The sequence below is a fragment of the Phaseolus vulgaris genome, chromosome 1 (assembly GCF_000499845.2).
Source record: "Phaseolus vulgaris cultivar G19833 chromosome 1, P. vulgaris v2.0, whole genome shotgun sequence".
Lineage (NCBI taxonomy): Eukaryota > Viridiplantae > Streptophyta > Magnoliopsida > Fabales > Fabaceae > Phaseolus > Phaseolus vulgaris.
Genome location: NC_023759.2, coordinates 43,840,787 through 43,894,670, shown reverse-complemented (window position 1 = coordinate 43,894,670; position 53,884 = coordinate 43,840,787). Strand labels below are relative to the sequence as shown.

At 33.0% G+C, this 53,884-nt stretch overlaps 6 protein-coding genes across 6 annotated transcripts; 3 read left to right on the top strand and 3 right to left on the bottom strand.

Moving 5' to 3' along the window:
• The first annotated feature begins 10,222 nt into the window (after positions 1 to 10,222).
• On the top strand, positions 10,223 to 11,689 carry LOC137815392 (probable aquaporin TIP-type). Its single transcript, XM_068618534.1, has 2 exons — positions 10,223 to 10,966; positions 11,057 to 11,689. The coding sequence occupies exons 1-2, from the start codon at positions 10,586 to 10,588 to the stop codon at positions 11,426 to 11,428; spliced, it is 753 nt and encodes a 250-aa protein (XP_068474635.1). The 5' UTR covers positions 10,223 to 10,585; the 3' UTR covers positions 11,429 to 11,689.
• Positions 11,690 to 19,264: 7,575 nt separating this feature from the next.
• On the bottom strand, positions 19,265 to 23,392 carry LOC137814486 (triosephosphate isomerase, chloroplastic). Its single transcript, XM_068617260.1, has 9 exons — positions 22,990 to 23,392; positions 22,647 to 22,673; positions 21,779 to 21,848; positions 21,006 to 21,129; positions 20,685 to 20,769; positions 20,440 to 20,572; positions 20,159 to 20,332; positions 19,638 to 19,720; positions 19,265 to 19,541 (listed from the first exon to the last, which is right to left on the bottom strand). The coding sequence occupies exons 1-9, from the start codon at positions 23,164 to 23,166 to the stop codon at positions 19,485 to 19,487; spliced, it is 930 nt and encodes a 309-aa protein (XP_068473361.1). The 5' UTR covers positions 23,167 to 23,392; the 3' UTR covers positions 19,265 to 19,484.
• A 7,157-nt stretch (positions 23,393 to 30,549) lies between these two features.
• Positions 30,550 to 32,759, top strand: LOC137815391 (alpha carbonic anhydrase 7-like). The gene is made up of 7 exons (XM_068618533.1): positions 30,550 to 30,703; positions 30,898 to 31,106; positions 31,335 to 31,441; positions 31,767 to 31,881; positions 31,965 to 32,129; positions 32,356 to 32,412; positions 32,532 to 32,759. Exons 1-7 carry the CDS (start codon positions 30,625 to 30,627, stop codon positions 32,604 to 32,606), a joined length of 807 nt encoding a protein of 268 aa, XP_068474634.1. The 5' UTR covers positions 30,550 to 30,624; the 3' UTR covers positions 32,607 to 32,759.
• A 7,003-nt stretch (positions 32,760 to 39,762) lies between these two features.
• Positions 39,763 to 42,304, top strand: LOC137814484 (probable pectate lyase 12). The gene is made up of 4 exons (XM_068617258.1): positions 39,763 to 40,127; positions 40,321 to 40,781; positions 41,284 to 41,932; positions 42,035 to 42,304. The coding sequence occupies exons 1-4, from the start codon at positions 39,997 to 39,999 to the stop codon at positions 42,192 to 42,194; spliced, it is 1,401 nt and encodes a 466-aa protein (XP_068473359.1). The 5' UTR covers positions 39,763 to 39,996; the 3' UTR covers positions 42,195 to 42,304.
• A 110-nt stretch (positions 42,305 to 42,414) lies between these two features.
• On the bottom strand, positions 42,415 to 45,629 carry LOC137814485 (uncharacterized). Its single transcript, XM_068617259.1, has 4 exons — positions 45,322 to 45,629; positions 45,114 to 45,224; positions 43,537 to 43,605; positions 42,415 to 42,668 (listed from the first exon to the last, which is right to left on the bottom strand). The coding sequence occupies exons 1-4, from the start codon at positions 45,475 to 45,477 to the stop codon at positions 42,618 to 42,620; spliced, it is 387 nt and encodes a 128-aa protein (XP_068473360.1). The 5' UTR covers positions 45,478 to 45,629; the 3' UTR covers positions 42,415 to 42,617.
• A 1,315-nt stretch (positions 45,630 to 46,944) lies between these two features.
• LOC137814483 (serine/threonine protein phosphatase 2A 57 kDa regulatory subunit B' beta isoform-like) lies at positions 46,945 to 53,663 on the bottom strand. The gene is made up of 2 exons (XM_068617257.1): positions 52,066 to 53,663; positions 46,945 to 47,580 (listed from the first exon to the last, which is right to left on the bottom strand). Exons 1-2 carry the CDS (start codon positions 53,149 to 53,151, stop codon positions 47,260 to 47,262), a joined length of 1,407 nt encoding a protein of 468 aa, XP_068473358.1. The 5' UTR covers positions 53,152 to 53,663; the 3' UTR covers positions 46,945 to 47,259.
• Between the last annotated feature and the right edge of the window lie 221 nt (positions 53,664 to 53,884).

The window sequence follows — 53,884 nt, the reverse complement described above, 5'->3', positions numbered from 1 at the left end:
CTCCCCCGCAGCAGCTGCTTCTTTGGCGGACTCGAGTTCCCCCAATAGCTGAGTGTTCTGTTGGCACAGGGAGGAAGTCTCGGCCTTAAGCTCCACCACCGTGCAGTCCAAGGAGCTAACAACTTCCCCCATCAAGATCTCTGTCTTGATGGTCTCTTGGACCTGCGCTAGGTACTCACTCCTAGCTTTCTCCACCATGCCCCGCATCAACTCCACAGATCCTTGGGCAGCTTCAAAGTCACTTCGCAGTGACTCCTTGTCATGCTCAAGATCCTTCACCCTCTTCTCCAGGGCTAGTTGCTTGCGATGCTGGGTGGAAAACTCCAGAGAGAGCACCACCTGCTTGGCCAGGTGCATATCCACCTCATCACCACTCCACTCAACAAGCTCTCGGTTGCTTATGAGTTGTCGGACCAGGGTGATGACCCTGCTGAAGTTTTCGTGGTTGGCCCCAGAAGTGCTTGGGCGCAAGCTGGACCCCCCACCTTCAGCAGTGACAGTGGGGATTGGCAGTGGTGGTGGTGGACCCCCAGCAAGATGAGCAGGTGGACCAGGTGATTGGCCTGCTGGGGGGGAAGATGGCAGTTGGGAAGTTGGAGGCAACTGCTGGCCTGGAGAAGGAAGGTTGGTAGGCTCTGAGGCAGTTTGAGCGCAGGGAGGAGGGGAAGACCCTTCCTCTACTTCCACCACCTCAATCTCTCCAGGCTGGAGAGATGAGGCCCCCTCAACTGCTGACCTTTTCCTTTGGCGGTGCACCAGAGGAGAGCCTGAGCTCCCCTCTTCAGTTGAAGTAGCAGTAGCAGCAGCGGTTGAAGCGGAAGCCTTCACCAGCCTCTTCCTTTTCTTCCCTGGCTCGGGGCCTTCAGCTGGCGCGACCGAGAGTGGAGGGGCTGCGATGGGCTCTGTTGTGGAAGAAGAGGAGCCAGTGCCCTTGGCTCCCCTACGTTTGGCAAGCTCCAGCAGAGCCAGCTTCCTGTCTTTTCCCGTCATCGAGTCTGCATACATGGAAAAAGGAAAGGTTAGATGGCCAAGTTATGCAGGTAAACCAAAAAGCACATAGAAACATGCATGAGAAGAGACAAGTATCCTAAGAGGTGCAAGAAGAGCTACCTATGTATTTTTTCAGAGCCACCACATCAAATTCATCTTTGATGAGGCGGGCGGAGTTGTACTTGGCCCCCAGGAGCAGCGCACACAGCTCGCGCTCATAGGGGGCCATAGCTTCGAGGTCCCTGGATTTTTTGAACTCGACTCCAGGAACCCAGTAGAGGGGGTACCCCTCGAGCAGGCTTGGACTTTGAGGGGTAGCAGATATCATGTAGAATCTGCCCTTCCAGTCTTTGAAGGATTGCTGGTACAGGCCCAGGAGCACCCGTCCAGCAACCCCGTTCAGGCTCACCCAGGACCTGTCCCCAGGGTTCTTCGCTTCGAAGAAGTAAAGGAACACGTCCACGGAGGCGTTGTGCCCGAAATGACTACAGAGGATTTGAAACGCCCGGATGAAGGCCCAGGCATTTGGATGGAGTTGGCAGGGCGCGACGTTTAACTCCATCATCAGCTCCTTTTCGAAGAAAGTGAAAGGGAGGCGCAGCTTTAGTCTTTTGAAAATGGCGGAGTAGATGAAGACAAAGGGCACCCCATTGGTGGCCCTGTCATCTACGCAGATAGGCATCCCTCGAGAAGGGATGCGAATTTGAATGTTGAAGTCATTCTCCCTGTCGATGGAGCAGGAAGGCTCATCGGGGTTGCGACTTAGCAGGGACTTGAGATGGCCCTCGGGCAGTAGAGTGGAGGTTTCGGCGAGCAATGCCAGGGGAGCCCATTGGTAGACCCTGGCATTGTCATGGTAGGAGGTAGCCACAGGCGGTGGTGGAGCTGGCGCACTCGCGGAAGGCTGTGCACCAGAAGAAGAAGCAATGACGCGCGCAGTTTGTTTCAAGCGAGCCATCGTGAGATAGCTGAAAATGGAGGAAAAACGAAAAGTTAGAATAAATGGGAGAAGGAGGAATGATGAATGTTTCGGTGAAAGCAGAAAAGGGAAAGGAAAAGGAGATGCCCAGATGAAAAGAAGAAGAAGCAGAAGCCAGAGTAAGAGCCTGAAAAAACCCTAGCGCGGGTTCGAGAGAGGGAAATGGGGAAGATGAATGCATGATAACTAGAATGATAAATGCAATCGGTAAAGATGACCAAAAATGGGCCAGAAGAAAGAAAAACCATACCTTTGAATGATCGCAGGAGATTGGGAAGCAGAGAATTTGAAGAAAGATGGGTGCGCAGAAGAAAGTTCGCAGAGAGTCTGGGAGTTGAATGAAGAAGATGAAGGAACAGTGGAAGGGCGCGCCAATTTGAATAAGAGAAGCGCTAGCGACGCACAACGCTGGCCGTTGATGGCGCCACGTGTCGCGAGATTAAGAGAGGGAGTCCAAACGTTAAAGAAGCAGCACGTGAGGTGGCACGTGAGGCGGCCCCACTTGCCACGTGGACTGAAGGCACGACCACTTAGTCTCTTCGCTGAGAACGAGTTCTCGACTCGAGACTGGGGGGCTTGTGATCCGATCGGTCATCGGTAGTCGATGACGTCAGCATCAGAGAACCACGTGGACCACTCGCCGGGTGACACGTGGACCAGGTGGCAGAGAGGTCAGAGGGACGATCGCCAAGATAGGTGATCGGTGGTCAGTAATCAAGTGACCACCAACAGATCAGGCGGTAGAGAGGTCGGGGGACAGATCATCCGGGAAGGTGATCGGTGGTCAGTAGCCAAGTGGCCACCAACAGATCAGTTCTCAGACTAACGCCTGAAGGCAGAACGCGAGAAACAGATAAACACTGATCAGTCATCGGGGTATTGTCATCGGGGTCTCGTGTTACACGCAGTTAAACTGGGAATGAGGTTCTCAGCGAGAGCGTTACGCATAGATCTCGCATGTGCACACCTCAGGGAATCATGCACGAGAGTGGCCTGAGGGGACTAGTAAACCAGCCAGTGGTTGGTGATTCCCTCAACCCATTACGTGCATGGCATCGTGAAGGGTAAGCTGTATACGCAGAGAGCAACGCTTGGTGAGTGTGCCTAGACCAGCCACACCCGACGTTCTCCCAAGAGTATGCGATCTGCCCAGATAAGAGAAACATCCTACGTTACTCCGCGAGGGCGTAACTTAGGCCCACAAAGAGAAGCGCTAGAGCCCTTCCAGTAAGTGACGCGCGTGTGGTTAGATGTGAGTTGCAGGCCTCCACGTGTCATCATCTGAGAGGGGTGCGGTCCAGACAAAAGAGCACTCCGTACCACTAAAGGTACAGACAGGCGCAGCCAAGCGCAGAGACGCGCAGACATGCGCAGACCCTCACGCTCCCCACTGCTGATTCTGAAGGTACGCTTTCTCTGAAAAGCATAACAGGGTTCTGACACATGCCAGAAAAGCATAACAGAATTCTGTTATGCCCAGAAGCAGGGAAAGAGAGATAAAAGAGAGAATCAGGGGAGAGTGGGAAAAAGGAGAAAAAAGGGAGACGAAAAACAGAGTGCAAGAGTTTTACACACACATTACTAGTTTCCAGTTTCTGGTGGTTCTGTTGGACTAACTTGATCGTCGGAGTGCAAACGGCCGCTAGAGGCGCCGTCTGTGTGTTTTGCAGGTCACGCTTGGAACACCAAGAGAAGGTCCTGAGGGTGATTCTGCGGAAGACACAGTCGCGTAGACAGGGCAGAGAGTGCTACGAAGCGATTCCTCCCCGTTCGAGTTGCCGGTAGGATCAATAAATAACAAGGTAAAAGAAACTTGAGAAGACTTTTGTAAAGATCACATATATAAAAATAAATAGCAAAACAAGTAAATATGAAAAATAAAATTAGTAACTCATATTTAGATTTTTAGTTATATTATCAATAATTTCACCTTTATTATATCAATATAAAGGTATATATAACCATACATAATTCACACATTTATCATACATATAAATATATATATATATATATATATTTATAATTAATTACATAATTAATTAACACATCAACATTCTATTCAAAAGGTAATTGAGCGACCTCATCTCCTAGAATTTTGTTGGAAGAAGATTATTAAGCAATCTCATGACTCGATGACTCGAGTGAGATATCTACCCAAAGCATAATTAAATATTTATCTCTTTCTTAATTAAATCTCTCACTTTGAATGTTTATTGCTCAAGTGTCTTAAATTTCTCCTAACAAATTCTAAAGCTTCAATGACTATTTTCACTATCTTTTAAGAGGTTATGTCATTACTCGAGCGTTGTAACATATTTGAGTGGTTATAAGATTTCAAAACTCTTATACACTACCATGAACTTCACTTAATCATCATATTACTTATGTGATACTGAATGAACTCATTACACAATGTTTAGATGTTCCTTGAGCAGGGAGCTAACACTTAAGTCCAAATCAACCATTTTCAGCAAACAAAAAAAAATCAATCAAAACTTAAAAAAAAAAAAAAACTCTAAAACTCATCTAAATAATTTATATTGAAAAATTAGTTATAAAATTGACTAAAAACACCATACATACTCTATTTCATTCCAAAAATCATACTTAAAATTAATTATTGATTTATTTATTTAAAATTTATCTTTAAATAAAAGTCATCTTAAAAATATGGATGGTTAAATTGTTTAATATTAAACGTGTACAAATACTAATGTTAGCAATACATTCTAGTGAGATGGAAAAATTATGACAGTTAATAATATCTGGGTATTTAATAATGAAAATCAAAGAAAAACAGTCCAAGTTTTATCCCTTTATTTAATGCACCATGTCAAACGTATATAATTAGATTTAGGTCATATCGCGCCACACAAAATTAAAAACATGAAATTCAAAGGAAACAGTGCAGTTTTAATCCCTATTTTATTGCACCATTTGAAAGTTGCACTTGTAGAGCTATTTGAAAAAATTATTATATTAAAATACTACAGTATAACAATAATATATTAGGAAAGGAAATAAATCCTATCAAATGCAGTAATACAAAAAAAAAATTATCTTTTTTTACTTCAATTTTGAAAAGAAGAATTGTTTTTGGGATAAAGTTAACACTTCTACTTTAATATATATAAAACAAGGATAACGTTAGTATAATGATATGACATTCGGTGTTCTTTTGTCATTTCATTAGGGTTTTTAATGTTTTATGAATTTTAAGAAAAATTAAAAAAAATAGATATGTTTAAAATAGATTACTAATGTGAGTAATTAGTGTCTTGGTATAAGATTCAACATTCTAATTTCTCTAGAAATAAACAACATCTATTTTAAAATAAGTCTTTTAGATTTTTTATAAAACAGGAAGTTGTATTTTAAAATACATTTTTCTACTTTTAAAGTAAAAAATAACTATATTTTAAAATAATATTTCATCATCAATGTTTTTGTTTTAAAAATAATTTATTCATCAGTGATTTATTTTTAAATATTTAGTATAACTTTATCCAGTTTGTGTTATTTTCATTGAACTCTAAAATTATAATTTTTAAGATTTCATTGATGTTTTAAACAGGTGGAGAAATAAATACGAAACAATATAAACGTTAAAACAATTATTGCGAGAAACATATAACAAATGTCTACAACAAAACCTACAATAAAGGTGTACCCTAAAACTCTATTATTAAGTAAAGATTAATATTTATTTAATAATCGTGTTTCGTCCTTTAAATTGATAAATATTAATATTTTAATTATTTAAAAAAAATTATGTTTTATGTATATTTTTATTAAAAAGCTTTTTATTTTTTTTGTTATAAATATTAATATTTAGTGTGATTATATTTTTACGGGTTGTCAAAATATAATCAAAATATAAAAACTCTTAAGGATAACACCACCCACCAACTCAAAAAAATATAATACCTAATGAAAATGTTTTAGAAGGTCTAATAATATTTTACATATTACCTATTAGAATATAAGAAATACACCAAATTTGTAAAATTCAAAACTTTAATGATAAAATAAGATAAAAATTAATTTAAATAATAATTTTTTTAAATGATAATACAATTAAATTTAAAATAAAGAAATCAAGGTTAAACTTTTCTTAATACACACATTCATCATAAGGGTTTCTTGATCGAACAAATTTAATTTAAAAATAAAAAACTCTAGTCAATAAAACACCAAACTTCATTCTTATTCTCCTAATTACATACTTCAATTAGGTTGGCGGTTAACAAATAAAAAAAAATTAATTAATGGAGTATAAAACTATTTAACTTTTTAATATGTTTATTTTATTATAATTTTTTTATTGTAATATGTAATGTTTTACTTTTAATTTATTCATAGTTAGTATTTTAAAGTTGAATAATTGTTATACAACAAAAATATTTTAAAACGATAAAATCCAAACTAATGTATATTTCAAAAGGCTAAATTGAATAATTAATTTCAACCGAACTTGAATTTTTTTTTTTTGATTGAAATGATTTTTTAGTTTAAAATAGAATAATTTTGTGTTTAAGGTTTAAGATGTAAGATAAGAAATGTGAATTATTTAAATTTGTAGAAGGAATTTTGAAATTGAGTTGTAGCGGCAAAGATAAAAAAAATGACTGTTTTTCACGTGATGGCCCACTGAGTACACAGCTGTATTTGCTAACATGCACTCACTTTTCCGTTTGACCAATCACAATGCCAGTCTGTAAACTAACATGCTGTCCCCACCTCCACGCCACTGCCACCTTCTATTTCTCTTTCCTACATAACATATCAATCATACCACCTCTTCCAAACAAATTCATGACAAAAAAAAGTATAACTTACTCAAAATTGTAAATATTTCTTTTTACCAATTCTCATAATAAACAAGACAAAAATTGTATTATTTTAGTGTAAAAATCTCCTTCTTACAAACACGTTAGAATTTAAAAGAAAGTATTAAAGTTTTTAAAATATATTCTTAATGTTTATTCATCATAACCATAACTTGCATTCTCAATCATAATTTATTAATTCTCAAGGCTGTTTTATAGTTTGTACGTTATGAAATCGGAAACCAGTAGGTGATCAAATAATTAAGTCTATTTAATAGACTAATTTTGTTGGTAATATTGTTAATACATTAAAACATGTAAAGTAAAGAAAGATAAAAATAATGAATCATGAGATTAAAAACACAGACACTGAATGTTGTGTCTTAAGGTCTCCATTATCTTCTAGTACAGCAATTTCTAAACAAGTTGTTATAGTTAAAACTATTAATATAACAAAATTACATAGTTTATTATTCTATTAAGAACCTAAAATACAATGTAAATTATGTGTGGTGGGTGACATGAGTAATGACAGTAAGAAAGTAACAATTAATGAGATGACATTATGATGGTGTGAAATGAACTAAACAAGAAAGGCAGCAATAGTAGCCTGTTTGGTACTTATTTAGGTTGAAGATGAGAGAAAAAGGTAAGTGGTGAGTGATGCAAAGGAAAATTGATTTGTGGTGCTTTTTGGACGGTTACACTGTAAGTGACCACAGAAAAAGACAACGTTAGCCTACCTCTCCGTCTCACGTTGTGGTGTGGTCCAAACTTCTTTCTCTCCACATTTCTACTCTCTTTAATTTCACGAGACTATGATTTTTAAATATAATTGTTTGCATTAGCAGGTTGACGTACTTACTAAATTATGCAGGAATTGGTGTTCTTGCGAGCGCAAAATCAATCTCAGCCTCACAACTTCTCCTCCAACACCTAATCATTTCATAAACATCTACCCTTTCTGCGTCTGACAATATCATAGAATATAATGTTGGTTTTGTATCGATATCAAAAATCATATGAATTATGTGAGCCTTGGACTTTGGAGCCCGTGGGTGGGCCATTCTCCCTCTATGTTTGCTTTCACCACACATACATATACTCACAAAATAATACTAATGACCAGAGAATTAAAGCTGGCATATGCTACTGGATATACTTAAAGTTTATTTACTTTTTTCATAAAAGATTAAATTTCAAATCTTAATTGTTTCTATTGAAAATTAATTAATTTGAGAAGTGCAATTCTGTGCAGAAAATATCTCAATAATTAAAATCATGGAAACCAAAAAGTCTTAGAAAGAAAATGGTGCATTATCTTACCAAAATGTAGTAATTAGTATTATTGGAGTTATCCATAGGTAAGGTAAGCATAAGTTTGTAGTTTTTACTAAGTATGAAATTAAAGAAGTCCTCTCGTGACCTAATTATAAATGAAGTATGAAGAACTTGAACAGGTCTAACAGATTCCTTAATTACCAAATCATATTATATAATAATAACTTGATTAGCAATAGTTTGTTTGAAATTGACATGAGCCATATCTGCTATCTGGGTTAACATAACCCACTCATTGTTTACAATATCGAGTTTCAACCACTAAAATGATCTCATGATTTGGTAGAGATGTAATTAAAAATTGAAAAGCGGTGCCGGCCCTTAGTAAACTTATGAATAAAGTCAAAATAAAAACATTAGTGATGTACACTTTTTTCCTTTTTTTCTAATTAATACAGACCTAATCTTTGGTATAAACTCCACCTCCCAAAATCATAATTCCTTTCAACTCTACAAACATTTTGTTTTTATGTTAATAAAAAACAAATACCAATGTTTTGCTACCTAGTACCAACTGCCTATAGGATTCAAATTACATAAAATTATAATGTATATGTTTTTAATAGAATAAAGTATGGTTTTTGATTTGTTCCAAAATATATATATATATATATATATATATATATATAATTTTATTTTATTTTAAAAACATTATTTTCCAGTGACATGAATATAATTCTGATTTTATATTTTTTACTCTTCAAATAATTCTGAAATTTTTTTATTGAAATTTTTACATGGAAGATAACAAATAAAAATATTTTATAATATATAAATAAATAAATATAAATTTAATTTATTAATTGATGTTGTAAATTTAATTTAATTTAAAATTTATTTTTAATATAATATCAGAATTATTAAAAAATATTTTTTAATTTTATTAAGATATTAAATTATTTATAAATATATAATTTCACCTAAAATAAGACATTCACTTTTTAATATTTAATACTTTTGTTGGATTATAAAATATTTCGACGATAAGGTATTTAAATGGATGATAATGTCATCATTAAAAAACGAATGATTGTTAGCTAAGTTGGCAAATCATATGCTTAATATATAATCCAAATTCATTTGTGTATTTGCTTTCATTAAGGAAATTCGTAACACACACAACATCATGTACCTGATGCAGATTTTACAAGTTATTCATTTTCATTACCATTTCAGTTCCAATCCAACTCTTAACAACTACTATGCACGACATTGTCTAATTTAAAATTTGTGGCAGTTTAATTTTTACGGATCACATATTCCAACAATTATATTAGAATAATAAGTTAATAAGATGAAATTTGATACCTAGTTATATTATAAATTGATTAATAAAAGCCTTTTTTGTTAACACTGTAATTAAATTAAACAAACAAAGGGTGGCAAAAATAAAATGAGCAGAACAGACCAAATTAATTAAAATGAACTTTTAACTTTTGTTGAAGGAAATAACAGTGATTCCATATGCACGATCCACCCATTTGAAAAAAACAATAATTGAGGGACCAGAGGATGGATAAAAGAGGGAGATTAATTTAATTCTCTAAATTTCTGATTAATATTTTCTTGCTATAAAAGTAAACTTTATACAAAATCTCAAAATTACTTTATTCAGTTTTGCAACATTTATGTTATTTTTTTATAAACAAAAAAGCATTTTACCCACGTGTTAGTAGCGGTGTTCTAATAATGCCTGTTTTTTTTTTTTTTCCTGTGGGTCACTGACAGACTCAATAGACTCACAGTGCTTATCCTCTTATCTCGTTCATTATATTATGATGAATTATGCCCTTATAATTACAGATTAAGTATTACTTTGGTGTTATAATTAACACTTTCATTATCTTTATCACACGCGATATAATATAATATTACAGTAGCACATATACATGTCATTCACAAATTAAATAATGAGTGCAAATTGGGCAATTCCGAACTATCCAGATAGAAAACAGATCAAACCATATTCACTTATCAACGACTGACGTGGCTCTTATCCATCTGGGACACGTGTCTATCGTAGAACAGCTATAGCCGAAAGGCTTCGCTGGATTAAGAGCATGGAGTAGTGGTGGGGATATATCATTATACCAAATATAAAAAATAAAAATAAGAATAAAATTGAAAAGGAAAAACAATTGATAATTTGAAATGAAGAACGTGTCACAGGCTGTCAAATAGGATTATTTCTTTTCTGGGTTGGTATTTTTTAAAACTTGATTCCTGTCATTTTTGGAAGTATTTCTTAAATTGAAAAAATATGAAAATAAAATAACCGGAAACCGGATAGAACCGGTGGACTCAGAGGCAGCTATGTCTCGGGAGTGGGTATATAAGAAGCAACGGAGCGAAAACCAGTGGCAGCGAAACAGAGAGTGATTTAAGTGAGTGATCGGTATTCACCTGATCTTTCACCAGTCGTAATCATCACCGCCGTTGATTGAAGATGCCGATCAGAAACATCGCCATCGGAAGGCCCGAGGAGGCCACTAACCCCGACACATTGAAGGCGGGTCTGGCTGAGTTCATCTCCACCCTCATCTTCGTGTTCGCCGGCTCGGGTTCCGGCATCGCCTTCAACAAGCTTACCGACAACGGCGCCGCCACACCTGCCGGTCTCATCTCCGCCTCCATCGCCCACGCATTCGGCCTTTTTGTCGCCGTCTCCGTCGGCGCCAACATCTCCGGAGGTCACGTGAACCCCGCCGTCACCTTCGGCGCCTTCATCGGAGGCAACATCACCTTTCTCCGCGGTGTCGTCTACATCATCGCCCAGCTCCTTGGCTCCGTGGTGGCCTCCCTCCTCCTGGCCTTCGTGACCTCCTCCGTAAGACCGTTATTACCGTTACTTCACGTAACTAACTTTTAATTTGTGGTGTTTGTGAACTAATAAGAGTTTTGTTCCTGTGCTTGACAGACTGTTCCCGCATTTGGACTCTCAGCTGGAGTTGGAGTGGGTAACGCTTTGGTGTTGGAGATCGTGATGACCTTCGGTTTGGTTTACACTGTCTACGCTACCGCCATTGACCCCAAGAGAGGTAGTTTGGGAACCATCGCACCCATCGCCATTGGTTTCATCGTTGGCGCTAACATTTTGTTGGGTGGGGCCTTCTCCGGAGCAGCCATGAACCCTGCAGTCACATTCGGGCCCGCCGTTGTTAGCTGGACCTGGACCAACAACTGGATCTACTGGGTTGGCCCTCTCATCGGTGGTGGTCTTGCTGGGCTTATCTACGAGGTCGTCTTCATCAGCCACACCCACGAGCAGCTCCCAACCACTGACTACTAGACCCAGAAATCACAAAAATAAACAAAAAAAAAATCTGTATCATTGAATTTCTCTTCGATCTTCTTCTGTGTATGTTCTTTTCATTCTGTTTTTCTTCATTCTACTTTCCCGGGTTGTTCCTTTCGTGTTGAATCGGTGGGCGTTGATCTTTGGTTGGATGGTTGATGATCATGATGTTCTCTTTAAGTTAAATTATTACCATTTGTGCATCCTCACCATTGAATGTATCATTATTCGGGTCTGGTTGGTTGTACCATTTCACTGCGGCTTCTTCTCTCTATTGAAAAGCTTTCCTCTCTTTTCCTAATTTCATGCACAGTTCTATTTTGTTAACCCTTAATCTGTTAATCATTGCTAATTTGTTAACCCTTAATCTGTTAATCATTGCGACAATGAACAAAAACGAAAAATAGTTAATCATGGTACGCGACAAAAGGTCTTAATGAGAGAGAGAATAGTTGAGGCACATGCAACAAGTGGTCCATCAGCGTGGATGGGGTAATTCACTTCCCTAACGAAGACGTACAAGTACCGACCACAGTATCACACTATTAAAAACGAGGAAGAATGATTGTAGAGTGATGATTAGAGAAAGGAACTAAACCATATAGCTATGCATCTCTCGTTAGTCTTCTTTATGTGCTCATTAATTACAAACTTATTGTTTGGGAAGAATGCACCCTTCAGAGCCATTCAATATGTGAAGTTATTGTATTTATTTTATCTAATATTGTCAAGAATTGGATAAAAAAAGCAAGATTCTATATGATAAGATTAGACAATGTACAACGTTATGTTTTATATTTATTTTGATTCAAATTATCACTATACTGTTTCCTTTTCCACTGTACTTTTTACCATGGAACACATAGAGTGATGACTTTACATCCTTTTCATAAAAAAAATATATCAGCTACTATGTGATGTGATAAGGATGTATAAGTAAAAATGGTAGAGTACTAGAAGATTGTAAAGATATTATTTTTTTATTTGAAGTGACATGGTCCAATTGGGATAAGATGAAATAAAAATGGGCGCAAGTTGTGTTAGACATGGTTTTGGTAGTTTTGTCTTAAATATGGGTATACAATGGAGAAATGTTGTTGGTGAAGATAAATTGATGGATTATGCATATTGCCCACCAATGATGAGATGGCCAAGCAGCACAGCACGTGAAAGAAAGCGTTGGAAAGACTAGTATCCAAACCAAACAGATCTTTCACTTTATGCATTCCACATTGTCAATTGTCCCTCCAAGACACTTTTTCATTATGGAAATGGGGCTATGGTCCACTCCATCCAGACAATTAAACACCTAAATCTCTTATTTATTAGACCATACTATAATCCTTTACTTCCATTTCTGCTAAACATTTTATAGCTTTTCACATATACAATTGATCCTAGTAATATGTGAACACAATGAGGACACTTGCAATCTTTCAAAAAGACCTTTTTTTTAATAAGATCTGCAAACCTCAAATTCATCTACTCCAATTTTTTCACTAAAATTAATCTTTTGCTTTCATTTAATCTTTTGCTTTCATACCTCTTGATAGACATGAGGGAAGAAAAAAAAAAAAACCAATTACATTATAACCTCATCTTCATCTAAGATCTTAAGAAAACATAAACCTGAAAATCTTTTTCACTTAGATATATTGAATTTTTCTGTTTATATACTGATATAAACACTTGCTCCTTCTACCTAATACAGAACTCGGACAAAGTGTAAATAAATTATTGGATGTTACATGCATTGTAGGCACAGCTCTCACAGTCCAGAAAAGAGAGCAAGTAGTTGATGTCTATCCTTTCCCGTGACTTAGGATAATCTGCAGCTTTATTTCATTTGACTTTGGAGGCCTCATTCATCGATTTGGTAAAGGAAGCAATTTCACTTAACATTAATTTCTATGGATAAAGTTATTCATTGGGATTAGAATTAAATCAATGAATTAGAACCGATTTTCATATTATAGCTTTTGGGTCTTTCAAGGGGATTCTCTGGGAGGTACAACACTGATGAATCATGAGCCAACCATATCAGAAATTATCATTTAAAATCCAAATTTTAAGAGAACGGGTTAGTCTTTCTTATGTTAGTGAACTTTGTCATTTCTAAGACTAGATTCACACTTAAAATTCTAGCACAAGGCACTCTTTTTGATTCAGTCATAAATAATCTGATAGCACCTGTGAATATGATGCGTGAAGGGAAAACTTTGCATGTGTCTAACCATGTTAATTAATGTTAATCATTCGGCATTTCTCGTAATTGTGTGACTGGCTCTGTTACAATGAATAAGACAGGAGCCGTAGATCACTATACACTGTAGGGGTCCTTATTCTCGGGTTTCACATGCAACCTTAATAGACAGATCTAGAAAGCAAAAACAATACCAATCTCAATAATTCTTCGGTGCTGTTCGTGATTTCCGGTTGCTTTATTTTTTTACCCTCCAACCATCTTCTGTTCCATCGCCTTTTGTTTCTGCGTGCCCCAAAAGACAGCTATTCAATTTGTTTCTAATATCAAGCAGTGAATTTTGAAGCAATAAAACTAAATTTTGTACTATTCGAATCACAAACTGTTCAACTATGAACACTTATCCAACTAATCAAAATCACAAATTGTTGCATCCACAACTACTATCTGAATGTACAACCAACTTTATCTGTCAAAGATTCGTCGGAAGTAGGTAACATTGGTCTTTTGCACACAAAAAATTAAAAAAAAAATGGTGTAGTTTATAATAATAGTTTAAAAATGAAGGCATGGTTCCCCTTTCTTCAATTCAATAAGAGCATTAACATGACAGCACATGACAATTTTTGTAATTGCAAGTACAAAACAAAACAGCATATTTGGATGCATATCAAACAGTGGAATAACTCTGAAGACTTTTGCATTCTGCACAACTCAGACTCATAATGCACTATTTTACTATATACTCTGTGAATAGTTTGGACAACATATACTTTCTCAACTGGGGCCACTAAAACATTTCCCAAGCTAATGCCAAATAGTGTTATATTGATTTTTTAAGTATCTAACTAAAACTGCTAAATTTCTTAGCAAATGGCATTCACAAGCACATAAAAGCGTAATTTTTATGAATCTCTACTTTTCAGCAAGCACATTATCGATTAAAAACACTTTTTTTCTCTAAAAGTTTTCTAGTAATCAAATATTCAAATAATGTTCACTTCCCACTAAAGTTAAACGTACCTGTGTTTGAATACAAAAAGTAAACCAGGGCAGAGATCTACCACTATTTACGAACAGACATAAAATCTAGACGAAAAGTTTGAGGTAAATGAATTCAACTGAAGAAAAACTTCAAGATTGAATTGTGAGCGTATTGGGCCCTATGAATTGTACTTATATATTTTGTGAAACAATATGAGTAATATTATCTCTAACACTTCTTTTATTATTAATTATAATTTTTAATAATACAAAAAAAAAATTATGATTGTCATTTCTTAGTTCATATATAATTTTGATTTATAATTTTTAGTCAAGCTATCAATAATAAAAGGTGTATTACATTTCTTTTCCAATTTTACAACCGATATCAATCGGTAGTGTTCTATTTATAAGTATTAATACTTTTTCATATCTTTATCTACATTTTTTTCTTCAATGCAGATGGTCATGGAACTTGTGTAAATATAGTTAAATAAAATTCATCATTAATCTTTGCTTGATTTGTAACTAACGGAACATAATGGTTCAATTTTCTCTTATATGGTTCATTATTTTTTTTGACTTCGGTCACTTATTTGATTATTGTTTTTCCTCGGCTTTTAGTGGGATGAGAGTGTTGGCATTATAATTTCAATTTGGCTAATATGTTGTTTATCTCTAAATAAACATGTTTTGTCGTACGAATCTTAAACTCTTCTCTATTGTTTGGTATTGCCTTGATTAGGAATAAATAAAGTGAAATGTCTTTCGTGATGGACTCGAATAAGTGTAAAATTAGGAAGTAAAGTTGCTTCATTATAGAAGCTTCCTAGAATTGTCTTCAAGATTTGTTCTTGTAATTTTAGCAATGGTGTGCAAGTTCTTAGGAGTTTCATGCTTAGTGATAAACTGTCTCACAAAGGCAACCAAGATATCATATTAATTGTTGATTGAATCTGAATAGAGAACAAGAAAAGGACGAAGATGGGTCTTATCTCTAAAGGGAATGTATGATATAGTATATTGTATATGAAACTCTCGTGAGTAACATTTCATTCACCAGGACCTTTTTCTCCTACTTAGATCTAATTTAACGGTATCTTTTAATGAGACCTAATTTGTAATGTGTTGATTATTTTAAAACTGAAAATTCTTTATTAAAATCAATGAAAATTGCACTCATAATATTTAACATATGAATAACAATGACAATTATATATATATATATATATATATATATATTAAGATATATTTACTATTATTAATTAAATTAGTTATTTTTACTTTTATGACTTAGATGGAAATGTATGGGAGGATAGAATGAAAAGAAAACAAAGAAGAAAGAAAGGAATACTTCTCCTTCTATTATTTCTTAGAAAAAACACTTAAAATTAATTACAACATTACTCTAATTATAGAGTAATTAATAGTACGAACTAAGTATTCAAAGATATTACACCTAAAACTCTCACTCTTTTAAACTTGTCTCTCTTCGTAGGTATAGCTAATAAATCAGCTACCTGTTATTCAATGGAATTATATACTAGTTTCATAGTTTCAGCCTTTCATTGTTAACTTGTTCCTTATAAAATTGTCATGTGATACATGATTATTAGCTAGATTTATAGCTAACTTGTTATAAACTAATAGTATAAGTCTTTCAAGCCTACGCAAAGATATATCAATGAACCAACCACTTCTTTTTCATCCAATTCTTAAACATTTATACTCATATTTGTTGGAGTTGTTGCAACATTACAATCTTTCATATTGATTTTTCTCAATATCTCAATAATATGTTTTTACTGATGAAGCACGATTCCTTTGCAGTTTTTCACAAACTTCATTTTCAAGAAATATTTCATCTTTCCCAAATCTATCATATCAAATTCGGACATCAATAAAGTTTTAAAATGTTATTTTTCAGTGAGATCACTTAAATGTACATCAATAGCAAATTCACATAATTTCATAGCTTTGCATGGTACACTATGCATTTTTGAAAATTATATTTCGTCATAAAAGAACCTATCATCTTATTCCAAGTTTTAGGGGCCTATTTCAAGTTATAGAAGACTTTTTTCAACTTATGCACCTTATTTTCACTGCATTCAATATCCAATCTAGGTGGTTGTGTAACATATACATTTCCCTCAAGTGGACATTTAAGAAGGCTGACTTCAACATATAACTAAAACAAGGGTCACCCTTTTTCACTTCCAATGTTATAACTAGCCTTATTGTATCAATTACAGCAACTGGAACAAATACTTCTAAATAATCAAGACCTTATTTCTATAAGAACTCATTAGCCACCAATATTGTCTTATGTTCCACAATTGATCCATCATGATTAAACCTCAACTTAAATATCCATTTATCATCTATTGATCTTTTGTTAAATGGTAGTTCAGTTATAAACTATGTCTAGTTTTTCTCTATGGCTTGTAGTTCTTTTATCATTGTAGCTCTCCATAATTCTTGATTCATTGATTCCACACAACCGTTTAGCCTAAAAAAAAATGCACCAAATCCCTTCATTTGTTAATGCATTGTCAATAAATATTTCAAAATCTACAACTGTTATTGATAAATTTTTCTACCTAAATTATTCATATGACTGAATGAGAGCTGCTATATTGTCAAATTCACTACCATGCTTCTCTTCTAAATCTTCAATTAATATTGGAACAATGTTAATTGTGAGAATGTTTTTATGAGTTCTCTAATCCCATAATTTTTCATTCACAACCACATATCTACTAATACATATTTTTTTAGTTGTTGGATCATAAAGTTTATAGGCTCATCTAGAATGATATTCTGCTAGGATTGTAACCTCTCTTATTTTGCAACTTCTCCCTTTTAGTATCTAGAACATGTCTCAAACATAGTGAACCAATTTTTTTTAGATGGTTCCCCGTTTGTTTTCCGCCAAACCAAACATCTTTTGAAACTTTCTCCTTCAACTTCTTTGTAGACAACTTGTTCAATACATAAATTACAGTACAAATTGCTTCCTCACAGAATGAGTGTGGAAGCTTCTTTTGCTTTAGCATACTTCTTATCATGTCAAGAATAATTTTATTTCTTCTTTTTGCCATACCATTATACTGTGGGGTATATGATGTTGAATGCCATATTCTACACAACAGGATTTAAATTCTTGGGATGCATATTCTCCACTTCCATTTATTTAAATTCACAAATGCCTTCCTTCACCATTTCTAGTAGTATTTATTGAAAACCAAGAATAATTTTCATTCATACAACCCAATAGTCATAATTTTTACCATCAAAAATTGGTAAGGTAGATAGAAAATCTCGACCTCCATTTGATGAAACCATGACTGTAACTTTTGTAAAGTCACCAATCTTTTACTCTAGATATCACTTGTTGGAGGAAGGAATAAACAAAAACAGAGAAGAGAAAAAACAATACTTCTACTTCTATTATTCCTCAGAAAAAAAAACACTAAATATTATTTACAATATTACTCTTTTTATAAAGTAATTAAATATACAAACAAACTAACAAATGAATCAACTAAAATAGTATGTATGATAGTAAGTAAATAAGAATAAACGCATATGGTGATGTTTTGTGCAATCCTGAGCCTCACTGGAACATGTTAGATAGTCCCGTCCCTCCCATTGGTTTAATTCTCTTCGATGATGCCTCCAGGTTCCTGTGCAATTCTTTTCCTTTTCTTTGCAGTTCATAAAATATTATAAACTAAATGACTTATTAAATATACTTTATTTGAATTATCTGAATTGTTCGATTGAAAGATAAAATTAGTTTAATGTAAAACAATCATGGTATGCTAATTAATTATGAATAATGCTAAAAAGGTTAAAACATTTTAGGGTGTTAATAGATTGACTCGGCTATGAACTATCCAGTTCTAGCGTTCGCATTAGCGATCCATGAAAGTAATCCAAAATTTAAGCTTAAGATTTGACTCTCTCCTCAATGTGATTTTTTTTTAATTTAGCCTTGTGCTTGGACAGAGGAGTGAAATTGAGAAAGTAAAAAAAAATTAAAGAAAAGAGTGAAAAGTGTAGTTGTTTAAATTAAAAAAAAAAGAATGAAAAATAAAGAGTAAATAACTATAATCTTTGTAAATAATTTAATTAATATTATAAATCAAAAAATTATAAAGTGATATATTTATGAAATAACCAAATTGTTTTTGCTGGTATAAATTAATTTTCATTAAATATTGAATTTTAATTTATTTAAATAATTAATATTAATATTTATTACTTTAATTTTAATTATAATCTATTATTACGTAATATAAAAATTATTATGAAACAAATTAGAAAAAAATAATTGATTAGGTATATTATATGCTACTGTCTTCTTCTATGCACATATTCCTCCCCTTTATTTTAATCTGAGTTGATCGGTAAAAACAAAGACAAAGCATCACATTTGAGTTGGCATAAATAACGCATCAGCAAAAACAGTGAAAGCTAAAAAAAGTATGTAAGACTGCATCACAATACGCAGAAAGTGAACAAACTTATGAAGGTGTATTTCTAGTCACAAAATGTAGACCACGTCACTGAGGGTGACAATCAAAAGAAAATAAAATTCAGGATTTAACAGTGACGTTATGAAAAAACAACAATAATTCAGAAACATTTAAAATTTATTGCCTCTCTGTATCTCTAATTGAAAGAAAATACTGGCTCTTTGGAAAACTCAGGATGCCACTCCTAATGATTGAAAAGAAATTATGCAGTGAGTAATTTTGAAAGCATACTGTTATGATTATAATACATAGCCATATATATTATTTATTGCCACATTTCAGACTTGCCCTCTCATATTGCCCAATCTACAATAAGTAATCAAGCCGCAACTTTCTTGGATGTGACTGAATTGACAATGGTAGCAAACTCAGGACCCTGCACCTCAACGACATCAACTTGTAAGTATAAATAATTACCTCACTTCCTTAACTCATCCTATGATTACTTTGGTCAAACAAACTATGTATGTACCTTCAATGAAGCACCTCCAACCAGAAATCCATCGATATCTTCTTGCTTTGCGAGCTCACCACTGTTCCCTCCATTTACAGACCCTGAAAACAGATAGATTTAATGTAAGGGGGTCTCCAGAGATGGTCAAGTTTTACATTCAAATTAGTACTATATCCTCAAGTGGTCAAATATACTGAACCTAAACTAACATTTTGCAATAGACAAGGTCAGGAACAATCTAATGTTAACAAGACATTTTGTGCACAACTTTAAACCTATCAAGTATATCAGCTATCACTAAATGGCAAGCAGTTCATTGATTGTGAGAGTACATGATTTTGCTATGCTCTTCTTATAGAGTGCATCATAAGAAAGGTCAGATGGAAAATAATGAGGATGGTTGCAAAGTTTATTTTCTCGGCCGAAGTATACATGACATTGAATAAAACATGCAACCTTATTAAATCATGGCATATCTTAAATTTCCATAACACTGTCATAAGTTCACAATGCAATTACAGGTACAACAAACTATTTACCTCCATAGATAATTCGAGTTTTAGATGCAACTTCCTCGGACACATTCTTTTTCAGCCAATCCCGAATAGCTACGTGTACTTCCTGAGCTTGCTGGGGAGTGGCCACTTTGCCAGTTCCAATGGCCCATACAGGTTCATACGCAATAACAATATTGTCCCAACTAGGAACAGCATCTGCATATAAGCGACAATGGATTTTATGTAGGCGATCAGAAACCCCCCTACCCCTTTTGTCCCCCCCAAAAAAAATGGATTATACAGGAAACATAGCTTGCACCTACCAGCATAAGCCTTCAATTGCTGAAAGCAAACATCAAAAGTTCTCCCTGCTTCCCTTTCTTCTAACAATTCTCCTATGCATGCAATCACTCCAAGACCCTGGCTCAAACCATAGGCAGCTTTCTTTCCTATAAACTGGAGTTGACAATGTTCAGTTAATATCTAAAATATTTATCATCTCTTGCAAATATACTGATCATATTCTCTAGCAAAAATGTTGTAGAAATGATTTCTAAATTTGCTTGACCTCATCTTTTTCTCCAATAATATGTCTTCGCTCAGAATGTCCAAGAACAACCCACTTGCATCCAAGATCTTTCAGTTGCTCCACACTACAAAGGTCAGATTTTAATAACAAAGTAACTGAATTAACTTGTTAAATTGTAGCATACCAGAAGACAATTACATATTTGGTTTAAACATTGGAATCACATCGAAAGCAGCAAGAAGGACAGTGTGAACATAAAAGAAATAGTATCGGCAATCATCCAACTTGCTAAAAATGATATTCGAAAAACAAAATGAAACCCTAGATTAATTAACACTCGACAGGAAAGAGCAAGCTAACCTGATTTCTCCAGTGAAAGCACCACCTTTACCAACCCAAGAATTCTGGGCAGATATTTCTATCCGGTCTGTAAGTGAGCTTTTCACTTGATCGATGTATAGAAACGGAGGTGCAACAACAACATCTGTACATCTCAAAATGGAAATGGTTGTGACGACCAAACATAAAGGATAACCTTTCAAGGTTATTAATTAAGAGTTTTTGAACTTCAAACAAGTACTCAATATAATTTTTTGGGGGACCAGAAAAGAAGGAACCTCTCCAAATGTGGATCATATGTTGCAAATTTACTTATTCTTTGAAACACACCAACACACACAGCACATGTCAAACAAATAATGCATATCAACCTTATTGTTCATGCGCCCAAAACACCCTGTGAGGAGTCATTGTATAGTTTGATAAGTTCGATGAATCATGTTGGTGAGTTTCAAACTACAAGGGAGTTCTCTGCAAATGACCCATAGTTGGAAGGGGGTTCCATGCATTTTGCCACTTTTTGGTACTGGGAATGGCCAATAGAGAACTATGTCCATTTCCTTTTGACACAAATAATTTGAGCATTTACAACCAGAAAATATAATATAATTTTTTCAGCACTTCGTAACCAGACCCCAAATGTGTCACGACATTGGCATGCAGAGAAAATATCACGTTCAATCTCAACAAATTATTTTAGGTTTACTGAGTAGGGAAGAAGCATAACATAATTTTTAGTAGTCTTCTACAGCTATTAGCGAGAAACACATTAATAAAGATTGAACACATCTCACCAACATCGGGCTCCAATTTTGCACTGTTCAAGTCAGCAACAAGCTTACTGATGGAATCTTTTGTTCCGTTCTAGAGCAAACAACAAAAGTAATTAAAATCAGAAATAGATATGTGCAGAGTACACTGAATTAGTAATTGATTGAACCGTGATATTATCAGTGGTTGAGCACATCAAACAAAAGAACAAAAACTACTGAACAATACAAAAAGGGCTTATTTCAAGTAACAGGTAGGACTACAAGAGAACAATTTCATTATTTTATACAAATAGGATAATTGATGAAGTATGAAGAAATTCTTCTTACAGTCAGAAATGAAGTCACAAGAAAACTTTATTTTTAATTTAAGACAGTAATCATCCAAGTTTGTGCTGCTCCCACGGTGATCAAGGGGAACGAAAATGTTGTTGTAGTCCTTTAATGTAGAGTTCATTCCTTAGATATAAGCAAGGTATGACAGATGGAAAGAAATGGCCCAAGGACACTAGTGCTAAAAATAAAAAATGAAAAGAAAGCTTGAACAAAGGGTTGAAAACGAGCTCTAGGATGCTCTTGCTAGGGGAAGCTAAAGAAAAAGGTAAGTCACAGGACATAAGTAGCAAAGTGTGGTGAGTTTAACCAGATGCATAATCCAGAAACAATGAGTTTAATACTTACAAGGAAAAGTGATTGCATTGGTTATTTACTCAAAACCAAAACATAGGCCGAGAGCCATGGCGCATAATTTACTTTCCAATAGTGTGCTGTTATAACATTCTAATGCTAAAATAGAATATAAAATCAATCAACTACTCAAGTACTGAATCACCAGAAATAAACATTGCATTTTAACAAAAATACAAAAACAGTTTGAGGGAAAGATACTTACACACTTCCAGTTGCCGCCAACAAAGAACTGCAACATCGAAGAAAGGAAGAAAAGATCAATACACCAAACGGCAAATGGACAACCAACCACTAAAAGATAAAGCAATATATAACCAAAAATCAAAAATTGAAAAAAAAAAAACCTCGGCTACTTAGTGGCTAATAATGCAGGGATGCTAACAGGATTTGATGGAATTGCGTAAACCCAACCCAACCCAACCCATTGAAGAGAAATACATTCCCCACCGAAATCACAGAGACAAGTTTTATTTAACGATCAAGGGTAATGATAAGAATAATAAAGTTGGATTTTTTAAAAAGAATAAAAGAAGAAGCAAAAGCACCTTGCCAGAGCCGGCCATGGCGACAACGGAGCGTGAGGGTTTCGGAGGAGAGAGGGATAGGCGAATATTGGGGCCGAAGGCAGAAAAAGATGGAGAATTAAAAGAATCGAGCTTGGGGCAGGGCCGGCGCAGGCCAATGTAGAGTTGAGAAGCCAGTGAGGTTGAGGTGGCTGCCATGGAAGAAGAAGATGGAGAAGAAGTGTTGGAGTTGGTGTGAAGTGCGAAGGTAGTAAAATTTAAGGTTTGGATTAGATTTTGGTTTTGTAGTTTGGTGTTGGTTGGTGAGAGAGAGTGTTACTTTTTACTATTTTACTATGCCCACCCACCAAGGTAAATTAAGAATGTCATGGTTTATGTGTGTGTTGAATTGCTGAGTTAAACCATATGGTCCCTACAAATGAACAGGGTAACCAGGTCCAGGAATAAGACTATATTCACGCGAGATCAATCAGCACCACAAAGAGATCAAAAAATATAATCAAATATTTTTTTCAGGGAACTTTATTATGTGACCACAAGAAATTAAATATCTTTTTAACAAAATATAAATATGTACTATTATATTAAAACTTTCATTCTTACAAAACTAGGAAAATAATTAATGCCTATTAAAAAAACTATCTAGAAAAATAATTCTTTAATACGTGATTAATGTACTTAATATGGAGTACTATAAAATGAATACTGGACAGAGAGAAATAAAATGAGTTGACAAAGTTTTTGTAACTTATGAGGTTAAATATCAACTTTCAAAAATTAATAAAAACAATATTTTTTACAAAAACATGTCACAGTAAATTATATTTTAAACTATAATAATTTCCCTTTCTTAAATCTCTTATAGTATTTTTTTTCTTTTTGTATTTGATTCTTAGCCCATGGATAGAGACTCTGGATAAAGAAAATTATTTGAATATTTAAGTAATATTGTTTTCCATAAATACTTTTCATTTCTAATTCTTTAACAGGTAACTTGTTATCATTTTCTTATTTGTAATTTTTTGTAGTTAAAATATATTAAATGTGTACTTGTAATTAAATTACTATGCAATTATTTTGGTATATAGTAAATACTATGTAGTCATTAAGGCGCGTGTATCTACAACTTCATATTTTGAATTAAAATTGTGGATTTTATAATTGATTAATAAATATATTTTATTCAATATAATGAAGAAAGTTTATTAAGATATTAAATATCATGTTTTCATAATTTTGTATTAATTATATTTTCTGAACTAATCTTATTAGGATACTAATTAGAATTATGAAAAATTTATATAAATACAATCTCATTTGAAAGTATCAAAATAAGACATTGTCTTAAATCTAAACCATTGCAAGTTTAAAGAGATACAAGTTTAAATATTATCACTCTCTCTCATATATATGATTTTAGGATATAATTTTTTTAAACTATCAACATGAGGATTTGACAATGACATAATTCCGATTAAAATCTTTATTAATTCATTTTTTTTATAATTTTAGAGTACTATATGACTATCATCACTCCTATAAATTTTTGTGAAAAAAAATTATACAACCTTATCCTAATTTGGTAAAGTGAAATTGTTTTGAACTTTCACTTGATATTGGATGTGTGGTTTTAATGGTGACACGTACTACAAAAACTCAAGATTCTAAACGAATGACTCAAGTTGACACAAACTAAGAGCCAGGTTTTGGCTTTTGTTTTCCTTGTAACTTTTTTTTGGTATATTTTATTAGTGGAAAATGGAGGAGAGAAGAAACATTTTTTTTTACTTTTACTTACTTTGATTCATATGCTTAAAAATAATTTTAAAAATTTCTTTTTTTTCTTATATGCATTTTCTTAATTTTGTTCCTTTTCTACATTTCTTCCCTCTTTAAACTTAGTGACTTATTTGTGGTCCGTTGGGTGGCTGTCACCTTCTATTAGCAATTATCCTTTTTATTTGTTCTTTTGATAGTTACAAGACCAGTCACATTTTGCAAATATCTCTTTTTGTTTTTTTTTTTCTCTCTTTCCCCCCACATCTCTATTAAAGTTTACTAATTTTTATTTTTATTATTAGTATTATAATAATGAAAGATACTTTTATCTTTATTTTTTTAAAATAAATAATAATAATATTATGGTTAAAACAAACAATGATTGATTATAGAAGTGTTGTGTTGATATGTGAATAATTTAAAGAATATAATGAAATTGTGGAAAATGAATAATATGACAGATTTAAAATTAGATTTATAGAATACTTAGAAAAAAAAATCTTATTTCTTTATATGTAGTTATAGATAATTATTGTCCATCTCTTTTATGCCACCAGCTTAAGTTGATTAAGAGTGTATTGAGTCATTTCCAAAACTTGTGGTGACAAGTATGATTGGTAGAATGTTTTAGTTCTGATGTAGCTATAAACACAAAATACATACTATAAATAATATTTTAGTATAGTCTTTTATAATATATAAATTTTAAATTAATGCACTTATGAGACCTACAATAAGTAAATATAGTGTCAACTATACATCAATATTATAGAACGATTGCATAGAAGTAGTGTAAAATGAATAAAATGTTATCTTTATCATATTAAAGTATAGATACGGATTTTAATTAATAGAAACTATATATAAGACAATATATATAGTCATACATATATTTAAAGTGATTGTTTAATATAAATAGTATAAACTACACAATTATATTAAAGAAATTGGTGCAAAATTTAATCAACTTACATTTAATAAACTATTTATATTAAAATGTTAAACCAGAAAATTTAACTTTTATATCCCATACCTATAAAGAAAAATTATAACTATAACTCATTTCTTATAAATGTAAAAATAAAATAAGTCTTATAGTGGTTTTGAGAGTGAGAGAGGGAATGTGGAGAGGATAAGATCAGATTTTGATTCTTCATATAAATGAAGAGATTTGTAGTGATTTCACCTAGGATGATTTTATTTTATCCAATTTTTTTTTTATGCATTTTCTGAAAGTGGTGAAAGTAACAATATTTGGTTTGAATTTGTTTTAAGTTGTACATTATTTTTAAAATATATAAATTATTTAAATTATCAGTCAATTTTTATATTTTATTACTATTATAATTATTAATATAATTATATATATACAATATAAAATATACAAATTAAATATTAGATAAATTTATTAACAATTTTAAAAATATTTAATTATAATATTAATAACAATATATAATTGTAATTAATGAAAAAAAAAGAATGTCAACAAAAACTATGTAATTTTAATATGTTACAGAATTATCAAAATATCAGCATTCAAATTTTAAAACTGTAATAAAGGATTTAAAAAAATTAAAGTTTCTTTAATACTAAAATAAATAAATAAAATCGATTATATTATAATAAAATAATAAGTTTTTTAATATTAACTTATATACAATGAAAGGCTCTAATCTCTAGTCGATGTGAGATCTCCAACACACCCCCGGCCCAACAAATACTCGCTAAGATAGGCTCGAAATGGCTCTGATACCATATTACAAAGTGAACTTTAAGCCTAACTCAACCCCATAAAACCGGCTCAATGAGGTGAGGTTTGCACCCACTTATATACAATGAAAGGCTCTAATCTCTAGTCGATGTAGGATCTCCAACACAGTGTGATTTCATAATGAGTTCCAAGAAATGTTCCTTCACGCTTCAAAGTCCATGGCATCGGTCTCATGAATGATAAACGATAAGCATATGAGAGTAGCATTCTTCACTCTTATGCATTGCAAATGAAAGAAAAACTCGAGACCAGCAAAACAAAACGATAACTCTTGTATCAAAATTCAGAATTTTGGTTTTCCAATGTAAGTGTGGAGAGTTGAGAACAACGTTTGATGTCTGGTTTTTGAAGAGGATCCCTGGCTCAGCTTCTTTGCCTTTCAAAAAGCTTTGCAATCTTCTTTGTCTTTTCTGTTCTTTCTCTCTTCTCTCTTTCGCTTTTTTCTTTTACTCACTCTCTTGTTTCTTTCTTCTCTTTCACCGTCATCCCTTTTCTCTTGTTGCTTCTTTCCTCTTTTTTTCCACAATCGCACTCCCCTTTTTTCTTGGATCAACCCCTTATATACAGAGACTCAGGAAATAAAAACTGAAAAAAAGAGTGTTGAGTTAGTTTGGAAGGAAGTGTTTTCCAGATTTTTTTTTAATTAATAAATCGTGTTTAAAAATGAACATTTTTAATTTTAAATCATAAACATTATTCTATTATATTTTGCTTTTAAATATATTTAAAATAAATAACAAGCTTTTATTCATTATTTATACTTGTGTTCAAGTAAAAAAATGTATATTTTATCATATTATAGTAAAGAAAACGTTTTCAAATGATTAAAAAAAAGAAGAAATTACAAATTTCAAAGAAAATTTTAAATTTAATTTTTGAAAAAACGTTTTAATTAGAAATAAAAAGTACTGTTATTAAAGTTTTTTTGTCATGATTTTTCCTTTTGAAATAGAAAAAAAAATTGGAAAAAGATTTTAAACAAAATTAAAAGAAAAAGGTTTGTGTGCATTAAAGAGAGAAAAAAATAGAACAATATTTTTTATCTATAAAAATTTGTTTGTTTAGCCTTGTAGCAAAGCCAACTTTTAAATAAAAAGTTCAAGAACTTGCTACAATTCCCTTTTTTTAATATAAGACCACTTCAATAAATTTATAAATAGTTTAGTTATTGAAATTATTCGATCTTGTAAGCTCATGTGCTAATTCGATGAAATATAACAAATGCTTTATCTTTCGACCTTCAAACTCATCGTAACCTCATTGGCTTATGCCTGAAGCTAGGGGCATGTTAGGTCATGGGCTTAACCTGATGATTGGTCATTTATGGTCGTTTCCCGACCTATGTATCTAAAGTTATGAGGGAGCACAAGTCAATAGATCTCAATCAACTAGCCTTAATCACTCAATTAAGACAGAATCATGACTAAAGGTGGAGAAGTTACAATTCAATCTATATATATCAGATTATGTTCTACAGAAATGATAATATAATATAATCTAATAAACAACATAGAGAGTACTTTCAACTCTTATTTTATATTATACTCATTATATTTTAGGCTCTTATTGACTTGAACGTCGGAGTGTCATCGCAGGAGAAGTCTCTTGTGTCCAGAAGGTTGAATCATTAGAACTTGAAAAAAGACCACCAAGAACTCATCTGGATGCCGACCGACCTCAAGTTGACTAGAACAAAACATTTTCCAAATAATTTTCAGTTCGATATCGTTTTGGGTAAATTTTCTTTTGAACCAAACTATGAACCGTCTTAAAAATTGCAAACATACGTGGTCATTTGTGTTTGGATAAAGAATTTTATAATTTTTAGAAAGATTAAAAATATATTATTTTTATTTTAAATTCTTTTTTATTTGAATAGTGTATTTTATTTAATCCTAAATACAAGAGTTATTTATTAATTGGTTAATAATATATATATATATATAAATATATATATATATATATATATAAATATATATATATATATATATATATATATTTTTTGATATTTGTTAAGAAAACTCTACCAAACATATGAAATCATAAATTGTGCTGGTCTACATAAACAAATAAATAATTTCAATAATATTAACTAAAAAATAATCTATATTAATACGGATTAAAAAACTATGAACTACACGTTAGATGAAAAATAATCTCATTATTATCAGTAAAAAAAAATTCTAAATGACATAAAAATCAGTTTGATTAAAGTAAGTCCAATTAATATTACTTGAGAAAAAAATCGTGTTTAACATAACATCATTAACAAGCTAGCTAACAATGTTTAAACTTAAACGGAATTGACAATAATCAACCAAAGTCGAGCCAAAGAAAAATATAAATAATTTTGAAATAAAAGAAAATATAAAAAACCTAATTTATAATAAAAATTAAAATTATATAATTTTAAATAATTGAATTATTCTCATATATTTGTAAAAAAATTAAAAATTATTCAAAAAAAATTATTTTATAATAAAACATTTTATTTTATTTATAAAGATAATTTTTTTCTAAAAATCTCTCAACCAAATAAAAGAAGAAGAAAATTTCATTCAAAGGAGAAAGAAATGTTAAAGAAATTATAAGAGTGACCAAAGTAAAAGACACAAAAATAAAAATAAATGAAACGAGAGATTAATAAACATTTACGACACTAATATCTTAACCCATATAAAAAAAACTTAATCTCTTGAATTAAGATATGTAATATCACAAAAATATTATTAATCTAAAGGACAGAAATAATATTAATACAATAATGCTTCAAGTTCCATCTCACCCGTCAATAAGAGAATAGGAGAATCTAAATAAGAGAGTGTAAATAAAATAACTTTCTTACTCGTTATAACAGAGTAACTAATATAGTACTTGGAAAAAATTATAATTTTGTTAATTTTGAAAAAAAATCCAACTTCTTATATTTTGCATGTATTTTCATTAAAGGGATTTTTTTTTTAATTTAAGGTGGATATAGTTGTCAAAATATTAGAACTCAATAGCAAATGTTTAAGCATCTCCTGGATTTTAATGTCCTTTTCTTTACAAGTGAATTTAGCAAGTCAACTAGGAATTTATATACACAAGAGAAGAAAAAATCCATGGCTGCCATATGCAGATAAGATATTGATATAGTATATTGATTTAGATGATCTCGTGGAACATATACATCGTAGCATGTACAATAAATATATATTGTTTGATCAGTTCATCCTTATTTCCAAAAGGAAAATGTAGTATTGTTTTTTTCTTCCATATTGATTGATAAGTCGCATGCATCATAAACTTAGTTTTTATATTACTAATTAAGGTGATCGGAAGAAAGGTGGATAATTGTTACCCCAGTTGGTGATGTTCAGACCCTTTGCAAATAATATATAGAGACGTGAATTACATCACTTCATCTATTTACCTGTTAAACAATCTGACACCTTCAAAAAGGTTTATGTCTGAATCACCAAACAAAACTTTGTTCAATAACATACTTATCAAATTTGGTCAATTACATCTCTTATCAGCTTAAGCAACACTATTTACTCGTTCAATAAACAATCTGATACCTTCAACATGTTATATATATGGCAATTTGTTTATGAACTGATTTACCCCTTATTATTAGTCAGTGCAGTGGTTGCGATCACTATGACCATGTCCAAATATAAGTTTAGTTCTCTTACACTACCTCTCTACGTAAGGTTGAACATCGAACTAGGTCAACCACAAGCGACAATTGAACTGGGTTTTCCCACTCTGACGGCTAAAATATTCCATGTTGTATCTTACAAAAATCAGATGAGAGAATAATTCCGTTCATCTTTTACCCAGAACAGGAAATTAACAAGCATAAAAATGAGAGGCTAATTGGAGAAGGTGAAAGGAGAAAGATTAATTAATTAAAGAAAAAACATTGGTGACATTGATATAAAGAAAACTTCAAAGCAGGTTCCTCCTTAATTAATCACAACCAGACCAAATCCACAACCACTTCTTCTACTCTTGCCACAGTATAAATACCCAAGCACACGCACAACATATCCAAGAACTAATAATCTCTGTGGCACTAGACATTCTCTCAGAAAGAAATTTCTCCACCATCCTGAAACATGCAGCGAATTTCGATTGCAATTTCACTAATATCCATCTTATTTTGTTCCACATTAACTGGAGCTCTTCCCGAACCTGGTAAATTTTGTTGCAATAACCTCTCTCACAAGTTTTCAATTTCCCAGTTTGGTTTATACGTAAAAGTGTACCTTCATTATTCAACGATTATGGTATATAAAGTTCCATAAGAAACATAGAAAAATGAAAACAAAGAAGCATATAAACTATGATTGATTATTGTTGATGTAAATATGTTTTTGCATATGGCTCAGAGTATGGTTACGATAAAGATAGTGGAAATGGGCCTGAATACTGGGGTGATATTAAAGAAGCATGGGCAGACTGTAAAATAGGGCAAACGCAATCTCCTATTGATTTGTCAAGTAACTGTGTTCAAGTGATCCCAGAGTTAGGGAGTCTGGTGTACTGGACCTATAACCCTCAATATGCTACTGTCTCCAACAGAGGTCATGATGTTGCAGTAAGTACAAAACCTCTTCTAAAACGCTCACAGTTAATGGTGGTTGCTCATATACACACACCCTCTTATATCCCTACATGCATGTGTATATAAACCAGAAAGCATAATACGAAACTATTATGAATTTACTAAATTTAACAATAATTATCTTAACAACTATACTAAATTTGATTTCTAGTTAAAAATTTTACGTTCTGATTGAAGTCTTAAACATCATTATTGTTGCAGGTGGAGTGGGGAGGGGGTGCAGGCTCAATAGACATAGATGGATCACCTTTCTTCCTCATACAAGCCCATTGGCACTGGCCCTCCGAACATACCATCGACGGCCAAAGGTTAATTTCCCTTCACAATCACTTCTGATCGTTTTCTTTCTTCTCAAATATAAATATTCTAAATCTTTCGTTTTTTAACTCAATTTTTTTTTTTAAATTTTATGAAGTAGAAACTGACTTGGTCAAGTATATAATTAACCAACGATGCTTAGTTCAGACTTGGTTAAGAAGATTTGAAGTTCATTAATGTTTTACTTGAATAAATTTGTCTTCATCTGAGATAAGAACCCTGAAATGATATTGGAGTTACAAACTAGTAGTAGTACTGTAGTTGTTTCATATATATTTTGATGGATGGTTGTTCTAATTTTGGTGCTTTGGGAAGGTATGACTTGGAGTTGCACATGGTGCATGTTAGCCCACAGCCTGATGGAACAAACAAGACTGCTGTTGTTGGTATTTTGTACAACTACGGTTCTCCTGATCCATTGCTCTCTAAGGTACATGGAATAATATTTACTATTAAGGAAGAACAAAAGCTATATGTAATATTGCATGGATAATATATTTATACATTTTTCAGTTGGAAGAATACCTAATGGACATTCCCCAAGAAGACGAAGAGAAAAGTATAGGGGAGATTGATCCCTCAGAGATCATGATGGGTAGCACGATGTTCTACAGGTATATAGGATCACTCACTGCACCTCCTTGCACCGAAGGCATCATTTGGACCATTGATAAGAAGGTATACTTAGATACCTTTTCTATACATTATCATTCTTATTCATAATTAAGTTTTTTAACATCTATATTATTCATCTCCTTTAAAAAAGAAGAGAATATAATTGATCTGTCATATTTGAAATGTGTTGGAAAAATATAATCTTTAAGATAATATTAATTAGAATTTATAGAGAAAGATAGTAGTAACTAACTATATTTTATTGTGCTTTTTTACCTAATTTCATTAGATAAGAACTGTTTCAAGAATACAAGTGGAGCTACTGAAGAATACTGTACTTGAATATGTAAGTAAATTTCTTCTAAGTACTTAAGGTGGAATTTTAAAAAAGAAAGCATTTTATTCCTTAAAAATTTGTTGTTGGATTTGATCTTGAATTAATCTTGATTATGTACTCTGCTACAGTATGCTATAAGGACTGCAAGGCCGCTACAGCCTCTAAATGAGAGGAAGATACAACTCTACGTTTCAAAGTATTAGTTTGAGCATTATTGTTCTATTTTTTTATTAATTTTACATTGCTGTGCTTCATTCCTTTTATGTAAAAATAAGTGTTTCCCTAGTGGAAGCGCATAAAAGACAAATAAAAAATTTCCTCGATTTATTATTTATTAACGAAAAGGATTGTTTGACATTTTTGGGGTATATCACTTTTATTGATGATAGAAGAAGAGTTATAAATGATCTTTTGGCTTATCTAATTTACATTTAATGAAATTATGGTCTTTGAACTCTTCTCGAGTTAATTGATTTCCTCCAACTTTTAAAATAAGTAATTTGATTTCTTTCATTAATAGTTTTATACTTGGGTAGCATGTCTTGAGAACATGAGACTTTGAAGGTGTAGAAGGAGATCAAGAAAAAAAAAATTGTTAAATTTTAATAAGATTCAATTAACTCGGAAATATATTCGAGAAATCAGAAACATGTAAAGAAAAAAAAAAAGGAGCAGTAGAAAGTAAGGGATGCCAAACCTAAAATGTTAGAAAAAATAGGAGAATTAAAAGAATTAAAAAAACTACATTAGGTCAAATCATCAAAAGAAAATGTCTAGCTTATTAAAAACATTTTTTTGAAGAAAAAATTATTACGGAATGTGATATGAATGTAATATACTAAGATAAAGATAGACTTTAATTTGATTCAATGTAATGTCTATCAAATAACAAATCAAATTATTATAAATAGAATCATGTTAATTTCTTTTTTTACTGAAACTTAAAAAAATAAAATTTCTGGTATTGGTGGTAATTTTTTTTTAAAAAAAATTACTGTTTACTTTGAATTATTTTCTCTTTAGTACTCTTAACCTTCTAGTTTTTAATATAAATTTCAGTGCATAATTTCCCAAAGTAATTAATTTGTAACTGATACTTATGTATTTGATTCGTTATTAATTTCATTAAGGTGGTTATGCTATTAAACTGCAATTTAACCTATAGTATATTAAATTGCAAAACGAAAAAGTCACATCAACATCTGTTTCTTTCTACATCATCCATATCTTCTTCTAACACTCCATTTTACCACCCTATATAAAACATGAAAATACGTTTTTATATCATCTTTATATTTTAGATTATATAATCCATAAAGTAATTTCAGATTTAGAAATAGTTTATGAATTATTTAATTTAAAATATAATTTTAAAAAATAGTATTTCGGATTATATAATCTAAAAGTCTGGATTTGAGAGTAGTTTCCAGATTATTTAATCCAGACATACATTTGAAAAAATACATATGGATTACATAATCCAGAAACTAATCTCATATTAAAAAAACTTTTGGATTATGTAATCTGAAACTAATCATGCATCTGAAAAAGGCTTCTATATTATGAAAACTAATTACAAATTTTAAAAAAAAATTTAGATTAAAATTACATAATCCAAAATATTACTAAAAAAGATTTTTTAAATACCAAAAATTTCTGAAGGTGAAAGAAAAACATGTGGAGATAGAAAGAAACAGTCCAACATGTCCTCGCCTCTCTTGTTGGACATAAAAAAATCACCACAACACCAAGGCCCACATTACTCCAGCCTTATTATAAATAAAAATTTTACAACTAGAATCCTATTTTATATCCATAACGTTTTCATTAATTTCCAATCCAAATTAAAATCCGAATTAATAAACACAGCTTTCTTTATGAAATCATTGATATTAGAGTCAATAACACATCCAAGATATTATTATTATCTCTAAAAACTCATTTCAATTCTCATATTCTAATTTTTGAGACAAGGTCAATCTTTCAATCTCAAATGACGATATTATTAAAATCAATCATCAAATAAAAATATTGTTTCAAAAACTCAAACATTTATAACAAATTTATTTTTATAATTTTTTTAATGAATTAAGAAAAAAATATGTATTTAAAATAGATTTTACCTTAACTGGAATATGATATGGATTAGTCCGGACGAAATTCCAGCCGTTAAAATGCGGACCACTTACCTCAAATTGGGGATCAGCATTATACACTGTCTAACATATAGTGGACCCCACGTGATTTTACATATAGTGGAGCCCACATGATTATAAAAAAGTCAAAAGGTGCACATAAATTGTGGCAGTGTGTAGCAGTGTTTTGCATGTTCGCCAAAGCTCACTCCAATTATTATCATATTTACGGTAAATTTTATATAATCATATAATTTATTTAACATTTTCTCATTATTTTTAATAACTTTTTTATCATACCAGTAACTCTTCTTCTTTTTCTTTCTTTTTTACAAATTATCATTTAGATAGTAATGGGTCAACCTATAAGTAGTTATTAGTGATAATTATATGAACGTGATAGACAAAATGTAGGATATAATTATGAGTTTTAGTACCAATAAACTTTGCTTCAAATGTCAGTATCTTGTTCATCAACAACCAAGTCCTGTATATTCCTTAGTGGCTCCCTAATTCAAACCAAGAGTGAGAACTCACGTTGAAAATTACATGTGTAAAAGTCATCGGGATAATTCATTACAGAGAATATTGACTCATGTATTTGGATTAGGATTAGGATGAAAATATTTGAGGATTTGAGAAAAGTTTTGACTGATGTGATTTGTGAGAAAATTTTAATTTTTTTTAAAGATTTGAAAGATTATAAATTTATTTTTGTCTTTAGATAACAAAAATATGGTGAATATTTGTGTAGATTTAAGATAATTAAATTATTTTGTTGAATAATTATTTAAATGAAAAACATGAGTTTTTTTAATATTTTTTATTAAAATAAGTTTGTGAATGATGTAATTAGTGTTATTGAATTTTTTTAATTAATAAAAATTAAAATTACAAATTTATTCTTTATGTCCTACTTAAATAAAAATTTGAAATATATAAATTTTTAAAATCTTAAATAAATATAAATTTTAAATAACACTGAAGAAGTAAAAAAAAATAAACTAAAAAGATTGATTTTATGCTGCGTTTTTTTTTTAATTTTATGCTGTGTATAACATTTTCCAACATGAAAAAAAAAATTAAAATCGATTATATTTTATGTATAAGGTGCATAAAAAACTATTTTCAACAAAAACAATAGTTTAAAAAATCGATTCTAATAACTTGTGTGTAAAGTGCATCAAAATAAATTTTTAACATTAACAAAACCCTAAAATCTAAAATGGATTCTTCCTTTTATATAAAGTACAGTATTCTACACTCACACTCGCGCTGCATAGTAGAGAAACACGAACCACGCTCTTCTTTTGGCGTGAATAAACACATTATTACATTTTATTTTTCTATTCTATACTATTACAGCATTCCTTGTTACTGTGTTGTTCTGGTCCTCAACATTAATAAAGTGAGGTCCATGATGGAATGAATCTCTTTGAATGATACTCTTGAAAATAAATGGAGCTGGACGAAATCCTAAAAGTACCACAAATCAGAGTTCGGCAAATCTGAATGAATCATTTTTTGTTTCTAATAAACCCACTTCTAACAAAACTTCTGCAAAAAAACATGTGCTAAGAAAAATAGAATGGCGTGTACATGAAGATGAAAAAAAAAAAGGATTTCCTCAAAATCTTTGATTTTATTATCTACACGTCACAATAACGTAAATTGAGTTACCTAATTGTCAAAACCAAAACACATCCATTTTGAAATTTAGTAATGAGGATGGCCCACATTTAAAGAGGGTAGCAAAGTGTCGCAAAAAAATAATATAAAAATAAAGAAACTCTCTCTTGCAGATAAGAGATGTTTCTTTTGCTTTACACAGAGACGAAAAGAATATATATATATATATATATGTGAATGGAATATGCAGCACATATTTATTTTACTTTCAATAGATTTTCCGGCGCCATAATGCTCTTGCAAAAACATGCAACGTTGAATAAAACCCATTTCATATTTCCTTCAAAACTACAACAGTTTATAAAGGTTTTGTCAGATAATATAAATAATTAGACAACGCTTTATGAAACAAGTGTATGATTAGTGTGTAGTTCGTATATTATATAGATACAACTTACAAATACAATTTTCTTTTGTGGCACATTATGACCTTTTTCTTTAGTGTTGGGGCCACAGTATGTCCATGAAAAGAAAAGGTTGAATAGATATTATATGTATACACTAACACTGACTCCATGTCATCAACATTTCCATAATTTATACCAAGTTCATGGAAATTCATACTTTCACAACTTCATTTCAATATACAACACTTTTAACTCATCAATTATCCATTTATATTGTTATATTAGACTTATTAAATGGCAACTCCAATAGCATAATAACCTTGAGATATTAGAAGAAGAAAAGTGGCAAAATTAATCAACACATCTAATGTACAGTTACCCAATAATTTTTTTATTTTATTTTTTCACTGTTGTATTTTGTTATTAATTTCTAGAATGTGTTGTGTTGTAATTTTTTTTTTGTCATCTTTTTTTACTATAGGTTCCTCATTATGTGTATCTTCACTTATACAAGAAAAAATTATTAAATAAATAATTTTAAAAATAAAAGACAATTAATTACTGTATTAATTAAGTTAAATATTATTTTATAAACTAAAAAAATTATAAATTATTTTTAAATTGATATTTAAAATTATTTACTAAGATTTTAACAACAACAAATCTACTGTCTACGTTACAGTAGATTTGTATATACACTATTTTTTTTTTCTCCACACCAATCCGTTTAAGAAAAATTATTTAATATAGTTTCCTTGTTTGATTAAACTAAACTAAAGATTAATAGAAAGCAACTAGCATGCATTAATAATGCTAATGATTCTATTGCGGCTTAAGCACGGCAATGGGGAGCGAAAGGAGTTAGCCCAATTGATGCAAAAAGTTAAATTCTTTTAAAAAAAATCATTAATACGTTTACAAATTTTCAATTTTTATGGTTTAAAAAAAGAGTTTATGTAAAATTTGAATTGCACTGTTCATGTTTGATGTGCCCCACAATAATAGAATTAGCAGATCAAAGATATGTTATAATATTAGTAGTTTTGGCTTCATTAAGTCTTAGTTGTTCGAATTGCTTGATTTACTGTTAATGAGGATAGATTATAGTGGATTTGTAAGAAAATGTTGAGTTTGGCTTATATAATTTAGAGAGGTTCAATCATGGGTATTTTAGGGTGGGATTTATTCACAAATATAATCATAACCAGGGGAAAATCATTGTAAAAATGTTCATAATACTACACGAGTTTGGAAGATTAATATTATATAAGAGTATTAATGTTGATAATCTTGTAGCAAATTGTAATTGAAGAGATATATTTTTATTAAAATAAAATAATTTTAGAATTATAATATATCACATCACACTGTTATAAACTACTCTTTTTTAAGTATAATTTTCTATTGCATAAATCACCCGAATTTGGGCATTACTTTTGTTATTTTTCACTCAAGAACTTATTGCATAAAAGGTTGACATGTCCAACACTTGTCTTGAAACATAAAAAGGTTTACTTGCCCATGAGGACCCCATATAATTCCATGTCATAGGACACCCCTTCATTTTTTTAGCATACTCAAACTAAATTTAATATGTGCTTGTGGGATATTTCACTATACTTAGTTCAAATCAATTTGTATCTATAAGTTAAAAGAGTTTAGATAGTACATAAAAATGGTTGTACAATTATTGATGTGTTGGTGGTCTTTCAATTTATTTCTTTGAGTCTTCTTCCACAAATCTTGATGCTCGATCAGAGATGACCTGAAAAAAGTATTCTGACAATCAAGTAAGTACTTTGTGTAAATAGTGTATATTGGTATGAGATTTATGACATGAGATTTATGATACTCAGACAAACCTTACTGAACCTTTCCATGAAAGTCCGCAAGAGTCCTCTTTTCCTGTTTTATGTTGAGGAGGGTCATGGACGATGTAAGATGCAATTAGTTGTTTGCATACCGAGAGTGTGGTGAACTTGACCGTCAAGACTTGAAGTTGTCCACCAATTTAAGTGAGAGATGGGTAAACATACTGATCCAAAAAAAAAATATTTTCTTAACATATTTGGTTGCATGCAAATACTTTTATAACTTTTAATCTTAGAACATGCATAAATATTAAGATCCTTTGATAAGATTTTAGTTTAGTTTAAATATGTTTAATCGTTTTACATTCTTATAAGACTTGTACCTTTATAATTTTGTATATGTATTTTTTTTTCATTTGTTACAAATTTAAAAAGTAATTTATTTGTTATAATTAAATATTCTTCATTCTGGAATCCTAGTATTAAAATTAATATCATAACTATAACCACTGCATTAGAAATGATGTTTTAACACGTATTGCTTTAATTTTTTTTGAAGTTTATAGGAAATCATTTTCAATATAAAAAAATAAAACAACTTAAAGGATAAATAAGTAGTTAAAATTTAAACCTGACAACATTTTGTCTGGGGAGAAAAAGCAGTCTTCGCTAATTTTGATATCTCAAAAGAAATGAATCTTTAACTATGAATTAAGAAATATTTGCAGAACACTAAAATATTGGTGATTTAAGATAATAGGTGAATAGATAAGTTGAAAAGTAACAGAAGCAGAATTATTAATAAGTTTGTATTTGTGTCTGCATTCAAAATCAGCGCCTTGTTACATGGATGCTTGAGCTTTCAACCATGCCAAAATCTCGTAACCTGTGCTGCTCATACGTAGGTATAGGTCCAAAAGTCAAAAGCCTACTTCATCTTCTTCCATGCATTCATCACCTCATTTCCGCTCAGAATTAACAGCAAAATCCAGTAGTAGTAGTAGTATATTCATAAAATTCTCAAACGAAAAACCTTGTTATGAAAAAAGAAAAAGGAAAATGTCTTTTGTGTTTATGTTTTGGCCTTGTGGATATGGTGATAGGAGTAATATTGATGATAAGTTTGTTTGGAACAGTGACAGTGTCTGTGGCTACCCTGTCCCGCAAAACAAATGAAGAGACCATTTCCTCGAGAGCAGAGTGATTCCTTGACAATGCGCCACCCTTTCTTCTACTTCTCTCACTCACTGCTCCCTTTTTTGCCTTTTTCCATCAATAAATTAATCAAAAGAACCTCTCTACAATCATTATTTTTCAGCACCACCGAACATGGTAAAATACTACCATACCTTAATTACCTCTCACCACGTATAATTATTATAGTTATACACAAAAGTTTGTTTATACCCTGCTTCTGTTCCCACTTAACCTCGTTAGTTAGTTATCATTGCGGTCACTCACTTTCCCTGCTTATTAATTCGCCTAACCCAACACTAGCCAACACTTTTGGACAACTTCCCATGCTACAGTAATTAGCAACGCCCAGAGGGACTCAGACTCAGACTCAGAGCATTGCGCAACAAAAAGCAACAACCCCATTCTTCATCAACAATGCTCCAGACAACCTGCATTTTCCTACTCTCACTTCTGAGTTCCTTTTCACCACTTGGAACAGCAATGCTTAACCTAACTCTTCCAGGGGCACATCCAGACCCCGAAGCTGTTGCCCACGAAGTTCATAGGTACATACATTCATACTATATACACACTGTATACTACATACCATGCTCATCATCGTAGTTGAACTCAATAATGTGGTTAGTTAGTACAATATTACTTAAATATAGTGTAGATCTGGAAAAAGGGTCACGTTCCGTTACAGTTGTAGTTTGTATTGAGTGTTGAGTATTGACCCTTTTTTTGGTTGTTGCGTAGGAAGGTTAATGCTTCAATGGCAAGAAGGGAAATGTTATCGGTGTCAGAGAGAGACGAGTCTTCGTGCCTGACGGGGAACCCCATTGATGATTGTTGGAAATGTGACCCAGATTGGCCCAACAACCGGCAGAGGCTAGCCGACTGCGTCATTGGGTTTGGTCAGTATGCAAAGGGAGGGAAAGGTGGTGAGTTTTACGTGGTCACTGATTCCTCTGACAAGGACCCTGTGAACCCAAAACCTGGGACGCTGAGATACGCTGTGATACAGAACGAGCCACTGTGGATCGTCTTCCCCAGTAACATGATGATTAAGCTGTCCCAGGAGCTGATTTTTAACAGCTACAAGACCATTGATGGACGCGGTGCTGATGTGCACATCGTGGGAGGAGGCTGCATTACTCTGCAGTATATAAGCAATGTCATCATACACAACATTCACATCCATCATTGTCATCCCTCAGGTCTGTTGTTTTCCTCAACATAACAATACATTTTGGATTGAATGAGTAACTACAATTATAAGGACACCAAATTGGAAGGTTGTGAAAAATGAAATGTTTTCTCTTTCTTCTTCCAGTAGGGAGGGACATTCTTGGTTTAATCCAATCGAATCCCCATCTCAGTGACCAAGTCGTTGTGGCTTGATAAATAGATAAAGCCGCGTTTGTTTGTTTTGTGGAGGGTGTTTGTATAAAGTTATAAAGTATTTCAAGATTGGTTTGCTTTATATTTGGACAAGCTTTAAAAAAGTAGTGGTTTTAGTAAATATTGAAATCAATTCTTTTATATTTTTCATGGGATGAGAAACCAATTTTTGCACAACACTGATTGGTTGGTAGGGACTCATTTGTAGTAGCAGGGGTTGCTTCCTGGATTATATACATAGTTAGATTCCTACATCTAATGAGGATGATAGTTTAAAAATAGAGTTAAGAAAAAGATAAAGCGGGTTGGGTTATGCAGGGAACACGAACGTTCGGTCAAGCCCGGAGCACTACGGATTCCGGACAGAATCGGACGGGGATGGAATATCGATATTCGGGTCGAAGGACATATGGATCGACCACTGCACGCTGTCGCGGTGCAAGGACGGGCTGATAGACGCCGTGATGGGGTCGACGGGGATAACCATCTCGAACAACTACCTATCCCACCACAACGAGGTCATGCTCCTGGGCCACAGCGACGACTACCTCCCAGACTCCGGCATGCAGGTAACCATCGCCTTCAACCACTTCGGGGAGAAGCTGGTCCAGAGAATGCCTCGCTGCCGGAGGGGCTACATCCACGTCGTCAACAACGACTTCACCGAGTGGGAGATGTACGCCATCGGGGGAAGCGGCGAACCCACCATCAACAGCCAGGGGAACCGGTACATGGCACCCCAAAACCCCTTCGCCAAGGAGGTTACCAAACGAGTGGAGACCCAACAGTCGAAGTGGAAGGGCTGGAACTGGAGGTCGGAGGGTGACATTTTACTGAACGGTGCCTTCTTTGTTGCGTCTGGCGAAGGACTCGAGGTTAAGTACGAGAAGGCCTACAGCGTTGAACCTAAGTCCGCCGATCGTATCTCTCTTCTCACCATGTCTTCCGGTGTTCTTGGAAATGCCAGGTATCAATCAATGCATCTCTATCTCTCTATGTTATCAAATTCTTGTTTATTTGTGTTATCTATTTGTGATTCAATTTGGCCTCTCCTCATCATCATCAACAGGGACAACAACCTCGGAATGTGGAGCAGAGGACCTGGTGATGAGTCTACGGAGTCCGGCATGGTATACACCGACGAAATGTCCACCACCGCACCATTCGATCTACCGTCTCTTTTTCTTCTCTTGTTGTCTTCCACCATACTCTTGACAGTTATTCTATAGCAAAACTAACCAACCATGTCACGCACGCTCTTTCATTTCTCTTTTCACTGGAATCAAAACTGCCTGCTCCTTAAGTCTATCCATGGATCAGGCTAAATTAAGACTGTACATATTCATTCTCCTTCACCTTTCGTACTTTTCATTTGCTTATTTCACATCCTTTGCAGCTAAATTGCTGCCAAAATTTTGCAATTCCATCATCACCAATGCAAACGGAAAGGGGAGAAATAGTTTCTAATTGGCATTAATAGGCTGGGAATAATCACCGAACAAAAATATCTCACTGCAATTCTCTTTTACATACAAAATCAGCCAAATTTTACAGTCACTCTGCTTGTTGTCTATATTTCTCATTTCTTACAAAAATTCAAATTGCAACTATTTCATCTCTTCGCAACGCACGTATAATCAACGCACGTATAATCAACGCTCGATGAATGATTTGTTCATTAGTTCAACGGCATCATCCATGAACTGCATGCATAAAAACAACTACGTCAATCATATCACCTCATCGCATATTTATAATTGCATGTCTCACCTGGACATATCACCTCGGAAATCAAACCATAAACAGACAAATTATAAATTAGCAACCAAATAAATTTAGGCAAACATGACAATGTAAAGTAAGGTAGTTTGCATAAAGAAAGGCACTAGACAGAAGAATATATGGTCGTTAATCTGGTTAAGATAAGGAGATTAAGGACTAGAAGGATCTCAAGTAAATAACATATCAGAAACTTTGGTCTTTAACCAAACCAAATGACATCATATGGTCAGCAAACTCAATGTAAATATATGATTCTACACATTCTTAGTATATTTTCTTGCAATTTTGGATAAATAAAGAAATGAAGAACTGTAATTGCCCACCCTCGTTACCTAGCAGGTCACCATTGCCTAGTAGAACAAGACTTTTTTGTTGTAGACTTTTATTTACATATATTCAATTTTAACTAGTTCTTGAACATTTTTTCAAGAGAAAAAGAGGACATATAGCCAAATTTTCCAGAAATAGTACCCACTTTAACAATTTACATATATGGATATAATGAATAAGAAAGCAAATACCCACTTTAACATCCCATTTTTCTCTCCCTCTAAATCCTACATGATGCAAGGCAAATCAATATAATTTCAACTTTCAGAATTACAAGGCCCCATATATTTTCCTATTTGCTATTTGAATGCAACATATCAATTAAGAAATATGCAACTAAATCTATACGAAATATTTCTCATTTCATCAAAATATCAAATGCAAGCTGCTCGTTAACATTAACGTCCGGAAGGACCAATTGTTTCCTTTGCAAGCATGAAAAAAGTAAAAAGACTTCACCTTTCCAAGCATCTTAAGTTCTCGCCCAACTGGTTCCAAAAACTTCAGGTCCACATGGATTGGCCAGACCTGTCCAAACAAGAAGGAAAAAGTTAGAACTGCAACTCTTTGCTAAAGAGCATTACCCCAAAAGAAAAAGAAATACTAGAGAAGATTTAAAATAGAAACTAAACGGGGGAAACTAAACTGATAACACAATTTTTCCACTGATGCTCAGAAAATTGGTTATTTTGGAAGAAATGGAAGAGAAGCATTCTGGTTTCATAGACAGATTTGAAACAGAAGTATCCTTGCCAGTTCTTTGTGTTACTAGTGAAGAACCTTCGAATGACAAGAAATCAAAATACAATGCAGTAAGAATTATAAGATGAATTGTCATGTTAGGAAACTTTTTCAAACATAAAAGGTAAGGATCAATATATCATAACAAAATTGAAGACATGAAAAGAAAAACTAAGATGTATAATGTAGAATAATATGCCATTTGTGGAGCAAACAACATAGAGGACTTGAGAGGACAAATGGTTATATTTGTAAACTGTATTTCAAAGTTCTGAGGCGTATGCATCAATCTAATTAGTATTGTGATTGTAGCTCATGAGTTCAGCACCGTGTAAACAACAGTCAAACTCCCCCATGACATTAAGAAAACAACCAAATCAAAGAGTAACGAGTTCAAAAACTCAAAGAATAGCATTAACTGTGTGGCTATTTTGATAGAAGGAAGATATACAATGATTGAGATTTTGGAGCCAAAGTACTTACTGAACATATCCCCCAAATGTTAATAATCAATATATTAACAGTCAATCTAGGCAACGCGCTAGAATCCATCAGTCCTTCTCGTTGTTTTCCCAATAGAAGCATGAAGCTTGCTCAAGCATTTTCTAGAATTACCCATCAATCAAAAACCAGATGTTGAATTCACATATTTTTTTAGGCTCAAGTAAGTTTCAGCTTATTAAGATATGAATGATCTTTATTTTGAGTACCTAATAAATTTATTTATTTTTATCTGAAAAACAATATTTATATTTCTTCTCTACTACTATGTTGACTTTTCTAATTGATTCATGAGATAGTTTTATATTTTTTTTCTCATAACATCGTTATACGTTTTCATCTGTCAGTAACAAAAGGAGTTAACGTATATAATTTCTAACAATCCAACTTATATAACTAGTATTTTAACATGGATAACAAAAAGGACTTGAACTACAATGCTTAACTTACTAGGTGACCAAAGTTAAGAAATATATTCATTGGGTATTCAAAACAAAAATAGATTTGCCTGTTTTCAATCCCCTAGTATAATATGAATTAACAGTGGACAATGCAAAATTGAATTACATAGAGGACTCATCATTCATGTGTTGAGTTGAGCTATATGGAAACATTGTTATATCAATTGCTTTTTGGAGAGTTCTATATAAAAGGAGTGATTGGAAATCCGGCAAAAAGCCATCAGTAAGGTTAAAAAGGAAAGAATTGGATGTGAAAAGAGGCGAAAAAACAGCTGATTAGGCATAACTAAGAAGATTAGAAAAGGCGAAGAGGGAGAAGAGAAAGAAGAGAACCTGAAGGCCAAGTAATTGGATGGGCATTTTCTGGCCAGGTACGAGGCAGTCAGGACCAGCTGCTTCCACTATGGCATCGTCACCCAATCCACTCCCTATAGGGTCTGGATGCTGAGAAACCCCAGCAATTCCCCAAAAATATTAATAAAGGGTTATTGAAACGCAATGATGAGAAGTGAAAAACAGGGAGAGAGAGAGAGAGAGAGACCCTCATGACGGAGACGGCGTAATCGGTAACGGGTGTTTGGGAAACGCGAAGAAGTGGAGAGTGGTGAATTTTGGGGATGGGTTTGACAGTAGAAGAAGACGCTCGCCATGGCACGTCCTTCTGAAACGAAGCGCCACTTCCTCCTTTCTTCGACATTTCCACGCCACACCACTTTCTTCTTTGTTCTCTTCCTCCTCTTCTCTTCTCTTCTCTTCTGATACACTCTTAACACACACACGTCATCTGATAAACTAGACCACCACACACAGATTTTCAATTCTATCTATTTAAATCTTAAAACAACCAAACAACTCGTCATAGCCTTTACGTTAATAAACTTATTCACTAAATTAGGTTATGTTTATTGAGAAAATTATTATTTACAATTTTTTTATTAATGAACTATAGATTTTCGGATGACCAGTCTTAAACGAAAATATTTTTTCATAATTCTTTTTTTCATAACATTTTATGCACAAAAAAAAAAATTAAATTAATCAATAAATTAGTTTCTAAAATAAGAAAATGTAATTTTATATATACATATGAACATAACATTGAATTTTTATCTATATATCAATAATAACTCACCAAAAGTAAAATAAATTTATATCAGTTTAATCGTTTCTATTTTCACTTTAAACCGTGGTGATAAATGGATTATTATAATTTAGTTATCTATATAATTAAATTTAAAATTAAACTGTGCATAATAAAATACTAAGAATTGCGTTGCTAATTTATTTATTATTCTAAGGTTCGAATGCTGAACTTAATTCTAAACTCAAACATAACACATAATCCACCACTTAATCATTTGTCTGAAGTCTGACTGTAGAAAATACTTAGAAACGCATTTGTTAGTATATATCAGTCATCCACACTTATAAATTTTAAAAAATGTTTTATTCGACCCTTTTAATCTTATAAATTGTGGTTTTTACTAAATACTTTTAACTGAAAATAAAACTATTTGCTATTTTGTATCCTTTTGTTTTAAAATATTTTAACTATAAAAATAACAAAATAAAAGATTGAAGTTTCTTCAATTAAATTTTCCTTTCCTATAAAGATTTATAAAATAGCATATTTAGCCCGATTCCTCATTTTTTTTTATCAAAAAAGTAAAACAAAAAACTCGTGTAAATAGGTTAACATATAGAGCTATTTATGTGATTTTAGGAGAACCATTTCTTCCTTGAGTGCAACTTTGGAGTAGGCCAGCCCTGAGAACAATTGAAGCAATAATGTGCAGGAATCAAGTTCTTAAGATTAAGAGAATTTTGTAGCACAAACCCATGAGAAAAATAGGGATAAAATATCAATCTAAAACAAGAATATCAGCTTCAAAGAGAAACTATCAATAGTTACATCAAAAGGAAAATCAACTCCCCAGAAAAAAAAAATCAATATCAATTAAACTGAGGTGGTGATGGGCGTTCTAAATTAACAACAGGAAAAGCTATTGTATGACTAAATCACCAGCCCTTTTATATGAACTGCCTCATACCTGCTCCTCACAAAACTTAATGCCAAACCAAACCTGCCCTAGTTTTACTATAAAATTCCCCAAATTAGGTACCCTACTTATTGTGCCATAAACACAAAGGGCACTAGAATCTGTTTCCAGAAGGAAAAAAATTATCCGTATTTCTCTCTGTAAGTGAAAAAAAAAATACAAGAAAGTATTTCATTAAACATTCTTAATCTGCAGACATTGCTAACAACGTCTAACTGATTATCCAACTGCACTTTTAAGTTACATTAATCACTGCTTTCTTCAACTTGCTGATCATCCAACTAAGAAAATAGAGAGGGAAAAGAAATTAAGTGGGAAAGAAAGAAACCAATAAATAATGGCACCAAAATGGCGAGGAGCACATATAATCCTTCACCGATCCAATTCACAGTCCCAGTTACGGCAGAAAAGTAATTTGACTAAGCTGTGACCATATCCACCCCATTCTGTGCAGCTGCATCTGCCAGTCTTTTCCAATTCAATTCCCGCTGCTCTTCTAAATCTTTTGCTTTAGCCTGCCTCTCTGCATACTGTCTCTGACACTCTTCAAATAATTCTGCATCCATTTCTAGGAACATTTTCTGAACGTTCACGGTCAGCCCGTGAACAGCCTGGTTCCAATGACTCTGGATATTTTTCTCCAAAGCTTCAAATAATATGGGTAATACTACAGTCCTGTTTTGGGCAATTAAGCTGACAATGTGCTCATTATTCCACAAAAAGAGAGTTCGTTCTGCAACCTGCATTGCAAGATATGCTTAAGCATAGAGTTCTGAAGGATTATATAAAGCTAAACGCATCAATAGACCAAGAATTATAAAAAAGAAAACGAAAAAGATTCCAAGCAATCAGGATTCTTCCTTCCGTATTTGGATTATGACTTCAAAGATAAGATTTGTAAGAGATGATCACAGAATCAAATCAAACAAATATAAAATAAAATAAAAATGAACCTGAAGACATCCTGGATCCTGTAATGACAAAAGACCACAACGATAGCCCCTTAAAGGAAGAATTATTTCAAGATCACCTTAAATATTCTTAAGGTAAGAAACCCACATCCTGGCAAACGTACAGTATTGTACTTTCCACAACCACTAGATGATCGTGGTCAAGACCCTGTTAACATTCAAGTCTTCCTCTTCTCATTAGCTTAAGCTCAAATTATCATTAGTGACCAAGATCGCATTTGGAATCTTGACCACAAACAGATGGTGCTTGGAATCTTGAAACAGAAGAATTGTGTCACTCCTCCTTCCCTGTCCTCAGTTTTACAAAGTAACGCCCAAGTTTTACATCCAAGAATGAAATAAGTGCATTGAAGGGAACTAAAACGAAGTTTATAATAATAAACACCCCCACGGTTTTCTTATAGCTTTCAGTGAAACTTCGATCATTGTCAAGCTGTAATACCAAATTGCATGAAAGACATATCCATAGAAATGCTGTTAAATCAAATTCTTTCTCCTTGACAATATTCATAGAAATGCGAAAGATCATCCTAATTGTATGCTTTGTGCAGATTATACAATCTTGATTGAGAAATCAAGGAAAGTAATTAACATTAAGCTTGAACTTTTGAGGCAGACCAAATGTTTCTGTTTTAAATATTTTGGATCTGTAGTACAAATGAGGAGGCCGAGCGCTAGCACAACAGTAAAGTTGTACCTTGGAGACCAATTGGTCATGGGCTCAAATCTGTAAACAACTTCTTTTAACATGCAAGAGGAAAGCTTCATAGAATTTCCTTCCTCCATACCTTCACAAAGTGAGGAGTCTTTGGCACTGGTGTACATTAGCTTTACAATATAAATGATGGTGAAATTAATGAGGATGTTACACACAAGATACAAGCGGGATAAGTAACATGGGAAAAAGGCATCAAGGATTATTTGCATCAAATACTAAGTTTTATTGTACTATGATATGTCCAATTATAAAATATGGTAATGAATGTTAGGTTTTAAACAGACAGCATTAGAAAATATTGGGTTTTAAAGAGGTAGCATTAGAGAATGGCGGGAGGAGCACAAATGAAAATGTTTAGATATGTAGTGATACAAGAAAGGACAAGATGTATATAAGAGAAGAGATTGATGTAGCACTGATGAAGGAACTTGTAAAATTAAGAAACTTTTCCTAGAGACAACATTCTACATCAATAGCTTTTCAACTGCAGACACGATGTAATGCACTAAAAGTATATCTGCACATTAAACACGTGTAATACTGCAGCTTAGTGATCTCAGTGAAAAAGAGGACACAACTTTTTAAGCCAAGAGGTTAGATCAATATACAAGGTAATAATTCTGAACAGACACCTACTAAAGTTTAGTCAAAAAGAATTATAATACAAATTATGGCTAAAACACAAAGGAATTGATTCAACTCGTCTCCAGTAAATAAGGGCTATATTTCACTAAAACAGAAGAAAACAAGGGAAGGAAGGAAGGAAATAAAGAAGGTCACAGAGCTAGAGTTTGCTGGAGCTTTGACTAAAGAAGTGCCCTTAGGTAAAATTTCTCTCAAATTTATGATTCAGAGGCCTGATTAATTGCATTTTGGTCAAACTATGAAACTTGGTAGAATTTTCGGTAATTAATAAAATTCGAGGATATATTTGGCAAATATAAAGAGTTTTAAGTGGGCAACAGAGGATCGAAGTTATAACAAGTGTTACTTAACTTAAACCATAACAACATTGCCAAATGCCAGCCAGGCATTTGTAAGAAAACAAGAGACAATAGTTTCAAAATTCCATATAATGTTCAATCGAATGAAAATGCATGGTTGTAATAATTGTTACAACTAGCAGTACCTTGTTGAGAACAAAGAAAAGGAAGGAAAAAGATTAGTTGAAGGATGTTTAATGCTTTGCATACACATTAATTGACTCAATTGGAAAGTCCTCCTGTTTTAACAAATTATCTATTTTTTTACCTTGACTTAACAACATAAATTGCATTAGGCCAGTTTAGGAGTCACGTACAAATCATATGAACATATGACTAATTAGCTTTAAAACAAATTATCTGATAAATCAAATCACGACAGATTTTCTTTTATGTGTATCAATTTTGTTCCTCAAGGATTCAGAATTTCAGCATTCTGATTCAAGTTTTAGAATTTTATTTTCTTCCAAAATTTGAAAGTCATGGTAATTCACTGATTGAACAGTGTTAGCAGATGAAGCTTGAACCAAATTCATCATTGAAGTTCTGTTATATTTCTTTTGCTCAAAATTCCAGTAAATTGGGTACTTAATTTCCTTCTCCGGTGCGGATCTTCAGTAGCCAGATTAACAGTATTCTCACCAAGTGGTAGTGAGGAAAATGAGTGTTCATAACGAGTAATAAAAATGAGTTTGGTGAAGTGAAAGTAGAGTAGCTTACTATGATCCAAGTATGTCAAGCCAGCAATCGTTAGAAGCACATATATTAAGAGCTCAGAAACACCAAATATCAGGCTTTCTAAATATAGGCATTTTATGTGGATTGCAGGTACTAGAAATGAAGATATTAGGTGATGCCAGTCAGCTTATCCCCACATAAAAAAGATCTATTGAAATATTCCCCATTTCCCTATTCTTGAGGAAGAAATAGAGGCCATAATAATGACTTGCATGCGCCAATCACTTTATCAAAGTTACCTTTGATTTGGCTAAGAATTGCCACATTGCAAATGATCATGGTAAATGCAATTTGTACATCATAAAAGACACTGCACCTGACTAAATAAATTAGAAGACCAAATGCAATTGACCGTAAAACAAAAATCAAAATTCAATGTCACCGTTTGGTTCTGTTGCCATTCTTAATACATCATAACATGAACCTTGCCAAAATAATAATAACAATAATTGTAACATTAAGGAAAAAAAACAAATATATAACTCAAGATTTCTTAAATAATGTACAAATCAAACCACAAACTTACTACAAATTTGTTAAACAGAAAATTTAATACAATCACATCCTAAGCCATTAACCACATTGTTTCCCCTAATCTGAGGTTTTAACCACTTTTTTGGTCTGGACTAGAGGTATCCTCCATTAAATCAATCTTGTTCAAGTCAGAAACATCCACAATATCATGAGGCTAGCCCTCCTGAAAGAACTTTTTACATATACAAAAGGCTTGAACCCAAAACTTCGGTTTAGGGAAATCAAGTATATCAGACTTTAACTAGTCTTTTAACCACTTGAAAGATACAGCATACATTTACCAGTTTCATAAGGTAAATATTTAGGAAATGATCATAAGTTGAACCGCAATTCTGACTAACTTTGCTAATTCAACTTTAAGCTTACAAGCAGAGTAAAAATGAATTTATAACCTCTGTATGTAAGAAATTATATGCCGCTTCTTGAATTTGGATTATGACTTAACTCAACCCTGAAACATATCTCATCAGATGAGGATTTCCTAAATCTTTATAACCCATACTTTTACCATATCTATAGAATACACCCCCTCTCCCTATGCCCAAATTGTACATCTAGAGCATGGAGATTATAGGATTGGTATTCTTTACCTGCACTAGGAAAGCTACAAGGCCAGTTATTTATATTGCATAAGGAAAACTATAGGGCTAGGTAGATTTCACTTAAAAATTCAGGGCTAGGGTGTCATTTAAGATTTTCCTCTGAGCTCCTATCATACCATATCTACCTTCCTTTACTCGCTTAGAAATTCTAACATATACCATCTTGAACTAGAGTTGGGGCTAATTCAAACCCAAATTCATGACATAAGAATTGTCCAAGCCTGTAAATATTCTGTCCATATCTCTTAGTTGACAAGGGATCTTGACTTATGAATAGCTATTTTACTATTTCAACACGCTAGGGGAAGTCAATTAAGATAGATTACATTCCTAGATAATTTTGGCTTTTCCACATCAACCAACACATCCTTAAGCTGCAAATTGCAAAACCACAACTGAATAATCAAAAAACTAGGGGAAATAAATGGATTAAAAAATTAGCGTAGTTTAGGACCTAAAGGATGCGACAGTTTAGTTACTAATCTAGTACCTAGGGGCTGAACCTTGTATTACCCTTATAATTATACCGTATACAGACCCAGATTAGATGTATCTTCGTAAACAAAGAAACAGTTGAACAAATTGCACATTCATAACCCGGCTACACAAAATAAAGGAAATGTTAAAAAAGGCTTGCATTAACTCCAGCAAAGGTGATGAAAAACAATTCCACACGAACCTGAAAGTGAGAACTATTGAGGCAGCGGGCAACCTGTCTAAACAGAGGGACCATGCAGCGTTGGAATTCCGCAGCTTGCGTGGCCTCCAGCACCTCCTCCAGTTCCCCAAGGAAGAGAACCTCCTTCTGGCAATTAGTCACGGGCCAATACTTCAACAAGCCCCTAATAACTGCATCCGCGAGCTTGAAATCCTTCTCCACAAACTGCGCAATGCAATACGACAACTGCTGGTGATACACCGAAACCGGCTTGGGCTTATGCAGAGGCAGAAGCGCCCTCGATAGAAACAGCTTGTGTTCTTCTTTCATCGGCAAAGCAAAGCCATTAATAATGCTCCCCAGAATCTCAAGAAGCTCCCCAATACCGCTATGCCGCTCCGTCTCATATATAAACCGAAAAAATATGTTGTTAATGGCCTTCCTAATAAAGGGGCGATGAACCATGAATTTCCCGTACACGCGATGCAATATGGTTTTTAAGTACTCACGCTCACGGGGGTCCTCAGAGTCAAACAAATCAAGCAGTTTGAGGACAAAAGAATGATCAATGTACCGTTTCGCAACCTTTGTGTCAGTATCAGATGAAACGATGTATCTGAGGAGAAGCTCGTAGACGAGCTGAAGGTGCGGCCACGCGGGCTCGAGGCACGGCTCCTCCTCCTCCGGATCGGTGGCTTCCTGGCCAGTGTTCTCGTGCGACGCCGGCGGGAGGCACCGGAAGATATTGGTCGACACCATTTTGATCATCTCCTCCTGGCACGTCTCCGTTATCTTCCCCGAACCCGATTGGATGAAATCCACGAGCTCCATCAGCGTCTGTCTCTTGATTTCCTTCTCGCGAATGCTCTTCAGCGTGTCCGAGAAGTCCAGCACGTGGCAGCATATCTGGAGCTTCCGGATAAAGAGGTTCTGCCGCTCCGACACAGCCACGTCGACGAACAGAGGCAGCGGCTCTATGGTCCCCGAAGGCGGCGGCACAACCACCGCTGGAGCAGCGGCTGTCGCCGTCGGACCGAAGGAGGATGGATCGCTCGGGTCCGTCTTGGAGGGCTTCTTCTGCCCTCCCTTCATGATTCGCTTAAACATTTTTGGAGAACGATGAAGGAAACCCTAACCCTAGGCTAACGAATTCGGAAGAAGCACCTTCCTAATCCGCTGATGCAGCTTGGCCTCCAACGATTTGCGCATCACAACGAGAGCGAAGGACGACGGATCTGACAGGGGAACGGCGCTCCGGGAGGATCGAAGTGGCGAATGAGCGGAATGGCTGTGGTTTGTCGATCGGCGATGCGTTCCGGCGAGTGAAGGAATGACGGAGGTAGAGAGAGTAAGATAGTGAGTTTATAATGAGAATGAGAATTAGAATTGCATAAGGTTAGAGAAAGGAAAGTGAAGAATTGTGTTGTAGATTACGATAATGGATTTCATTAATTTTAGAAAGAAAAAGGAGTCTTTGAGATTGAGTTTAGAGCCATTTCTACATTTTTAATCATCCTAAATGCCAATTCAAATATTGAATTCAACTTCACCTTTTTCCATTGGATTGGATTGTTTCCTTTCCTTTTTACTTTATATATGTTTCTCACTCTATGCATCCTACACTATACATTCTTTTTTTTCAATAAACACCTTGTTGTCAATTTCGCCTCGTTTTCAGATTTTTTTTTTCTAAAATTAAACCATTTTTCAATTTTCTGATTTTATTTTAAATTTCTTCTAATTTTCACTTTTATGAACTTAATTCAAAAATTAAATTCAACATATATTGATCACTCGTTATTTATATTTGCATGGTGATCTAATTCATTATACTAAGAAT

What these genes read in the sequence shown, in the direction of transcription:
- LOC137815392 (XM_068618534.1), top strand. Translation starts at nt 10,586, where the DNA reads ATGCCGATCAGAAACATCGCCATCGGAAGGCCCGAGGAGGCCACTAAC. An exon ending in TGGCCTTCGTGACCTCCTCC is followed by an intron (nt 10,967 to 11,056) that starts GTAAGACCGTTA and finishes TGTGCTTGACAG; the next exon opens with ACTGTTCCCGCATTTGGACT.
- LOC137815391 (XM_068618533.1), top strand. Translation starts at nt 30,625, where the DNA reads ATGCAGCGAATTTCGATTGCAATTTCACTAATATCCATCTTATTTTGT. An exon ending in ACAGAGGTCATGATGTTGCA is followed by an intron (nt 31,107 to 31,334) that starts GTAAGTACAAAA and finishes TTATTGTTGCAG; the next exon opens with GTGGAGTGGGGAGGGGGTGC. An exon ending in CATACCATCGACGGCCAAAG is followed by an intron (nt 31,442 to 31,766) that starts GTTAATTTCCCT and finishes TGCTTTGGGAAG; the next exon opens with GTATGACTTGGAGTTGCACA.
- LOC137814483 (XM_068617257.1), bottom strand. Translation starts at nt 53,151, where the DNA reads ATGTTTAAGCGAATCATGAAGGGAGGGCAGAAGAAGCCCTCCAAGACG. An exon ending in TCAATAGTTCTCACTTTCAG is followed by an intron (nt 47,581 to 52,065) that starts GTTCGTGTGGAA and finishes CTTGCAATGCAG; the next exon opens with GTTGCAGAACGAACTCTCTT.
- LOC137814484 (XM_068617258.1), top strand. Translation starts at nt 39,997, where the DNA reads ATGCTCCAGACAACCTGCATTTTCCTACTCTCACTTCTGAGTTCCTTT. An exon ending in CCATCATTGTCATCCCTCAG is followed by an intron (nt 40,782 to 41,283) that starts GTCTGTTGTTTT and finishes TGGGTTATGCAG; the next exon opens with GGAACACGAACGTTCGGTCA. An exon ending in GGTGTTCTTGGAAATGCCAG is followed by an intron (nt 41,933 to 42,034) that starts GTATCAATCAAT and finishes CATCATCAACAG; the next exon opens with GGACAACAACCTCGGAATGT.
- LOC137814486 (XM_068617260.1), bottom strand. Translation starts at nt 23,166, where the DNA reads ATGGCAGCCACCTCAACCTCACTGGCTTCTCAACTCTACATTGGCCTG. An exon ending in TTGGCGGCAACTGGAAGTGT is followed by an intron (nt 21,849 to 22,646) that starts GTAAGTATCTTT and finishes TGTTTGCTCTAG; the next exon opens with AACGGAACAAAAGATTCCAT. An exon ending in GCTTTCACTGGAGAAATCAG is followed by an intron (nt 20,770 to 21,005) that starts GTTAGCTTGCTC and finishes TGACCTTTGTAG; the next exon opens with TGTGGAGCAACTGAAAGATC.
- LOC137814485 (XM_068617259.1), bottom strand. Translation starts at nt 45,477, where the DNA reads ATGTCGAAGAAAGGAGGAAGTGGCGCTTCGTTTCAGAAGGACGTGCCA. An exon ending in TCCAATTACTTGGCCTTCAG is followed by an intron (nt 43,606 to 45,113) that starts GTTCTCTTCTTT and finishes TTGTTTGGACAG; the next exon opens with GTCTGGCCAATCCATGTGGA. An exon ending in AACTTAAGATGCTTGGAAAG is followed by an intron (nt 42,669 to 43,536) that starts GTGAAGTCTTTT and finishes TTATGCATGCAG; the next exon opens with TTCATGGATGATGCCGTTGA.